Source organism: Archocentrus centrarchus, chromosome 17 (genome assembly GCF_007364275.1).
Source record: "Archocentrus centrarchus isolate MPI-CPG fArcCen1 chromosome 17, fArcCen1, whole genome shotgun sequence".
Taxonomy (NCBI): Eukaryota; Metazoa; Chordata; class Actinopteri; order Cichliformes; family Cichlidae; genus Archocentrus; species Archocentrus centrarchus.
Window position 1 is genome coordinate 35,101,783 of NC_044362.1, and position 60,948 is coordinate 35,162,730.

A 60,948-nucleotide genomic window follows, 5' to 3' on the forward strand; every position below is an offset into this window, starting at 1 on the left:
AATTATAGGCCAATCTCCAACCTTCCTTTTCTCTCAAAGATTCTTGAAAGAGTAGTTGTAAAACAGCTAACTGATCATCTGCAGAGGAACGGTTTATTTGAAGAGTTTCAGTCAGGTTTCAGAATTCATCACAGTACAGAAACAGCATTAGTGAAGGTTACAAATGATCTTCTTAGAGCCTCTGACAGTGGACTCATCTCTGTTCTTGTCCTGTTGGACCTCAGTGCAGCTTTGATACTGTTGACCATAACATTTTATTACAGAGATTAGAGCATTACTATAGGTATTAAAGGTACTGCACTGCAGTGGTTTGAATCATATTTATCTCATAGACTCCAATTTGTTCATGTAAATGGGGAGTCTTCTTCACACACTAAGGTTAATTATGGAGTTCCACAGGGTTCTGTGCTAGGACCAATTTTATTTACATTATACATGCTTCCCTTAGGCAGTATTATTAGAAAGCACTGCATCAATTTTCATTGTTATGCAGATGATACTCAGCTTTACCTATCAATGAAGCCAGATGACACACATCAATTAGTTAAACTGCAGGAATATCTTAAAGACATTAAGGCCTGGATGACCTCTAATTTCCTGCTTCTAAATTCAGATAATTCGTGCTGTCTGTGCAGATGCTGTCAGAAGTAAAATGTACATGAGCAGTTTGTACTTCACCATGGCCCTCCACCCTTTTCCTCCTCCCTGCTCACAAACTGAAAGCAGCTGATTGCAGGACCATCACTGAATAATCACATCTGTAACATCAGTACAGTAACTCATGATATTACTGACACATGTAATGTGATTACAGTAACCTGGGGACACATTACACACACTGGCAGGATGAAGTGTGCAGACTGCATGTTTGTGTTTCACAGGCAGTCTGGATTTCAGAATCACAAAGACACAAACTCTAATTTCTGCTGTAGTTTCTGAAACAGAGCTGTGAGTGATGATCCATCACAGTCTGAATGACCTGCAGCAGAAACCAGCTCTCAATGTGATCATGTGATCATTCAAAAGGTGCATTCTGGGTAAACTTCAATGCTCCTGTCAGCATGGGGAACAGGCTGCAGAGCTGGTGAAAGGTCTCCTCAGTACCTACATTTGGATACTGGCTGAATCGATCCTGCAGCTGCAGACTCAGGACACCGAATTCCTGCTGACGCTCATCTTTACAAATGATTACATTAACGGGTTTAAGAGTGTGTGTGTGTGTGTGTGTGTGTGTGTGTGTGTGTCAGAGGGGGAATTTCCAATTAAGTGTTTGAGGGGGAGGCGGCAGGAAGGGAGTGAAGGTGGGAGGCAATGATTGTTTGTAAAGGCTGAGGAGCAGCCCTGTCATCATTCATTCAGCACTAAAGCAGATTTTAATGTGAAAAGACTGAAAAACAAATGTTTTTAATGTACTAGGCTTTTATTTTCTTAAACAGTTGATCAGCTGTAACATGTGACAGCAGTTTATTTAGTTTCTATTGAACAGAGTTTTTCCAGCACAGCTGGAAATCAAAGCTGGATTTAAAAGTCAAACAGAGGAGCTGTGACACATTTATTTTCTTACTGACTAATCTGATGATCTGTCTCTTATTTCCACAGTGTCTAAAACCCAAAAATTTTCTGTTCATGATTAGAAGATGAAGAAAAACGAAACGTCTTCGTCAGGTTAGCGTGTTCCTGCAGCTCGAGCAGCTGTAAAAGCAGGAGGTGAAAATCCCTCCAAACCTTCAGCCGCGTCTCCCTCTGCAGCTCAAAGACTTTACGAGCTCCCGCACTCCCCCCTCCCCGAGAGCCAGAAATAACCCCGCAGCAGATTCCCATCAGCGAAGAAGCTGTGATCTAATCAGGACAACCCCTCCTCCTCCACCACCACCTCCACCTCCAAACAGGAGGGTGTTTGGTGAAGCTTTAGCAGCAGGGACCACCAAAGAAGCCGGCGCCCCGCCCGGAGGTGTCACCACACCGGGATGTCAATGGCCCTCATTATCAGAGACAAAAAGTCCCAGCAGGGAGTCCTACCCCCACCCCCTCTACAGTCCCACCAACAAACCTCACAAAGAGCCCACAGCTGCAGACGTCACAGAGTTTGGTGCCAAACACTGGAAGAGGATTAAAACACGTCCGCAGTTCAGCTTCACGCACAAGAGCTGACCCGGAGGCAGGGCCGGATCGGCCTGCTGCCGGGCCCCGGGTGGCCCCTGGATACGACCTCCTCGGCCTCTCCAGCTTTTTTAGCAGCTCTGTTCATGTGCAGCCCATCTTTCAGCTCAGGCTTTAAAACCCAGCTTCACCCAGGGAAACAGATGAATTCATGAACACAGTAGAAGCAGATCCCTCCGTTAATCCTCCGTTTATTCCTCGCTTAATTCAGGCGCAGCTTTATCTAATGAGCAGAAAAATGCAGAACAGCCTCAGTGCCGCCCACCAAAGGTCAGGAAAACCCAGAGAAGCTGAACCTGCATCTCCATGATGTGTTTAATCTGTTCTTAATGATGGTCCTCCTCTGAAGACCTGCAGACATGAAATCATTAACAGAGCTTCAGTGTGAACCAAAGAAAATAAAGCCTGATGTGAGGAAAGTTTCAGTTTCCTCTTCTCTCCATTCACTGAACCTCTTTTTCTTTTCATTGAAGCCTCGCTGCCAGCTTCACTGGAGTCAGAGGAGAGCAGCTCATCTGTGAGATTCAGTGTTAGTGATCGAGAACACGGTGTTCTCCGGCAGGGGAGCAGAGGGGGAAAGAAAACATCTGCAGCTCTTCTTCAAATAAAAACCCACATCAGTCGTCTCAGCTCTCTGAGACATAAACAAGCAGAACAATGATTGAATGTGCTCGGAGCGCCCGAGGACGTTCAGCCCTATCTGCTGATCTGAAACAGAGGAGGGGATTATTAAAATCTCCTGCTGACTGCTGTGAGATCATCTCTGCGAGGTGATCAAAGAGTAGTTTTCTCTCTGCCTGCACAAACACAGCCCCGAGTCTGAGCTCCGAGCCTGTGGACGAACCCCGGCTGCTGTTCACGCTGCAGCAGGTTCACCGAAGACCGTCAGCCACACCTCAGCGAGACAGGTCAGGGTAACAAAACGCCCAGCAGGAAACGCCACACAGCTCCAAAACGCCCGGCGGGAAATGCCGGCTCAGACAGGAAGCATTTCTGCTCCACGTCTGCACAGTCCGAGTTTTTGGATGCAAACGGTTCTCGTTTGAATAAAGTTTTTTATTAATTTCCTTCAATGATCAGAGTTTCTGTTCTGATTCTGACCATCGATGTGCAGCTGCTTCTAAAGGTCTCCATAAATGTTGCTTCCATTTTAATAGAAGGTCATAAAAATGCACCGAGTGGGAAATCTGGGTCCACACAGATTAAAATTCCTTTTATTTTCACTGGTTTTGATTGACGTTCCTCCGCCTCCATCTTTGAGAATAAACATATTTTAGCACCTTGTATGTGCTGCAGCAGGTAATTAGGAGACATCAGTAACGTCATCCTTCTGCTGAGGTCTGATTAATGTTTAAAATAAATTAATACCTGCATGTGAAAATACTTAAAAATGTTTACACAAAGGTAAAAAATAAGCTTGAATCGCGGATTCAATGTTAGACAGAAAGTTCTGAATCTGTTACAATAAACTGAACATGAGGTTCTCACTGTAAGACAAAAATTGTGACGTTTTAGACTCACAGAAAACATAAAACCAATGCTGCTGTTTAAGTTTTACATTAATATTCAACATTTAAACTGATTTGTTTGATTCCATGGTTCACTTCTGGCCACGCCCACCTACGACATGTTTCCATCAGCGCCCGCAGTGACATCACTGATGGCGGGAGGACACAGGTGATGCAGTTTTATGTTTACGGTGCTCATTAATAAAATCTGTCACACGGCGGGGGTCAAAGCTGCAGCCGAGCGAGCGAGCTCGACCGACCGTGTCATTACACGAGCACGAACACACAGTCAGTGATCACGTTTCACACATAAATCAGTCGGCACCGAGCTCGTGTGTTTCCCCTCAATCTGCTTTGATAACGAGTCACTTTTTACTCGGGCTCCTCCTCCCAGGCAGGGCTAAAATTACCCTGCATGCATCTGCTTGTCCCTGTAATGCATCTCCACTTGTTCACAGACTCCACAGCGTCTATAATAAGAGATCCCCACCCCCCACCCCCCAAGCCCCCTGGGGTGCTGAATCACTTCCTGCAAAGCAAATCTCAGAGTCTGAACCCCCCTCCCGTCCTCCCGTCCTGCTTTAACACACTTCGGCTCAGTTTCCTCGGAGGTCACGAGTCTTTTCCTATCCCGCTCAATTCCCACAGCAGTTCTTCTTCCCACAGCAGAGGAAGTGCTTTAAGTCATTTTACAGTCAGGTCAAAGGTCAGCCAGCACTGAAGGTTTGAACTGTGTAACCAGACCTGAGTCCATGTGGGAAAAACAAGATTTAAGGAGGTCAGCTACACCACGTCTCAGATCAGCAACGACTGAAACGATCAATTAACTGTCCAAAGGCCAATCAGGGAGGTCACAAGGTCAGTGAGAACGTTTACAGTCAGACATGTTTGTCCTTAAATCAGACCACACTTAAAGGTCACTCACAGGGTCACTGCCTCGCCCAGTTCTGCTGTGGTCAGCTGATGGAGGCTGAAGCTGCTGCTGCATTAGTTTAGTGACTAACCCAGGTTCAAAGGTCACAGCTGAGCCAAACTGTACCCTCAGGTTCCAGCCAGCCAGCTTCACGTTAGCACCAGCTGTTGTTCCATTCACACACTGACAGTCTAAAACAGCAGTGTGTGTGTGTGTGTGTGTGTGTGTGTGTGTGTGTGTGTGTGTGTGTGTGTGTGTGTGTTAGAGAGAACAGCAGCACAGCTGAGGGCTGAGAGAGTCTCGGTTCATCTCATCATGAACATCAGCTCAGACAGCAGCCTGAGGATTGGGCTCTTTGCAGCTGAGCGGACCACGAACTCCTTCTAGAAAGGCCATCTGTCCAACATCTGTTGGACAGCTCAGTGCTGTGGTGGGACCTTCAGAGAGCTGTGCAAACCTCAAAGACCTGAAGCTGTGATGAAGCGTGGGCCAAAAGTCCCCCACAGTGACGTGAGAGCCTCACATAAACCATCCCTGCAGCTTCTTGCTGCTGAAGGAGGTTCTGCAATCAGAGGACTCAGTTTTGTCCTGACAGGAAGCCGTTAGGGCAGCGGTGTCAACCTCAATCACAGGATGGGCCAAAACTGAATACACAGTCTGAGTCACGGGCTGAACAGCATTAAAAATAATAATTTTAATCAGCAATATGAATCTAAATGGCCAGAATACAGCAACATTTTCCTCAACACATCAAACAAAATATAATTTTTTTCCCTTCAAAAATCACATCAGGAAAAATTAAAATATTTCAAGCTGATGAAAATTTGCAAATTTTCCAGATAAAAAGTATGAGTAACCTGTAACCTGTGCCTGATTTGATTATTTTTCCAAATTCAGAAGCTTTTTCCTCCAGAAAGATTGAAACTGCCGGCGACTTCAACCTTTGCCTCTTATAAAGTTCACTGTGTGTGTTACGGCACGTGTGACGCGTTGTGTCTTCAGGACTGTGCTGCAGCGTTTCCTGCTGTGTGACGCAGTGATGCACTGTCAGCTCACCTGTGCAGGTCTCCCTCTGCATCCGTCCCAGAGACACACGGTTTACCTCTGATGTCAGTGATCCGGTCCTTTGCCTCACCTGTTTGGAAAATCCCTGTTTTCCACTTTCCATTTGGGCATTCTTTGGGGGTCAGGCAGCTTAAATATAACTAAAAAGTGCTGACCACTGTTTTTATCCGCTGATCACTGATCAATGTGTCATTGATAACACAGGAAAACGGGTAAGCACAGGGCTTGGCCTGCACGGCAGCTGTTGCAGTGCATTGTGGGATTTGTACCATAAGTGATAGGAGTGCTATTTACCTGTGGGCCGTTAATAACAGCTAAAGGAAATTATCTCGTGGGCCGGCTGAGGCCGCGGGCCTGGAGTCTGACGCGTGTGTTCGAGAATCTAAACGCTGAAATAAGATGAGAGCTTCTGAATGTGAGGCTGCATCTTTGGAAACGTGAATATTTCAAAGGTTTATATCCTCCACAGCACACAACTCTGAGGTCAGATAGTTTCCATCACTGATGGAGATTAACGTGTCTTTTCATGTTTCTCGCCTTTTTTTGATGACGAGATTTTAACAGCAAATCTCTGAAATTCAGCAGCTTCATTTTTGACTCTTTAGGAACGGCTATGACGGGAGATCCTCTCCCAGACTGGAGGCTTTCAGCTAAAACATGATGTTTGAAATAGATAGAAGATCGAAGGGAAGAGGGTTAGTCCAGATTTCCAGTGTCTGCGCTTCCTACTGAGTCCTTTAAAGAACCACGATAAGAGAACAGACGTCCTCCCTCCTTTCAGCCTCCTCTCTGAACCCTCTCTGACTATCTGATCTCGGCTTGTTTAGTCTGAGCCAACATGAGCCCGTTTGTTCACGTTTCTAATCTGACAGAGGGAAGAAAGGCGGAAAGTTCACAAGCGCCAAATTCAGAGATAGAAAAGCAGTTAATGGCTCAGAGGGATGACCTTTGTGTCTTTTCAGGGTCACCTGGAAATGTGAAGGACGTGCTGACGGTTGAGATGAGGCTCGGTTGAAATGACCTGCACCAAAAACCCGAGCTTCCTGGAGTCACGGTGCATTAAATGAGGAACCGAAGGCTAAAAGGCTCCGGAGAAGCTGCAGGAAAATCTGGAAGTCTGATTTAAACATTTGATTATGGAAAGGCAGCTTTGTCTCAAACCCAGCGGCTCGCTCAGGCGTGCAGGACCAAAACGCTTTCAGAGGATGAGTCTGATCAGCTGATGATGTGTTTAAGGTCAAAAGGCTCTCCGGTCTCTGCTGTTCTTCCTGTCTTAGACTCTCAGAGGTTAACGCGCCCTTTTTACTCCTTAAAATAACAAAGTTCCTTCTTTTTTGAGTCGCACCATCCTAAATGAGTGAGAACATTTTTTATAGTCAAGTAGTGGATGAAATATTTTTGCCATAAATTCAGACAGACGGGCGGTGCCGGCTCAGAGACAGGCAGTCTCCACTGCATAACTCAGAAGGCTTAAAACTGCTTCACATACAGTAAAATGACCTGAACTGCACTAATAAAAAAGCAGCTGCAGAGTTTTACGCACATGTGCAGTGAAACAGGTAAACCCTCATCAGCTCGTCTCCGGTGGAAAGTGTCTGAAGCTGTAATTAAAGTTCTAACTTCCTGTGAGAGTTTGATCCAGATGTGAGTTTAATAACAGCTTCCACAGTTCAGGAGGTGACAGGAAGAACGAATCCACGAGAGGAAACCGACGAGCTCGCACACGACTCTGCCGAGACGACGTCACAGCACCGATTTAACCAATCAGAGCCATTCTGACCAAAGACTGTATATAAAGATGGCAGAGACATACACCCAAGGTCCCGCCTCCTCAAGACAACCCTTTAACTTCCTGCAGCCCGGCCGCAGTGAAGTTAACCCTCAAAGGTCAAAGTTCACACTGATGTAAATAAAAACTTTATGAAGTTTGAAGAGTTTCTGCGGGCTTTGTTTTGTTTAAAGGTCAAATTGAGTTTCTGAAACCTGAGCCTGCAGTGACCTGATGGATGCTCAGAGGTAAACTTCCTGTAGCTCATTAATGTCTGCTTGAAATGCAGTCAAAGTAAACTTTGCTCTGAGATTCCCATCGCTTGGAAGTGAAGCCGGAATGTGGCGGGAACAGCAGCCTGCCGTGCGCGCTCGCCGGTTCCTGGGGTGGGCGGTTAATCAGAAAACTAATCTGATAACCAGGGTAACATTTTTGCATGAACTTTTATCGTTCTGCTTTGTAGCACTGCGATTCTGCAAAACCCTGAAAACTGATTCGCTGTTCAGCCAAGAACAAACGAGCCCTCAGAATGATCTCTGAGCCTAACCCTATCCACTGTAACACACTAAAGCTTAATGAATGATGTTCATAAAAGTAAACATCACATTTAATAACAGGTCAGCGGTGCTCTCAGTGTGCACAGCTCTGCAGGAGGCGCTACTGCACACGCTCTGAAACGACGTCACAGTTCACTTTCAGACAGCGGACAGGTCGGCCATCTTTGAGTTTAGGAGTGAAATACGCCACCTTCCAAACATACAGCATTTTCATTCAAAACTAGGAAATGCTTTGAGTTTCCTAAAAAGCCACCAATCTGTGCAGCTGCGGTAACAAAGGGACAGGTACCAGGACGTTGTGGCTGCAGCCCATGAAAAGCTACACTGCGGTTTAGATGGTTCTTCAGATCGCCCTGCAGCCTCTCCCGCTCACATGATTGGTCAGTAGAAATCTGCTCCCTCTGCGTGCGCACATATTTTTTTATTTAGAGAAAAATATTTGATAGTTATCAGTTAAAGTAAAGCCTTCAATCATTCAGTAGACTGAAGCTTAGAAAAGATATAATTATTAATCTGTGACTCAAAGCAAAAAGCCCTCGTTTATAACCAGATTTCCCCTGAACGATCACCTTCGGATTTTCCTGCAGATGTTGAAGCCCAGTCTGAGGGACAGCAGTGACCCTGAACGCACCGCAGCCTTTTAATTAGCACACAGCAACAAGAATGTGGAGTTTGTACTTTAAAGAGTGAACAAACAGCAGGAGGGGGCTCCGAGGAGAAGAAAAGGATGCCGTTTGTTGTGGGGGGAGGCCGCTGGGAGGGGGTCGGGTGGAGGCAGGTAAATAAAGACACTTCAGCAGCTGGAAGTTTCCACATTCAGGATTCAGATATCCAGACTTGGTTTTCAGGGAATTCTCAAACAATTGTTACAAGAGAAGTCTGATCCCAGAACTCTTTCAGGGTGGGTAATGATCAGTAATAACAGTAAAAATGTATAAATATGTAGGTTAAAAATATAAGCTTGTAGCATTTACACAGCAATGTGTTATTGCAGCAGTGGGACTGAGCACCGCTCCACAGGTGGGTCATCACTCCAGGGTGCAGAGAGGCACCAACCAGAGCACTTTTATTTTATGGGTTTAAGCAAACAAAAACCTTCATGCCAATAATAAAATACCAACAATCAATAATATTAATACTCAGCTGATCCCTGCTTAAAGCAAAGAGCGAGTGAAGCCTCTGAAGCTCCAGCAGCTCATCCACACAGTGGGGCTCTCTGACTTGAACCCAAAGCTCCTGCTCACAGTTACAGCCTGCAGGACTACGAGCTCCTGCTGCTGTTCCAGGAAGTCTCTGCGTGAAGAGACGAGGCCTGAAACACCGGCTGCTCTTCGGGTCCCTCACACGGGTAACGATAACTTTATTACAGACAAGCATCGGTCCAAAGACAAGTTTCAGGCTCAGAGGACATCCGTGGAACGTCCGGTGCCGAGGGGACGGGAAGAGCAGACGACAGCTGAGAATCGCACACCATCATCCAAACATCAGCACAACATCTGTGCAACAGAAAATCACCCAAAAATATTGGTCCGTGTGATCAGCGCCACCATCTGAGTGTTCAGGTCAGTCAGATCGAGCACCTTTTATTGAAACACTGATATTTGGTGGTAACAGCTCACTCAAATACTCCAAGAAGAAGCTGAGAGAAGAAGCTGCTGTTCATCAGCTGAAGTCAGAAAACAAGGAAAACAGAGCGACTGAGGAGCCACAGAGGATCAGCACCTCCTCCTCCTCCATAGAGAAAGAGAACACAGGAGGTTTGGGGGGTTGGAGGAGCTGAGGCCTCCTGCCTCTGATCTCCTGATAGGATTCATCCTCTCTTTGATGGGGGGTGGGGGCTTGTCCCAGACTCTGTTTAGGTCTGAGGAAAAGTCTGAATTCCTGAGATGACTCGCGGTTCAGAGGAGGAAGTGTGATTTCTTAATGTGACCCGAGGCAGCAGGCCGGTTCGAGGTGACTCATATCAGGCTCCAGACTTCAGTTAATCCGGCCGGAGTCATCGGAGCAGCTGCTCAGAGGGAGGGAGGTTCTGTTAATGAATGCATGAGAACGGGCACAGCGGTGAACTCAGGCACCAAAATGCCCCCAGAACAAAGCCCCAAAGAGCAAACTGTGACACAACAAGCCAAGTTTGACCTTTAAAGTGTGGATTTGTAGAAACCGGTGTGAAGATGACTTTCAAACCACATGATGCAGACATTCCTGCCAAAGCCTGAAGGCAAACTCAGTGCAGCGCCTTCTCCGAGCGCAGCATCAAGGACCAAACTACCGTCTCAGCTGCCCTGAGCGACCACCGAACCTCAGTCAGACTCTTCAGGCAGGTCAGCTGCAGGTGGAGCATGCACGTCACAGTAACTCTATAATCAGAGGGCGCCTCATGTGCCTAAACTGTGCTGGACTCAGCAGCACGTCTTCAGGTCGAGTCTCAGGCACGTTCAGGGCTGTGAGGACGTTAGACGATCTCTCCCCGTCTGTCATTTTTGGACCCAAATGCTTCAGTGAATTCAGACATTCAAATATGTGTTTGTTGCATTTCTACTCTTTTTAAACTGTGGACATTTAAACCCCCTGAGGTCCATTTATCCACGTTTAATTAATTCCACTGAAACTAACGGATCCAAAAGAGCTCAGCAGGAACACCCCACACAATGTCCCACTGGTTCCTGACGTTTAACTCTCAGCAGACTCTGGGTTTGGTGTCAGATTATCAAGACACTGATAAATGAAAGAAACTGTTGCTGTAAGCACAAATTCATCCTTTTTAGATTTAAAGCATCTGTTGAGACGCTTGTGAGAAGTTTAAATGCAGCTTCAAACGTTTCTTCATTCCAGCTTCTCAAACATGCAAACTGAAGCTCTCATCCGGACAAACGACGGTCCGCAGACGCTCCCGTCATGAAAATATCGGATATCTGCAGCTCTGCAGGGATCTGTCTGCACAGACAGGAATGTGACAGCAGGGTGGAGGAGAAGTGGCATCGGCGTGCAACAGGAAGAGAAGCTGTTTGACTGAGAGGCCCAACCAGGGCTGAAAATCAGATCTGGGATATAAGAAACACAACTGACAGCAAACTGTGACTTCAAACACGACACCTGCTGCTTCAGGATAAAACCAACGCTAGCAAATAACTATTTTAATGGGCACCGAGGGAACAGGTGTTTCTGGGCTAACCCAGGTGTGATCAGACTGAATGAGGGCACACTGAGATGTGTTTGACTTCATGTTCTGCAAGAACGGCTTTAAAAGGAGAAACACGGATCACACCCAGCACGGAGGTGATCACATGATCACAGCCCGAGGTCTGAAACAGCTTCACTCAGAGGAGCTGTTTTCCCATCTTATCTGAAACAGACGAGTCACCTTGACTTTCAGCCGGAGATGCTGGCACCTCAGCTTTAATCCAAGGTTACAGAGATATCGGAGGGGCCCTGAATGCCTCGTGTTTCAACCTCGCAGACTCGCTTCCTGTTTGGCCGCCGTCTCTGCACAGCATTCACCCTTTAATCCAGCTGCAAACTCCACGACTGACCTGGGAAGCCGCAAACTGCAGTTCCTCTACTGTCCAGCAGAGGCGCCAGCAGTGAGTCCGTCCCCACCGACTCCAAAGTTAAAATGTCCAAATTTATCATGTTTACAAACAAACTGCTTTGGTCTCCAGAGCTCATTTCCCCCTCATAACAGCTTTAAACTGGATTAAGGCTGAAAGTTGGCTTTATTAGGGGCGTGGCCTCTCTGACTGACAGGCAGCTGCACACAGACAGTCTATGGATGCAGAAACATCAGCTGGTAACTGCATCCTCTCGTTCAAAATGACCACTTCCAGCTACCAAAAACCCAACATGGCAACCGCCAGAAACGTGACTGAGGCTTCAATGAGAAACCCAGTGGGTGACCTGGCTGCGGGTGCTGCTGTTTATAGTCTGAAGGCCTTCAGAGCTGACACAGTTCAGCCTGACAAACAGATGCAGCTCCCACGCAGGCTTCGGGTCTCCCTGAAACATCCAGTCCTCACACTGACTGACTGTTTAACTTTGTGGGATTAAAGAGATCAAGAAAGTGTCTGAATGTGAGCTTCCTTTAAGACGAGCTGCAAACAGCCGGCCTCGCTCTGACTGTCTGAGGGGCGCTCAGTTACTCGCTTCAGTACCTGAGCGCCTCTTTGAAGTCTGAACATGGAGGCCAAACATCAGTGAATTCCTCCAGGATGAAAAACTCAGGAGGAAGATTTAAACTCAGACTGCGCCTCTGAAGAAGCACCTGATTGGGTTTAAAATGCTCCGGGCTGACTTTTGGCACGAGACGCTCAGAACGGAGAGATTTAAAAGGTACTGGGGGGGTTGTAGACTTGAAGGGGAAATTTAAGGGTGGGTTTGGACTGGAGGTCTCTCTCATCAGCTGCAATAAGCCAGCAGTCATCGTCCAGCTGTGCGGCTCTCGTAATCTCCCCACATCCCAGTTTCCCACGCTGAGCTAATTCCTGAGACTCCAAACAACCCCCCCCCCCCCCCCCCCCCCCACTCCCCTCATACAGCCTCAGACTGGTATAATTTGCAACAGCTGGACACCCCAGAGGAAGAAAAAGGCCTTTTGATGGCCGGTTGGGAAACAGGGTTTTCCCACAGTGCACCGCTCTCTGACTCACAGCGAACAGACGTCTGACATCAGCTGCTTCTGAGCAAACATCATCGTCTGGTCCAGTTTCAGGGTTCAGCTGAGAAACAGCAGGTCCAAAGAACAACCAACTCCCAGCAACATCTGGATGTTTACTCTGCAGAGTGAAGGGTACGAGCCGAGCTGAGGCCGCATCCCGGACGCCTCCCAGGTGAGAGGTTTCTCTTCCAAAATCAGATCACATCTCTCAGCTGGTTTGGGATCAGCTCTGGGAGAGGGCGGTCAGCTGCTCCCATCACCCCGGAGAACAGCCTCCTCACATGCCGCCCGCTCAGTGAGGCTCTGACCCAGTGCTGACGTCTGGAGGAACTGTCAGTGCTGCCTTGGGTGCAGTGAGCTTACACTTCTGCACCGGCTCTGTAGACTCCGGCCTCGCCTGCAGTTCCCGGCATTTATACACGGCTCGAAAAATGAAAGGAACACTTCAGATCTCAGTGGGAAAAACGATGCTGCATATCTGCACTGATGTGGGGGGGGGGGGGGGGGGGGGGGGGGGGGGTGAGGAGTGAAAGGATGCCATGTCGTTTGAAGGAAATCAAAATGACCGACCTACAGAGGCTGAATTCAAAGACCTTGCAGAGCATTTAGCTGCAGCAACTCTAAATGGTGCTCAGTAGTCTATGTGGCCCCCACCTGCCTGTATGCATGCCTGATTAACAGCCCCCTCTGCTGCTTACCCGATCAGCATCTCAGAGGTTTCACTGATTAAAGTGCTCCTCTGCGTTTTTGGAGCTGCGCCTGCGATGCTGCCCACTGCAGGAACGATGGCACTAAACAGGCCAATCACAGCCATGGTAGGCTGCATTGGTGCTACAGGGAGGTGCAGTTCTCAGGTGGGGGCGTAGGGTTTCACAGGGTCTGCGGTAACTAAGGCCTAGATTTAACGAAGAACCAAAAATCCCACTTTAGACTCAGAAACGCTTCTTTTCCTCTTAAATTCAGCCTTCCTGCCCGGCTCACCAGGTAGCCTTTCATCTCTGAAGCCAACAGGGAACCAGCACTTCACCCTGAGGCAGGAATTACTCTTCCTCAGGCTCACCTACAGAAACCTGTCAGGAGCTTCAGGTGCTCCACAAAGAACTTTCTGACTGACCGTCCTCTGGACAGCAAGTGGCTTTGAGCTCTTAGGGAGGGGGGAGGCAGCATGGAAAGGAAATGGGTGTTCTTCATTTATAACAAGACAAAAATCTAAGCTTGATAGTTAAAAATAAGGAGCAGTGTCGACATTTTATCCTGATTATCCCGTTTTAATAATTACTGGAAGCAAAGATCCAATTCCCTCCTCAGAGCTCAGCTAGAAGGTTAATAAGCTGAGGAAGAGGAAGACAGCTTGTTCTTCAGCTTCCTGCAGCTGATTCTTTGATTGGTGGAGGCGGGCCCGGGGCCTCCTTCACATGGACACATGAATATTCAGCACTCTTCACAGCAGAGGAATGTGGAGAGTCTGGAGGAGGGAGCAGCGTTCCTGTACGTTAGCTCATTTTTACTGCACAAAGTCCCTTTGATGGAGTCTGGAAAACCTCGGTCTGTGAGGCCGGAAGAGCTCCATCCCCGAATTCCTCCTTTGATCACATTTTTATTCACTCTAACTTCTTCAGCCTCTCCGAAACGCTCTCATCACGATTCCCATCGTTCAGCTGTGCCGTGAACTCAGATAAATGAGGAAGCCCCCCCAACCCTAACACCCCCGCCCCGGGTTTTTCCTCTTTGCAGGTCTTTTCATGTCACCCTCTGCCTCATCGAGTTAGGACATGTCGCTTTCCTGCTGCAGACACACGGCAGCACTTCAAAGAGTCCACACACACACACACACACACACACACGAGCACTACAGTCAAACACGGCAGGTTTCCTGAGATTAAGCTGCACCTTTATCGTGCGCTGAGGATCTCACACAGAGTTTGGAGATGAAACAGACAGAGCTGCGCTCCTACGGCTCCTCCCTTACTGCCAAAATTCTGTTCAGTGACCATGTGACAAATATTTGCCCTTCAGCTGTGAAAAACCGTGTCAGTGTGTCAGTGTGAGCCATTTTCACGTCTTTCACGAGTTTCTGATGCATTTAAATCTGTTCCACCTGCAGAACACTGAATGTCAGTGATGGGTCAAACCTCAGCAGGGCTCAGAGGGGTTTGGTAAAGATTATTATTTACATTACTAAAGATTATCATCTGTAACAGTCCAAAACTTAAAGATCAATCCTTTAATGTCAAAGTAAACCACACAGGCTGGAAGCTTCACGGCTTCTTGTGTTTTAATAAAAAAATGAACTCGAAGAAGCTTCAGAAACATTGTTTTCAGGTTTTCCCACATTGTGTTACACTCAAAGCTGAAGTAAAGACTCACACTGCTACAGTACACACAGCAGACCAACACTCAAAGAGGAAAGCTGACATTTTCCCTCATTTCTGAGTTTCTAGAGCTCCTCTGCTCCATCTGAGGTTTCTGAAAGGATTATGGCAGAATGAAATATTTAGATCAGATCAACAGGAAATGACCTCTTCAAGCAGAGTTTACGAAACTCAACGAGCTGCTCGGCCATCAACAAACAGCCACACGATGACTTCCTGAAAGATTAAACCAAAGAAAGGCCAGTGTTTCCCTCAGGGGTCGCTCAGATCTGTGGATCTGTGGCAGGAGCACCATGAGAGGACAAATAACTGACTCAGGATCAGTGAGTGTGTCTTCCTGCGTCTGTGGACTGCAGCATCACATGAAGCAGCTCTCCGCCTGCTCAGAGAGGCCCAGCTGCAGATGGTGGATTATGTGTAAACAACAACGATTCACTCACATTTTTCTGCTACAAGAGGCAGATTAACAGAATCAAGAACCGCAGCGAGACAGGAAGGACCGGTGCTAACCGGCTAGCAGTGACTGAACCTTCAAAATAAGAGCAACTGTGAGTAAATCCCGCAGAGCGAAGATAGGAATGTGTTTTGGACCCTCTGAGGTCTGCACAGCCTCGTTATTCCAACCCTGAGCCCTGATTTTAACCAAAATCACCTTTTTGGAACAAATGTGCAGTTTTTGATGACAAGGTCTGTGTTTGGGTTATTTACAGTGTAGTTAGGCCTAACAGGGTCAAAGGTGAACATGCACACTGGTGTAGCCGCTCTCCCACATCCAGCTCTGTAAGAAAGAAGAGAAAACTTGATGTTTGGTCCACCAGCAGCAATCCAACCTGTAGGACCTCCTCAGTAACCGGCCGGTGGCCATCAGATGCTCACTTCCTGTTTTCTTTACATGAAACTGTACGGCTCTGTCTCTCAATGGCGTGACTTCACACACCTGAGCGCAGCCGACCTGGGCGGAGCTCTAATCACGCAGCGCCGCGAGCACAGAGAAGCGCGCGTAATTAAGGCTGCAGCTGAGCACCTGAGGCCACAGAGACGGCAGCTCAGCTCCAGCAGCAGCATGACCGAAGCCCTCAGGAATGTGTTAAAAACAGCGGCGGCCTCCGGCTGCAGAAATAGACAGGTATTTTTAAAAGGCCCAGACTCAGATGACTGCAGCAGGGACACATCTTCACAGCAGCTCCATGCAAACCTTTCAAAATATTCACTTTAAATTCAGAACCCCCACGCGCGCACACACACACACACACACACACACACCTTAAAGTCGCTTCATATTTCCTTCATCATGAAAGCTCCAGTCTGGATTTCCTTCACATCAGAAAATAAGTGTCCTCCAGGGTTCAACAGCCCCTTCATGTCCCAACTCCACACGAAGTTCCTCATTTAAACATTTTCATCTCGTTTGGAAAGCTGCCGACATGAAGCCCACAGGAAGGCCTGACACAGGACACCACAGCAGGATCGAGCTTTCAGCCACATCTGTGACCTCCACAGCTCAAAGTTTATTTCTGTTCATAACCTGGAAACATGAATATTACCGAGATAAACGGGAGCAGGAGCTGTGACGTGTTTAAATATGAGAAACATCAACCTCTCATCCCTCAGTGCCCGGGGAGGGCTGGGACACAAGGCTGCTAACTCACACTTCCCACCATCATCCTGAGCGCTGTGACCGTGATGGAGGGTCAGGAGGAGCTCCACCTGCTTTTACTCAGGCCAGAAAATAGCTGCACCCCCACCCAACACACACACACACACACACACACACACACACACCACCTCCCACAATCAGAAATCCTGGGTCCCTCTCAGCTAAATTAAGTCATTCCCAAAGATTCGCAGCTACATCAAAGTAGACTGTCCCCTCTGACCCTCATGTTTCTCACCGTTTGAAGACAGTTCATATTTCCTCCATAACACAAAGAAGTCATCTCTCCTTCAGAGTTCAGGAGCCACCTACAGAAGAAAGCCTCACCAGACTCCAGAGAAAATTCCACAGATTTAATCCCATCCACTTCACTGCTTTTGGTCATAAACATTATAATTCAGGAAACTTCCCCTAACCAGCACCTCTCCCAGCTGCTCGCTGCGCACCCAGACTGGAAGCGCAAAGTTTATAGCGTCCTTTTATCAAACTAAAGTGTGGTCTGATGTGTTGGATGGAAGCCGAATAAAAGAGTGAGCGCCGCAGGTGTGTGTGTGTGTGTGTTGTTTCACGCAGAAAAGGAAGAAACCTTAAATTGCGGGTTTTTTGCGGAGACGCGCGGGGGTCAGAGCGAGGCGGAGGAGGTTCGGGTACAGCGTGGTCACGTCTGCCTCGCTTGTTTCTTCCTATTTGAGGCCATATCAGGTAATAAATCTCAGAGTTTTGCAACCTCTATTTCCCCACCAGACTCCATAGAAAATTACTCTGACTCAAACTTTTCCATCCGGTTTGCGGCGATGTTTCCACCGCTGCTTCTTCGGAATGTGAGGACGTGAACTTTAATCCATGAAACAAGCAACACACACCTCTGTCCCTGCTCACTGCGCTCGGCCCTAAAGCGCAGAAACTCACCAGTTAAATATTTAAGAAAGTGTGTTTTGTGCGGTTTGTGTGTTTCGGCTGTGAGCCGAATGAAACAGCGACTCATCCAGATGTGCAAACTTGTGTGGCTGTGTTGGTTTGTGCAGCATTTTCAGCAGGAAGGAGAGAAAACCTTAAATTGGGAGTTTTTAAAGGGGCTTTGGCGTAGAAGAAGAAGAAGAAGAAGCGTTCGGGGGTCTTACCGAGGTGCAGGGTGAGGTTGATGGAGTTCGGGTATTGGATCCCTGCCAGCATGGTCTGGCTCTGCCACCAGGTGATGTCCTGCTGGTTGTTGTAGTCGGTCAGGTACGCGGCGCTGTGGTGGTTCCGCGGGTCGCGGGCGTCGCAGATGTGGCACGACTTGGTGACCCCGGTAGCGCCGGTCTGCACGCAGTACTCTTCGGGCGGAGTGCCGCAGGTGTTGGTGGACACCACCGTCACGTTAAAAGCGGCGTTAACGAACTCGGGCATGCAGCGCTGCGGTCGGTCGTGCTCGTCCGAGCACTCGTCCATGGCAGCGCTCACGCACACCGCCGCCACCCAGCCCAAAGCCACCAGAGCCCGGATAAGACTCGGCATTTTTCCTGCCCCCTCCGTGCTCCCTCACGACGAGAAAACTGTACGCGGCGGCTCCCTCACGAACCCTGCTTCAACTTTCCCAAAGTTCGCAGAAACTATCCGGTTACCGGCATGAAACGACTCCGAGCACCGACTGAAGCCTGCGGCGGGTCTCTTCAGTCCAGGCCGCCTCCGCAGCTCGTCTCCCGTCTGTGCTGCTGTCCTGTGTGCGGGTCTGCGCTCAGGCCTCAGCTCTTTGTGTCCGCCGCCGCCATGCAACTCCAGCAGGACAGGAAAAGACGAGAGTCCAGACTACACCCAGCGCGCTACTGCGCAGCTCCGCGGCGCAGAGGACCCTCCGCCACTTCCGTCACCTGCAGACCTCCTGTGGGCGTCCAAAGGAGAAAAATACACCGGAGAAAAATACACGCGGAGGGCAGGCATCAGTCCTGAAGGACATTTGAACGGTTTTTTTAAAGAACGGAAACAGACCAAATTCAGAGCCAAACCGCAGCTACGCTGACATTTTTAATGTGTTCACTTCTTTAAAGAAGAAAATACAGATTTCAGACAGATGTTTGTCCTACAGTCAGAGATAACGGGCACCACAGACCCCAGCAGAACCCGGGGGGGGGGTCTGCCGCCACCGGCTGGACAAAAGACTGGACTGTGAGAGAGGCAGAGATTAATAATAACTCATGATTATATGCAGAGTTGGATATAAACAGAGTGCATCATGGGAACCCCCCAGCAGACTAGGCCTATAGCAGCATAACTAAGGGATGGTTCAGGGTCACCTGATCCAGCCCTAACTATAAGCTTGATCATAAAGGAAAGTTTGAAGCCTAATCTTAAAAACAGAGAGGGTGTCTGTCTCCTGAATCCAAGCTGGGAGCTGGTTCCACAGAAGCTGAAGGCTCTGCCTCCTGATACAGTTGTAAAATAAAGGAAACACAGGAAAAGTGAAATAAAAGAAAGAAATAATGTTAAATAATTTTATAAATAAAGCAGTACACGCGTGAGGCTCAGGGATCCACGCTGCTGCGCCGTTCACCTGCAGGTCGTGGTGTCATTCATTTGCGGATTATTACCGCTAAAAAAATACATGTTTTACCAACAATACATAAAAACACTCACTGGACGCTTAATTAGGGACACAGCGTTCAACTGCTCGTTACTGCAAATCTCTAATCAGACAATCACATGGCAGCACCTCAGGACCTGCTGAAGCTCTGAAACACCCCACAGCCACGACAGTGTGCCTTCCTCTGATAGATGCTGGCAGCAGGAACACACCAAAGCTCAGATCATCCCAGACGGCTCCACAGTCACAGATCTCAGTCCACCGGAGCATCTTTGGGATGTGGTGGAACAGAGATCCTCATCATGGATGCAGCTGACACATCTGCAGCAGCTGTGATGCTGCCATGGCAACATGGACCAAAATCTCTGAGTAGGGTTTCCAGCAGCTGTTCATCCAGAGCCTCGAAGAATCAAAGCAGATCTGAAGGAAAAAGGTCCAGCCAGGTCCCTCATAAAGCATCTAATGAGAGCACATCTGATTTGAATCAACATTTATGGATCTCAGTATCTATTTTTTTCTTTATCTGTTCTTCATGTTTTTGACCCAAGTATGTAACAAGTAAAAAAATTAAGTAAGACAGCGCCCTCTGCTGGTGCTTAATGTGACTTTAAAAAGCTTAACGTGATGAATTCTTCTTCTCTGGCACAAAGAAGAATTCCCAGTTTGTGGGACAGAAATGTCCATCCATCCATTTTCATCCGTGTATCCAGGTCAGCCTCCCGGGAAAGCTGGAGCTTATCCAGCTGTCTGGAAAAATCAAAACAAATGTGTCCCGATGAGCCGAATCTTCATCACAGAGTTCAAGCAGAGTGTGAAGAAGAAGAAGAGTAAAGACAACAGTATCGTACATCACAGCAATCCTCCTGAACACTGCTTTAAACATCACAAGCATGAATTGTCTTATTTAAAAGGATCAGCCTGATTTGATGATGATCAATAATATGGATCTGAATGTGGTCTCCAAAGCATGCATGATCTCTGCAGTCTTTTAGGCTTATTATGCCTCAGAAATCTGGACTGGTATGAGATCCAGCTGTGTCCTTATGTGCTCCTGGTGCAAGGCCACCTCAGCATAAGCAGCTTGCTCTGCGTTCCCGAGTGATCCCAGAAGCTGTGGGGGCTCCTCAGGCGAGCTGGGCTTGGCTGAGGAGCATTTTGGTGAGTTTTTTCACAGATTGTAGTGCTTTATTGTTCAGCTTTGGTCCACTGGTGTTCAAACTGCTGAACATCAGCAAGACAAAGGACTTGATTGTGGACTTCAGCAGGAAGCAGCAGAGGGACTACCATCCACTTCTCATCAGTGGTGCTGAGGTGGAAAGAGCGGACACCTTCAAGTACCTGGGAGTGACCATCTCAGGGGACCTGTCCTGGACTCATCACATTAACATCACTGTGAAGACCAAACAGCATCTCTACCTCCTCAGGCAGCTGAGAGACTTAATAATAATAATACATTTTATTTATGGGCACCTTTCAGGGCACTCAAGGTCACCTTACAGGTAAAAAACAATCAAAGAGGAAACAGCAAAAGAGAAAGCACAATTACACAATAAACAAAAAACAGATTAGTTAAGACCAAGGTAAAATCCTAGAACCCACACAGTTACAGGCCAAAAGCTTGTTTGAACAGATGGGTTTTTAAACGAGATTTAAAAAGAGATAAGCTGTTTATGACCTTTAAATGTTGCAGTAGGGTGTTCCAGAGATGGGGTGCTGTATGACAAAAGGCTCTAGACCCCATAGTTGCTAAGCGGACAGAAGGTATAGTGAGGAGCAGTGACGAAGAAGAACGAAGTGGGCGTGAGGGAGTATAGGAATGGATTAGAGCAGCAATGTAGGGGGGAGCAAGGTTATGGAGAGATTTGAAGGTGAGAAGAATTTTGTATTTGATATGGTAGTCGATTGGAAGCCAGTGTAGGTCCTGAAGGATGGGAGTGATGTGTTGAGTAGAGGAGGTTTAGGTAATGATACGTGCAGCAGAGTTTTGAACCATCTGAAGTTTACGGAGAAGTTTGAGTGGTAGACCAGCAAGAAGTGAATTGCAGTAATCCAAACAAGAAGTGACAAGAGCGTGGACAAGAGTTGCAGTACTGGTAGATGTAAGAGAAGGACGGAGACGATTAATGTTACGTAAGTGAAAATAAGCAGACCGAGTGAGGTTTTTGACATGAGCCTCAAAAGAAAGAGTGCTATCGAGGATGACACCCAGACTCTTAACTTGGGAGGAGATGGGGACAGTGAAATTATCAATGGTGAGTGTGAAGTGATTGGATTTTGCAAGGGTAGATTTGGCACCAATCAGCAGGATTTCCGTTTTATCATTATTCAATTTGAGAAGATTGTCAGAAAACCATGATTTTATTTCAGAAAGACAGTCAGAAAGGGAGGACGGGGGGAGAAGAGCATTTGGTTTAGAAGAGACATAGAGCTGGGTGTCATCGGCATAACAATGAAAATGGATGCCGTATTTCCTAAAAATATGTCCTAATGGTGGTAGGTAGATAACAAAGAGAAGAGGAGCGAGGACAGAGCCCTGAGGAACACCAGAGGAAACTGGGGTGATGGATGACTTGGCAGTTTTGAGCTGAACGTATTGGGTGCGTCCGGAGAGGTATGACTGAAACCAAAGAAAGGGAATACCTGTAAAACCTAGTGAAGCTAATCTGTGAAGGAGGATTGAATGGGAAATAGTGTAGAAAGCTGCACTAAGGTCGAGAAGAATGAGTATGGTTAAGAGACCAGAGTCAGCTGCCATTAGTAGGTCATTTGTGATTTTATCTAACGCAGACTCGGTGCTGTGTGGAGGACGAAAACCAGACTGAAATTCCTCAAAAAGATTATTATTTGAGAGGTAATTGTAAACCTGGTTGGCTACAGTTCGTTCAAGAATTTTAGCAAGGAATGGAAGATTAGAGATGGGCTGAAAATTATTCAAATGACTGGGATCAGCCCCCTGCTTCTTTAACAATGGAGAAATAACAGCTGTTTTAAATGGCAAAGGAACTTGACCAGAAGTAAGAGAGAGGTGCATGATATTTGTTATAAGTGGGGACAGAGGTGACAGGCAGATTTTGACCAGGTAGGTTGGCAGGGGATCTAATTGGCAGGTGGAAGCTTTGGATTTCTGAATAATGGCAGATATTTCACTAGTGGATGGAAGCAAAAGACTAGAAAAGTAACAGTTGGTGAATTGCAGGACACTATTTGGGATGGGGCAGACACAGAATGGCTCTGAGAGGCTAATTGCTGGTGGATCTGTTCAATTTTAGAGTTGAAGAAGTCCATAAAATTGTTGCAATGTTCAACAGTGTACAAATCACGTGATAGCAGATGAGGAGGTTTGAGAATAGAATTCAAAGTAGAGAACAGTATTTTAGGATTTGCTTCAGCAGATGTAAACAGATTAGTATAATACTCAGTCTTGGTTGTAGACAGAGCATTCTTATAGGCTTGAATATGGTTGGCATACATATCTTTATGAACCATAAGTCCAGTCTTCCTAAAGAGGCGCTCTAGATGGCGACCCTTAGCTTTTAGGAGCCGGAGATCTGGAGTATACCAGGGTGCAGGATGAGAAAAGGAAACAGTTCGGGTTTTAACAGGAGCAATATCATCCAGGATGTTCTGAAGTCCACTGTTATAATGAGTAACCAGGTCATCCAGAGTAGATAGATTATCTTTACTAGCAATACTATGAAGTTTATCAAGCAAAGTCAGATGATCAATATTTTTTAATTTCTAAAGGAAATAGAGCGAGGTAAATTAATATTTGTGACCGGCAAGTTGATATTAAAGGATACCAGTTTATGGTCAGATATGGTGAGATCCAGTGGTGGCCAAAGTACTGACATTCTGTACTTAAGTAAAAGTACAAGTACTTGTGTTAAAAATTACTCTGGTAAAAGTTGAAGTACTGGCTCAACTTCTGTACTCAAGTAAAAGTAAAAAAGTACAGGCTCTGAAATGTACTCAAAGTAAGAAAGTAAAAGTATCTCCTTGGAGGACGTTTCTACCTCTTTCTTCCATCTTCCTCCATCTGAGTGAAGTTATCGCTCATTCTTTGCTGTCCCTTAAAATACAGCAGCTGTTCTTTTAGCTGCAGACACACTGTGTGACAAACTGCTCACACTTTTTTTGTCCTCTACGTTTTCTGTCATTTATTTTCCTCACCGTTCCGGCGTGCAGCCTCTATGTGAAGCGCAACTTCCTCTGGCTCTTTCCAGTCTCCGAGCGAGCGTTGCGGGAGCCCCTCCCTCTACCGTGTGGGGTGTCTGTTCCCTCTCCCCCCCCCCTGTTGTCGCGACTTCCAAGAAAAAAACGCTCACAATCAAAGCCGGCTCCACACTGACCGGAAATGCAAACGTTTCTCAGACGCATTAAACCTAAAGTAACGAGCTTGTTTTGAAAATGTAAGAAGTAGAAAGTACAGATACTTGTGTAAAACTGTAGTGAGTAAAAGTAAAAAGTTGTCAGAAAAATAAATACTCAAGTAAAGTACAGATACCTGAAAAATCTACTTAAGTACAGTAACAAAGTATTTGTACTTCGTTACTGTCCACCACTGGTGAGATCTGATAGAGTGCAGTTGAAGGAAGTTATTCCGGAACAACAAACCAGGTCCAATATGTGACCTTTAACATGTGTAGGAGAGTCAACACATTGCTGCAACCCAAAACTGTCCAAGCAGGATATAAAGTCCATGGTGAGTGGATCGGCAGCGTTATCAATATGAACATTGAAGTCGCCCAGCAGGATAAAATATGGTGACATAGTCGATAGCGAAGACAGACATGCAGAGAGTTCATTTATAAAATCTGGGCTTCTTTTAGGTGGGCGATACAGAACTGCTAAAACCATGGGCATAGCTCCTTTTATCTGTAGGGCGATGCATTCAAAGGAGGCGAAATGAGGTACAGGGATAGATGTAACTTTCAATTTCTCCTGGTAGAATGTCGCAAGACCGCCACCACGACCGGTGTCATATGACCGAGACATGTAAACAAACCCAGGAGGCGTAGCTTGATTTAAGTGGGAAAAGTCATTATTTTGCTGCCATGTCTCGGTCAGACACATAAAGTCAAACTTACTGTCGTGGATGTATTCAGACAGCAAAAGTCCCTTATTGGTGAGAGAGCGAATATTCAGGAGGCCGAGGGTGATGGCGCTTGTCATCGGGGCAGCATTAGCCGATCTGGCTAGTCGAGTCAGGGCACTGCGGTCCGTAATCCGTCCGGCTTTCTTTGAAGGTCGCAGAAAGACCGACCACAAGGTACGGATCGGCTTGGTGTCATCAACGCAGTATTTGCGATGAGAGCCTTGGTGGGTATACCTTCTGCGGGGATGCCAGATAATTTCCGGGTGGAGATACAGTGCCGATGGAAGCGAAATCGCAAGCCGGAGCCGGAGTTGTAGAAGTTCGTCAGCCGAGTATTGGATTTCCAGAGCCACTGATTTCCAAAACAGGGAAAGAATAATCCAGAAAAGTATGATCCAAAAAGACGACTTGTTGGGCCACATTGTTGAGAGTTCAGAGATCAGAACACAAGATCAATAAGCATAAAAACATAAAAAGATTGCAGATAGCGGCAGCCAAAACGCGCCAGCGTTCACCCCGGAAGCAAGTTATCAATGCTTTTTTCAAGCTCCCACTCAAGGTGCTCAGGAACTTTTACACCTGCACATTGAGAGCATGCGTGGGAGCATCACCACCTGGATGGGAAACTGCACTAAGCAGGACTTCATGGACCTTAAAAGGGTGGTTTGTTCAACTGAACAGACCATCAGACCTGCAGGACATTTACACCAAGCAGTGCAGGTTAAGGGCTAAGAAGATCCTTAAAGAGCCTTAAACACTCTCTGTACTCCCTGCTCCCATCAGGCCGACGTTCCCGCTGCCTGAGGACTAAGACTGAAAGGTTGAAGAGTTTTTATCCACAAGCCATCCGTCTGCTCAGCTCTGAGCCCTAAACTGGAATCTGATGCACGATGTAAATGATTCTGTGCTGTTAGACTTGCACCATGCCCTGCACTCACTGACAGCTGCAATAACACACTCTTCTGTAAACACCAACCACTATATTCATATTTTTACTACTTACTATCACCTGCATTTCACTGTGTGTAATGGTGCATGTGACAAACCTTATCTATCTAAACTGGAGTGCATGAGTCCCAGGAACTAACAAGTTCAGAGGCCCAAAAGTTTCTGACTTGAACTCGGGTGGATCTAGAAAAATATTTATGGGGTGGCGAAAGGGGGCAGGAATTTTTGAGGGGTGACAACATATGGCAGACGTATATATTCTGAATTATTCAGTTATCGCAGTTTGATGATAAATAGTATGTACACACTGAAAAAGGGCACAGACTCCCATTTACAAACTCATACAGACAAACTTAATCTCATGTAATCAATGTCTTGCATTTGAGGTTTCATGTGAAACAGTTCATATTAGGGATGAGTGACCATATAATGTGATCTCACTTAATAGGAGATAGAAGCATGGTAACACTACTGTAGGTGGGGCATTATCAAAGGAAAGGCATTAAGGTAAGACACAGGTGATGAGTGGCAGATGTGTGAGAGGGAAAGCAAACAGTTTATCCAAAGGAAAACTTACCCATGAAGCTCTATGGACAGAGATGTACTAAGGTGAGCATTAATACACCGTCTCCGTACTGAAATAAATGGGTCATGGCACTCAAATAAGGTACTGCACATCGCTTTTATTGTTTACTCACAACACACATTCTCACGATTTGTCCCTCAGTAGCTTGAACAGATTTATACTATACATACAAAAGAGACATTAAAAAACAACAACAATAAGAACAACACTATAACAGCTGAATGAGGTGATTTTTATGTTGCTCAGCAAAACGCTTCACAAATTCAGTTAGGCCTAATGCTATTGTGCGTTTTAAGTCAATCCTGAATACAGCCAAACTTGATAGTCTCTTTTCTGTCATATTAGACTGCAAATAAGTCTTTATGAGCCTGAGATGAAAAACTTCGTTCACAGGATGCACTGCTCACAGGTGAAGCAACTGCTATTTTAACCAACCTGAACAACTCAAAAAATATCCTGGTATGGGTCCAAAAACTGAGTGAACCGGCGTCTCTTTAAGTGCTTCAATAAGTTCAACAGCATTAGTTTAGTCAACAGTTTTAAACAAGAGCATGTCTGATAAAAATTTAGCGTCACTCAGAACCTTTATGAACAGAACAAGAGATCCAGCAAAATTAAAATAAATCTGAGCCAATATCCCTCTTGCTTCAACAGCTCTTTGTGGATGGTTCTCAGATGCGATCTCTTTAAGCACATGTACTATTGCAGGCAACCTATCCATAATATTGTGACATGCTATGTGCATACAGGCCCAACACGTATCACTTAGCTGTTGGAGTTCCCTTGGTACACCAACAAACATCTCCCGCTGCACTTGCAGCCATTTGTTATGTACATTAGACCTCGATGCTATCCAGGGATGAGATCTGTACCAGTCACTGTGGAAGCTTCTCCTGGCTCCTTCCTGGGGGGTCTTAGGGGTACTCTCTGGCATTGGCTGCACTGGCACCATGCACCTGGACTTGGATACGTGTAGAAGAATGAGAGGAGGAAAGATTCACACCACATTACATCTAAACTACTTACACCATATAACAACTAGTAAAAACCTAATCAATTTGGAACTATCATTGATTAGTTATAACCATCAGACTGTGTTAACACAAACTAACATTTTAGGCTGGGAGAGTATTTTTTAGGTTCATTTGTTTAATTCTGGAATTTAACCTGAGCAATAAATGTAAAAAACTCTGTCCCACCTCATCACACTTTCACACTTAAAAGTTTCCCCAAATATTCATATTTAAGCAAACAGGAATATTCATTTGAAGAAGTCTAAGCAATGTCTCTTAAATACACCTTATAGCAAAATGTGACTTTTTGTCATTTGTTGTTCTTATTAATATGTAACTTAATATACTAAGCAACAACAGAACTAACGTCAGACCTAGCTAACATTAGATGTATAGTTAGATGTATATAGCGAAATAATGCTCTTCAACCTGATTTTTATCATCTCATAATCAGCATCACAACTCTACTACCACTGTGCTTTCATTATAATTTAATTTCTTGATAGATAATCAGTTTTTACCTCTTTCATCCTGTCTCCTTTCCTCCCGACTCCAGCCTCCCTGGCTTCGCGCCACTCAGTTTTCCAAACAAGTCAGTCTCTTCCCGCTCTGACGCAATCTCGTGCTGCGTTCACTGCAGTAGGACATTGGAGATTCACGCTGGTAAATGTCAAATTGGCCGTAACTTTTAATTTGTTGCTGCTAACTGGGGTGGCAGGTGGGGTGGCAGGGCTTTCTTTTAGGGTGGCATTTGCCCCCCTATGCCACCCCGGTAGATCCGCCCCTGCTTGAACTGTATGGGGTATTATTGTAGCAAAACATTTGTGTGTCCATAAATTAATCCACGTGTGAGCATCACGATCTGTATTCTGATCTGTGTCCGTGTTCAGATCCGTGTCTGTAATCAGATTTGTAAATGTGAAAATAAATCTGCAGCGCAGATATTAATGGTTGCAAAGTCTTAAAGTTTTGCTCGAGTCACTGCAAACACACACAAGTGGTCAGTTACAAGCAGTGGCGCAAAAAGCGGAAATGCACTATATGCATGGGGCGCTGCACAAGGCGCCAAAGCGATGCGGGAAATTATTTCTCTAATCGGCATTTTCTGTATTTAACAGCTGTGCATATGATATGAAGATGGAGAGGCAAAGAAGAAAGCTGTCCGGGGCACAAAACAGGAAACGGAAGAGGGAGAAGGATAAAAATGTTGTTGATGAAAAAAAGCTGTTCAAAGTGGTTTAAAGACAGCCGGTAAGTTATGTCAGTGTATCAATAGGAGGCTTTTAAATACTCAGGTTAGCTTAAATTACTAGTAGTAAAATAACAGGTCACGGTTCTGCAACTGTGTGCTGTAGTTACAATATAACAGGTCATAACAAGAAAAAATAAAATAACATAAAAAAAATAAAAATATGGGCTAAAAATATGTCAGCATACCCCCTGACCACCAGGGGTCCCCCAAGCTCACCTACATTTGTGATGAACCCCCCCCCCCCCCCCCTTTTTTTTAAAAAACATGCCAGTGTCCTAAAAGAAAGAAGAAACTATTCCATCTCTTCAGATTTGTACAGCTGTAACAACACTAATTTAATGAGCAGGCCTCTTGCTGACGGCCTGTGTCAGCGTGCATTCGGGTAGTTTGGGCGGGCTGCAGTTGTGACCTGATGCTCCCTCAGTTTCTCTCATTCGTGGATGAAGTTACAAAACAGAAATGTGACAGAAAGGACTGAAAGAAAAAATGTTTCAGTTAGCAATTACAACACTTTTAGTTGGTAACCAGCTCCAAACGTAGTTAGCTATCGGTAGTTGGTTAGGTACATATTTATCATGTCACTATGTCTCTGTCAATAAACAAGCTGTCAGCCTGTGTCACTGTTGACCCAACGTTTTCAGTGTTAGGACTTTCATTTTTCTATTGTTTAGGTTACTGTTTGATTCCTAGTTTATTGTGTTTTTGCAGTTTTGAATTTTTAGATGTCTGACATTAGATTAGATTTTGTCTAATTCCTGGTTGGTTTCATTGTTTCTATGCTCAGTTCTGTTCTCGGCTGTTGTTCACTTTCTATTTAATCCTGTTTCATTTCTCTGAGCTCCTTTCCTGGCTGTTTGGTGTTTCATTGTTTCTGGTTTGTTCTCCTGTTAAGTGGATTTAGTCCTGGTCTCTGTTTCTTGTGCTGTAGTTTAAGCCAAGGAGTGCTCAAGGAACAGTGGCACCAGCAATACTTTTGTTGACCTTTCCTCTTTGGCCCCCTATGAGAAACTCATTATCACTAATTTAGGTGTGAAAATGGACCTGACTTTAAGGCTTGATGCTCAGGTGAACACAGTGGTCAAATCCTGCTTCTTTCAGCTGAGAGGACTGTCAGAAATCAAGCTTCTTCTTTCAAAAGGTAATCTAGAAACAGTAATACATGCTTTTATAACATCTCGTCTTGATTACTGTAATGCACTTGTGACTGGAATCAGCCAGGCCTCCATAGCTCGTCTACAGCTGGTGCAAAATGCTGCTGCACGATTTTTATCTGGTACAAGCAAGCGAGAGCCTCACCTCAATTTTAGCTTCTCTTCGCTGGCTTCCGGTTCATTTACGAATCCATTTTAAAATTCTTTTGTTTTTAAGTCTCTTAATGGTTGTGCCCCATTTTATCTGTCTGAACTGCTGCTCCCATATGTTCCATCTCGTTCCCTTAGGTCAGCAGACCAGATGCTTTTACTCGTTCCAAAGACGCAATGAAAACTCAGGGGTGATCGAGCTTTTGCAGTTGCGGCTCCAGAATTATGGGATGGTTTACTGCTGTATGTCAGACAGGCTGCTGCACTTTCTGTTTTTAAACCTCGTTTAAAAACACATTTTTGTTCCTTGGCCTTTGACCCAGTGTGAGACTCTGACTTAAATCTTAAGACACTGTTATAGTTCTTAATTTATCTATTTATTTATTTAACTCTTATACCTTTGTTTTATCTCTGTATCTCATTGTCTTTTGGGCTGTTTTGGTCTTTTATGTGTGAAGTTATTGTGCAGCACTTTGGTCAGTCCTGTTGTTTTTAAAAGGGCTTTATGAATAAAGTGGTGTGGTAAGTCCTCCTCATGTGCCTAGTTGTGATCTTGTTGCTCTAGTGCAGGTGTTGCAGTCCCTCAGTGTGTCTGCTTCCTTGTGTTCTAACAAGTCAGCATTTTTATTCCCATGTCTACTTCCTGTTTTACTTTGGTAGTTCTTTGTATCATATTCAGTTTTACTTCCCTTGTCTTGTTGCGCTGTGCTCCCTGGTGTGTCCTCCCTCCCTGATCACCTTGTGTGTGTATCATCGCTGTCCTCCTGTTCTTTGTCACATCATCTCACTCAGGTAGTGTGTTTCCTGGTTCAGAGTGTCCCTGAGGATTCCTAGTTGTTGACTTATTAGCTCCAGTTGAGCTTTCCTAGTTTCCTGTGTCTGGGTCCTTATCCTGCCTGCCGCGCTGCAGAATCGTGACTCTTATATGTCAGGGTTGTTGAATATTTACAAGGTCAGTGGATGGGACATGCTAGCTGGGCATATCTTGGCTTTGTTCAAATATAACTGCATTTGTGAGCTGTGGTGCTTAAATCTGACTGGTTTACTCTCTGTTCCTGTGGTGGCAGCGTTTTCTTCACACTGTGCTCAGGTTGCATGTTAGAATAGTGGACCTCACTTTTGGGCCTCATTTATGGTCTTGGGGTGCTGCCACATCATTTTGTGGTATAGGAGCATATTAACATGTTTACAGCACTTCTTGTAGCACTGGGCCCAATTGCTGACCATTTGTATTTGATATTATTCTATTGATGCTGAGCAATTCTGTATGCTGAATAATTATTATTCATATAATTACAAATGTCTTATTTACTAGTCTGTAATTAGGTGCATTTGCATAGTTATGCAAAATCTCCATCTTTTGGATGAAAACAGTCCAACATGTCCAAAAGCAGGTCAAACACCCTCAGTCACATATTTCCTAAAAAGCCTATGCCCTCTAGATGGGATATGATATGCACTGATACAAATCAAATGTTGCTTAGGGCCCCTTTGAGGCTTGGGCCGGCTCTGACCCAGCTTTACAACTGGCTCTCTTAACACATGTGACTTTTGCTACACTGTCGCAGATTTGTGCATCCATTTGTCCGTAATCAAGGGTTCATTCTACACAGCTTCTTCAGCCTGCTGCCATCAGGGAGGATTAGATTAGATTAAACTTTATTTTTTAAATTTTTTTTTATTTTTATTTTTTCTCAGCTCTCAGCGGAGACGGTCGCACTTTTCTTCTCTCCCAGCCCTTCCTTTTTACCCTGCTTTGCTGCTTTAGAGCTTCTCTTCACACAACTTCCGAACTGGAATTTATAATTATGGATCTGGTCAGCTGGTCTCTCAGCGCCATTGTTTTGATCAAATTTTCACCATGAGGAGATTGGGGGAAGGAGAACCCTATTCCCTCTTATCAATTGACATTCCAGCTGGCTACGTTATGGTTCCTGTGTGGTGTGGAAGATGACGTGCCTGGCCGTATTGTCAATGGAGGACACACACATTTGGCTTATTGACACTGGGGTTTCTCTGAATTGGACCTGGAGATACCTGGTTTGTCTTTGCAATTCAGGAAGTCTAGGCAGCTGTCTGGCCTTGGTAAGGCTGCTTATGACGGGAACGCAGGAAGGTACAGACTCAAACTCAGACTCTGTATATCTGGAGCTGATTCTGAGGGGTAAGATCTTGGAGATGTATGTATCTGTTTCTGCACGGCGAAGGAACGAACCAAGAAGATTCGGATGAATTGGATTTTTCTCCACAGAGAGGAGCCAGAAAGACTGAAGGCTGTCAACAAATGAATCAGTACAGTCTGCACCAAAACAAGTGGTAGAATCAGGAATTTGGCTCCCTGATGTTCTTGGACTGCTGTTTATCAAATTGTCTCCTGGATGTTTGTAAACAGATGCTCTACCCCCCCGCTGTCCTGTCTTCTTCTGACCTGTGTTGGACTGATCTCCCTGACCTAGCTGCTGATGAACTCTACATCTTATCAGAGCTGTTAGCTGAGGAGGGAGTTTGAGTCAGCCCCACAGTAGCCTGACCCCCCCCCACCCTCCTCACCTCCACTGGCTCCTCTGTCCATCCCTCCCCACCCTAGTGCTCCCATGCTATATGTTTCTGCCCTGTCACAGAGGTTTTTGTAACCTTATACTGTGTATGTGTGTATGTATACAAAGTATGAGATGATTTTTTTCCTCACTCATCTCTATATGTTTATATGTTCTCACTATTGTTTCTGTCTTTTTAATGGCAGCACCTCCAGAATGGGGGCAGCATGGCCACAGTTCACCTATCTCCCCATGTTTGTTCTGTTTGTCTTCTTGGATGGTGTTCTGTTAACTGTAATTTCCCCATTGTGGGATCAATAAAGTACCATCATCATCATCATCATCATTTATTAATCCCTTTTCAGGGAAATTAAAGAGGAGCCTGCGGAGTCTCCGGCCTCGAACCAGGAGACTGAGGGACACCTCCGTTCATCAGGCAGTCAGGATGCTTAACTCTCTGCCGAGGCAAAGCTGGACGGGCTCAGGCGCCAGCTTACTGACTCATTCATGCATTGCTTTGATTCTCCCTCTCCAATGGGGCAGCGCTTCAGGGCACACTGCATGGGTAAAGGTACCCTCATGCCTTTTTACATTCCCAGGATAAACGAGCTTCAAGTAAACTCATTTCAAGAAGACCGACAGATGCACTGTAGTACAGTGCACACTGGGTCCATATCAATATTCAACTTAAACTCTCAGTGCCAGGCTAGCCTTAGATCTGCACATCATCCATGCAGCGTGCTGGCAACCATCTTCTCAAAGCCAGACGCTGATCTGTGCACTCCCCAAACCTGAAGGGATCTCCAGAAATCTGCCTCATCTTTGAGACTGAACTGTGTCCTGAGCTCCTCGCAGGATCTGAGTCAGTTATCAGCAGTCAGAGCAGCCAGACTCCAAATACCCCTCCACCTCCACGGGTGAAGAATATACCTGTTTACACAGGGAGACCTTCAACAATCTGTGACGTTTCATCCTCCTGAATTGCCCCCTAACAGGGTATTTTCAGCAGTACCTCAGTTGGACTGAAGGGGGCAGTGATGTCCTGCTCGATCCCTGACCGTCCCAGCTTGATCATTGGTCCAATGCTTCTTGCTGTTCAGAGCTTTGTAAGCTGTGGCATCATCAGCTGGTAATTAAACTGAGGAGTAATCATCATATTTATGGTATATATCAGATTGAGTCCTCCATTTCTCCAAACTCTGTAAGAAGGGGAGTTACATTAATCCCGTTTAGATTGGTACCATCAGCAGGATCAAACCGCCCACAGCTGGGTGACACACTTTAGCATAACTTAGCATAAACGCGCTGACGAGTGAAGAGAGAGCACTGAGAAGATAGGAGGAGGACTTTGAGGAGCTGATCAATGAAGAAAATGACAGCGAGGATGGAGGACAGTTAGTGAATGAGGAAGTGAGGACAGCTATGAAGAGGATGAAAAGTGGAAAGGTGACTAATAATAATAATAATAATAATAATAATAATAATAATAATAATAATACATTTTATTTGTGGGCGCCTTTCAAGACACTCAAGGTGACCTTACAGAATAAAAGAGTAACATAAGAACAATAAAACAAAATAAAATAAGTACAAAATAAGCAGCAGTAGAGGAATAATAAAAACAATTTGTTAAACCATGAGGGAGTGTAAAAATGAATAAGAGCAGAGATATATGGGGGTGCAAGGTTATGAAGAAATTTGTAGGTGAGGAGGAGAATCTTGTATTCAATATGATTTATAGGGAGCCAGTGAGGGTCCTGGAGGATGGGGCTGATATGTTGAGTGGAAAGGGTTGGAGTAATGATCCGGGCAGTGGAATTCTGGACCATTTGAACTTTATGGAGGAGTTTGAGTGGTAAACCGGAGAGAAGTGAGTTACAATAATCAATGCGAGAAGTGACCAGGGAAGCAACAAAGAAGGAAGAAGGCGGTCGATGTTACGTAGATGAAAATATGCAGTTGGGAGCAGAAAACTAGAAATGTAGAGGTGGGTGTATTACAAGAGACTATGAGATGGGACGGGCATGGAATGACTCTGAGAGGCTAAATGTTGGTGAATTTGTTGGATTTTGGAATCAAAGAAATTCAGAAGATTATTGCAGTGCTCAGTGGAATGCATATGAAGTGGTAACATATCAGGAGGTTTGACGATGGTGTTGAGAGTGAAGAACAATGTTCTTGAATTTCCTTCACCTGACCTGATAAGATTAGTATAATACTCTGCCTTAGCTATGGACAGAGCATTCTTATAAACCTGAATGTGATCGGCATGCATATCTTTATGAACAGTGAGTCCAGTTTTCCTGTGAGGGCGTTCTAAGTGATGACCTTTGGCCTTAAGGAGTCGCAGTTCAGGAGTAAACCAGGGTGTGGAATGAGAACAGAAGACAGTCCAAGTTTTAACAGTCCGAGGAAATGGAACAAAGTGGGTTAATACTGGAGACTGGTAAGTTGGTGTTGAAAGACACAGTTTGTGATCAGATATGATAAGATCCAATGCAGTTCAGATAAAAGGAGTTACTCTGGAGCAGCAGACAAGGTCCAATGTGTGGCGTTTGTATGAGTGGGAAAGTTGACATCAGGATGTGAGATCCTTGGTGAGTGGGTCTGTGGCATTATCCATATGCACATTAAAGTCACCCAGCAAGATAAAATTGGGTGACAGTGAATAATGAGGTCAGACATGCAGAGAGCTCATTTATAAAATCTGAGTTTCTTTTGGGTGGACGGTATAAAACTGCTACAATCGTGGGCACAGCTCCATTTATCTGCAGGGCAATACATTCAAATGAGGTAAAGTGGGGTACAGAGACAGACGAGACTTTCCATTTCTCCTGGTAAAATGTCGCAAGACCACCTCCACGACCGGTGTCACGTGACCGAGACATGTAAGCAAACCCAGGTGGAGTAGCTTGGTTCAGCTGGGAAAAATCATTATTTTGCTGCCATGTCTCAGTTAGACACATAAAGTTCTTATGATCAGTGATGCGATCAAAGAGCAGAAGTCCTTTGTTGGTGAGTCAGCGAGTATTCAGGAGTCCACAGCCGATAATGTTTGTCACCGGCGCGCCATTGGCCGACCTGGCTAGGCTAGCCAGGACTCTGCACTCAGCAGTCCATCTGGGTTTCATTAGTGGTCGTGGAAAAGTTGACCAGAAGGTTCGTATCGGTTTGGTGTCAGTGCAATACTTCCAGCAGGAGCCTCAGTGAATACATCTCCTGTGGACATGCCAGGTGACGTCTGGGTGAAGATGCAGCACCAGTGGAAGCGGCACAGCTAAATTAAACCGAAGTTGTAAAAATTCTGAGTATTGGATTATCAATACCGCCGGTTTCCATAACAGGGAAAGAATGATCCAAGTGAGTCCAATCCATGTAAACAACTTGTTGGACCACATTACTGTGGGGTTCAGAAGTAATCAAAATCATAGAAAATTACACCCAGGATAGCAGCAGCCAAACGCGCCAGCATTCAGCCCGGTGACTGATGCAGATGACACCTGTGGAGGTATGGAGACGTCCAGGAGAGAGGGCAGCGGACCTTCTGACGAGATTGTTTAACACAGTCTTGGAGGGTGAGGAATGGAGAGGAAGTGCACTGGGACTGATTTTCAGGAACGAGGCTGATGAGCAGCTGCTGAACCTCAGAGATAGGAAGCTGATGAGCCACAGCATGAAGATCTGAGAAAGAGGTGTTGAAGCTTGGTGCTTGGTGAGAGGTGATGATCAGTGAGCAGCAGGATGGCTTCATGCTGAGAAAGAACTCTGCGATGTTTGCTGAGAGTGATAATGGAGAAGTTAGAGAAGGTCAGAAGGAGCTTCACTGAATCTTTGTGGATCCAGAGAAAGCAGATGATAGGCTGCTGAGAGAGGAACTGTGGTACTGCATGAGGAAGTCAGGAGTGGCAGAGAAGAATGTGAGAGTGGTGCAGGACATCTATGAGGACAGAGAGGAGCTGTGGTGAGGTGTGTGGTAGGAGTGACAAGTGGGTTGAAGGTGTGGGTGGGATCAAATCAGGGACCTGCTCTGAGCTCCTTCCTGTTTCAGTGGTGATGGACAGGCTGACAGCTGAGGTCAGCAGGAGTCTCTGTGGACTCTGATGTTTGCAGATGACACTGTGATGTGCAGTGAGCCTGGGGAGGTGGAGGTATGAAAGTCAGTAGAAGCAGGACAAAATCCACATGTGTGAATGAGAGGGAGACAGGTGTAAGAGAGTGAAGGTGGATGAAGGTGGAATACCTGGGGTCATCATTACTCAAACATCCCTGACAACAGCAGGGTCCAAATGCTCACGCTGACAAAACTTTGGAGAGAACCTGATGGGCCTGAAGCTTCCAGGATCCTTTCAATGGAGAGTGTCCTCTGCTCCATCCTTTGCTCTTCTTGTCACCCAGGGAAGAGCAAAGGAGGATGGAGGAGAGGAGCAGCTGATGATCGGGCCGTCACTGACTGCAAAAGAGTTTAGTCCAAGTATGAAAAACCATCTTCATATTTAAAATGAGTTAGTCCCCTGATTTCTGAGCCTCTGGACACGGGGTGCATAAAAACATCTGGACCAGTTTTTTATGGAACGCCATGAATTAAAGCTGAAAGTTGGCCCTTCAGTCCCTGCAGCTCGCTCATAGGGGGGCAGGGCTGTGACCACAGAGGGCCAGATTAAAAGCTGTTTACTGACTGTGGCTAAATTAGTGTCATTTATTTATAATTTATAATCAAACACATGGCTGTGGCAACATGGAAGTAACATTAAAGTTGATTCATAATAAAAATGTTAAAATCAGAGATAAGATAGTGTTTATTTGTCACATGCACAGTTATACACAGTACAATGCACAGTGAAATGTATTTTGTACCTGCAACCATATATACACACACATATAAATAAGAAGAATAAAATAAAAATAAAAAAAGTAATTCACACTATACACTATACTCTATATACTATACACTATACACACTTTTATAAATTATAATATAAATTATAAATAATATTTACATTGTGGACAATCATTGCAAATATCTGATATTTTGTGTTTCAACTGTAACATTTTAGTTAAAAATGACACAAAAGAAGCTGCGAGGATGTTCTTGAGATGCAAATTTGATGTTGGCAGTGGTTAGTAGTCCAGTTACTGCAGCTCTGCACGACACTCAAATATGACCACAAATGTTAAAGATGCCCCCAAAGAAATGAAAGGTTCCCTGCTGAGCGCGTCCATCACGGCGGGTTTAGTTTGGTGACACGCTGCCTGCAGGTGTCCCTGTGGGAGCTGATCCAGCTTCATGAAGGTTTGATGGAAGAGCAGCTTGTTGAATTTTGCAGACCAACTTGAGTCCAAGGTTTTTAGGCACATGACAACACACTGTGTCTGCCCTGTTTCCTCATGGGTCAAAGTTCAATACTAAGTCAAAAATGTAAAAAATTACCACAAAAAAGTCCAAGATTGATACAAAGAAGCGTAAAAAAGCATAAAAATTTTTAAATTTGTTATTCACTTTTGGATCTGCTTAAATAAGGTACAAAATAAAGCGAGACAGCGCCTCCTGCTGGTGCTTAATGGTACTGAGCAGCTTCAAAAACATAAAACCTTTTTATCCGGCTGAATACCTCAGTGAGCCGAGGTGTGATCAGAAAGGCTTTCCTTGGAATTTCAAATGTATTTAAACTTTCTGGTTTGTTTGATGGACGTCAAGTTTGTGTTTAAAGCCAAAAGAGTCCCGATGAGTTGAATCTTCATCACAGAGTTAAATGGAGTGTGAAGAGGAGGAGCAAAAAAAAAACCAGCACAGGGGGAATATCAAAGGTTTATTGGTTATCAGTCATCAATAAAACAAACGTCAGCAGATTCCTGATCAGTGTTTCAGCTGCAGAGGGTCACATTAATCTTCCACCTGCTCATCATCACGGCTCTGATTACATTTTCTACAACAATAACTAAAGAAGAAATAGACAAACGCACAAGTTTCCTCCTTTTTATCATTTCTAATATCCTCCTCTGTATCCTCCACCTCCCCCGTAACCACCTCCCCCTCTATAACCGCCTCCTCCGTATCCTCCACCTCCCCTGTAACCACCTCCTCCACCACCCCTGTAACCACCTCCTCCACCACCCCTGTATCCTGATCCACCTCCTCTGTATCCCCCTCCTCCTCCATATCCTCCTCTATAACCCCCCCCCCCTCCTCCATATCCTCCACTGTATCCCCCTCCTCCGTATCCTCCCCTGTAGCTGCTTCCTCCTCCTCCTCCATCAAAACGAGGCATCTTTGGAGGTCGTGGACCGTCACCCATCCTGTACAGACACACAAACAGAGAAGAGGAGTCATCAGGAGATGTGAATATTAACAGAGGAAGATGATGATGATGATGATGAAGCAGAGACTAAAGAAGATCAAAAAGAGTCCAGGTCATGGCTGTATTTGGGGGTGGGGGTGTACCTCTGGTTGTTGGCCATCATGTTGAGCCCGGCCGCTGACGGTTTGGAGACGTGTCTGATGATGTTGAGGAGCCGCTCATTGGTTTGGTCCATCTGTCTGATGTACTCCGGGTCTTTGGTCACCTCCACCACCACGGCCTCCAGAGCGGCCCGCAGAGCCAGGATGCCCCCCGCCACCTCGTGAGGAACCTTCAGTTTGATCCTGCAAATATTAAAGGTGACAGGTCACTGAGACTGTGCATCATCATTAACGAGAGCTCAGACGTCAGACTGCGACGCTCTCTCACCAATCGTCAAGCTCCACGATCTCCCCGTTGGAGGTGATCTTCTTGCAGGCAAACAGCAACAGCTGCAGAGGACTGACCAGAGTCATCCCTTTGGCCGAGATTGCTCTGGTTCGGATCTGACAACATTCAGGAAAGTTTCCATACTTACAACATAATCTCCAAACCACCTGAGAGATGCTAAACAAGGATTCTCATTACTTCCACTGAAATGTTGGCCAGCGATGCTCTGACAGAAAACCTAAAGAAATAACACAAAAATAAAATCGTGGCGTTTGTCTCACCTTCTCACTGAAGACGAAGAACGGCGATGGGTAGATCATGTCGTGACTGCTGAAGGGACAGTTGACGGAGGACTTGTGGATGAGGGCGTTGCGGCCTTCGGTGGTCAGGATCTTCCTCTTCTCTTTGTGGTAGCAGACGTTGGGGTACGAGCCGAAGGTGAGCAGAGAAACCACCACGTCCAGGTTGTTGTCCGGTCCCACCGTGTTGAACATCTGCGTCATGAGACACTCTGAGGGGAGCGACAGCACAGGTGAGCTCTCTGCAGGTTCAAAGGCAGCTTTATGTGTCAGAGTGGTGTGTTCGGGTACCTTCGGGGAACCCAGAGTTCACCAGGATCTCCTTCAGCTGAACTTTGGCCTCCCAGGTCATCCTCAGAGTCGACATGTTGAGACGTTTGTGCTCACAGAAGCGACTCTCCGCCTCCTCCCCGTTAATCCTGAGCATGAGCACGACAACAAAGTGTTCATTACCTTTGCAGCTGCTGTCCAATCGTTTCAGGGAGAAAAACGACACCTCGCGTCACTGTTTTGTAACTTTACCACTCTATCAACAAAGTTACTTGTGCCCTGCAGCTGACGCTGTTAATCTGTAAGCATAGGTGTAGGAACTGGGGGGGGGTGTATCCCCCCCTATATTGGAGACAGACACATTTTTACCACCCAAAAATTACACTGGAGGAGAAAAATACTGAAACCTCGCACGCTTTTATTTTGAAGGCGCAAAATAGCGTCATGTCACTGTGCTCCCCCCCGCCCCCCTCTGAATGGCTCTGAGTGTTTGGGAGGCGGAGCCAGCGGCAGGAGTCAGAAACTCTTTGAATGAGGTAAAAACGGTCTGTGGGAATGTTGCCGTGAACATGCTTGTTTATAACGTCTTGTTGTCACTTTACTTTCATATTCAGGATAAAGTTGACATCCTGGACAGGAAGTCAATTTGCGAGCAGTTTGTGGCTGAAAATGAGAGGCGGACAAAACGTTTTGGCTCTTTTGACCAATGTTTTAAACCTTTTGTGCGCTCCGGCAGCTGTTTGGCCACTTATTAAATGCAGGGCTGTAAAGTTCAACGGCAGGCACACAGCTTGTCTATTAAATGTGAGAGGTATCACTTTTATTTCTGTTGGTTATTATTTTTATTGATATTTATTTTTATTTATTAGATTCTGTTTGCTGGCCAAACAGAGTTTCAAACTCAATAGGTATATTTTAATAGCTGTTTTTTATTTAAGGTTGATATTAAAAAGTGAATAATTTGTTTATTACATTATCTGTGAGGCTTCTTTCATGTCAGAACGTTGTTTAATTAAAGAACCAGTTCTGTTGACAGTCAACCATCATAAATGCATTTTTGACTAGTATTAAATGTTTTCCACCAATAAAACATATCAAACTTTGCACTTGTGTGTGCTAATAAATTATTTTTGTGCTACTAAAATATTTAGCTTGCTTGTACCAGTGCGGCCACCTGATAAAGTAAGCGTACAGCCCTGAATTACACGGTCATTATGCTTGATAAGACTCAAGTCATTTTGTTTGGTGGTTTGCCCACATCTGATGATTATAAAACATATACATATGTAAATCACACATGCAATAATACAGGTGTACACAACACTATTTTTCCAAAAAACATTTGAAAAAAGAAAGTAAAAGATCACATAGCAGTTTTTTGCGCTTTGCTCCGAGTATTTATGGATCTGTCGAGTTTCTGATATGTGCCCCCCCCGCCTAAACAGTAAACTCATTCCTACGCCCTTGTCTGTAAGTAAAACAGCCCACACAGACCTGACATCGTCCCAGGCCTGGAACACAGACAGCAGCGCCACGTGATCCGAGAAGCGACTGCCAGCAAAGTTTCTGTGCACGAACCCGAGACGTTTTCCCTCACTGATGAACGGCTCCGGGAAACACGAGGCCGCCGAGATGGTGCACATCGCATCGCCGACGCTAGAGGGAGACACGAAAATGAGAATTTAACTTAAAGACAGGATGCCGAGACGTGAATCAGAAGGCAAAGAGACGAGAAACTGACTGGAAGATGCAGCCCATGATCATCATCTTCCCCAGCCGAGGCTCGATGGGCAGTCGAGCCAGAATCCGCCCCAGAGGAGTCAGCTCATCGTTGCAGTCCAGAGCGTCCAGCTCTGAAACAAACACCCAAACTGTTCATCGAGTAACTCCAAAAACTCCATTAAAAATTACTGTAATGCTTCATTTTATCCACGAGACTGTATTTATTTCAAAGCTTTAGGAACATTTTGAAGAATTAGATTAATATGAAATATAAAAAAATATAAATTAAATTGTATTTAAAAATAAAACCTTTAGGCCAGTAAAACTCTGAGTCACTGACCTGGGCTGTTGGGTTGGACACTGAATTATTATTAATATTAATTATGAACATGTCACCATCAGAACTTCTGTCTTCTGCAGCAGGAAACATCAAAGCTCAGGACAAACCTGAGAACCTCATTGCTTCATGCTCCTTTAAAGGCCCGCACACACACACACACACCCTCATCCAGCAGCACATACACCGTCAGAACTGTTTTTGGCTCCTCCTGATGTAAGAAAGAGTAAAGCCTATTTTATGCCTTAGTTCAGGCTGCACGTACACCTTATTGCTATATTTGTCATTACTGTACTTGTGGCCATTTACTTTTGTATTTAAGCAAATTCAATTCAATGTTATTTATATAGCGCCAAATCACAACAAACAGTCGTCTCAAGGCGCTTTGTATTGTGGGTAAAGACCCTACAAATGTTTTCTTTAAAATAATTTTAATGTAATTTTAGCATGGCCCATGAATACAATGAAAGGCTTTAGTTCTTTTGAAAGTTTCTAAAATGGAAACTGGGCGGTTAATTTTAAAAGGTGTTTTCTCTTTTAAATATTCATTATTGCTCATTAATAGAAGTATTTCTTATCCAATTACTTGATTAATCAACAGAATACTCAATTACAGGGTTTATACAGGAATCCTAGAGTTCAGTTTACTGCCTTTTACTAACTATTTTAGTGCCTCTAAAATATTTTTACTACCAGCACGAAATCGATCAGCAGCCTTTTTTGGGGTGGCGGTGGATTCACAGCACTAAGATGATCGCCCATCTCTCACCGAAGACAAAACTTTATTCCACTTACTTGAAGGTGTAACTGTGACTTTGTCTGGACTAAGACCTCATACACATTAATATTCCAATATTTAAAGAAGACTCAGGAAATTTGAGAACATAAACAAAAGACAATGAAATTCACGTTTCACAAGCCGATGATTTATTTTCCAGTAGAATATTGGAATACCGGTTTGGTGCTGAGGTGTGACAGTGATACTTGTGCTCGTAGCTGACCTTGAGGTTGCAGTTGCAGCGCTTTGTGTAGCACCAAAAAACATGAATCCGCTGCTGGTGAACGGTGGATGCTCGGTGTGATTTGATCGCCGTCACACCGTTTCGGGTCAAATTTATATTTTTTCTGCACACTTTACAAAACGCCTCTCGATCATTCCCCATGACCGGTTTAACCCTCTGGGGTCCGAGGTACATTTGGCCATTTTTGACTACTTTTGTTTGTAGCTTTACAGTTGACCTTAGAAACTGTTTACCTTGTTTGGTGTCATTTTTTTAGCACAACCTCATGTGTGTGACTGTATAGTTATTCTTTCATTTTGACATACTGTATTAACACATTGGACTTATAATCACATACATTTTTTTTTACTTTAAAAATCACAAACATGCTTAACAAATCATTTTTACAACTTAGAATGCAAATAAGTTGTAAATTTTCAAAACTTGTGTAAAAATATAGTAAATAATAAAGTTAAATACAACTATTGACATTAAAATGCAGGGAAGGCCTCAGGTGTTTTTGTGTACAACTATTTGCAGGACTCACATTAAGATGCTACACAAATTATTTATGCCACCTCAAAAAACAGTTTCTGTACTCCACAAGACTGAGTAATGTTGTAATGTTGTCTCTTTTACCACTTTTTCATCTGCTCCTCAGCAGCCAAATGCACCCAAATGCATCGTGTTACTGCATAATTTTCTGATTGTTGATATGGTGCATTTTTCCACCAGTAGGAAAGGTGTTGTCGGGAATTATTTTGTTGTATTTTGTTTATATTAGCAAGCACTTCCTGTTAGCGAAACTCACATTGTCACCGTTTATTTCTAAACAAAACGCGCATCGAAGGTGAGGACGATATACAGGAAAAAGCATGGCATAAACTATTGGGCATAACTCTGGTTTTACTTGGTCTATCAACGTAATTTAAAAACTGGTACATAGTTTGAAGTCTGCACTTTCGATTCATGGCAGCAATTCAATTCAATTTTATTTATATAGCGCCAAACCACAACAAACAGTCGCCTCAAGGCGCTTTGTATTGTGGGTAAAGACCCTACAATAATACAGAGAAAACCCAACAGTCAAAACGACCCCCTATGAGCAGCACTTGGTGACAAAAACTCCCTTTAACAGGAAGAAACCTCCATCAGAACCAGGCTCAGGGAGGGGGGGGGTCATCTGCTGAGGGGGGGCTGAGGGGAGAGAGCCAGAGATTAATATCAATTAATGATTAAATGCAGAGTGGAGTATAAACAAAGTAAATAAGGTGAATGAAAAGAAACAGTGCATTATGGGAACCCCCCAGCAGACTAGGCCTATAGCAGCATAACTAAGGGAGGGTTCAGGGTCACCTGATCCAGCCCTAACTATAAGCTTGATCATAAAGGAAAGTTTTAAGCCTAATCTTAAAAATAGAGAGGGTGTCTGTCTCCTGAATCCAAGCTGGAAGCTGGTTCCACAGAAGAGGCGCCTGAAAGCTGAAGGCTCTGCCTCCCATTCTACTCTTAAGTATCCTAGGAACCACAAGTAAGCCAGCAGTCTGAGAGCGAAGTGGCGATGCTACGTCATCTAAAATCAGCGATGTCATTTTGACGTGCAAGCGCGTCCGTGGACTCCAGAGGGTTAAGCCAGTCTTTGAATGCCAGGTCATCGAGCCAAAGTTGTGAAAACTTAGATTTTTCCATGACGAGGTGCAAAATGACTCCGCACATGCGCACAGCAGATCGGACAGCGGAACCAATCGAGTCTATCAACATCAGCTCAGGTCCTGCTGAGCAGTTATATTTCTATACAGATTTTATAGTTAAACTTAAAAAGTCTGCATCAATGGAAAACTCTAAATATATTGAAGGGGTGATGAAAACTTTACTACCAAGTCAAATTCTGTTTGTTACCTTTTAATAGCCTTAATTTGAGCTCATTTGATTTACTACCTTTTACTACCCCGCGGAAACCCTGAATTACTGAAATAACTGATAGCTGCAGCTCTACTGCTCATCAAAAATAAAATGATGAGGTTATTAGCCTACATGTCTAACAGTCCGCTGATTATATGTGGTGTTCCTCAAGGCTCCCTGTTTGCCCCGTTTTTGTTTCCTCTTTCATAACTACAGCATCAGTCACCACTGCGATGGAGATAATACAAAGTCACACGTCCCCCAGCTAAGCACCAACACTGGCACCAGTGATCTGTTTACCTACCAAGAACTGAACTCCAATTGCCAAGATTAGACAGATTAGGGGCCTGTTGTACCTTTCAGAGTGTGTTCAGCCTCGATGACGGCATCCAGCGGCGGCGGCTCGATGGCCTTGGACAGGAAGTGCCCGATGCCTCCGAGTCTCAGCAGTTTGATGCTCAGGGCAACTTCATGCAGTGGAGTCCTGAAAATCTCTGGAGTCATGTGAGTCTCCAACCTGCAGAGCCACACACACACCTGTTCACACAACACTGCAGCCTACGGTGGGCTGAGGGTGGGGGGGTTAACGGGTCTTACCTCTCGAAACGAGCACGGCTGCAGAGGTGGAAGCAGAACCCCGGCCGGACTCTGCCGGCTCGACCTTTCCTCTGCTCTAGGTTGGTCTTGGAGGCCCAGACGGTGGCATAGTTGGTCATATTGTTGTGGGAGGTGAAGAGCTTCACTTTCTGCCTGTGACGACAGCGACAGTGTGACGTTTAACCTTTAATCCCCTCAGACACTGATTTCAGGAAGGAAAAGTAGACGTCTGAAGGCTCACGGTCCGCAGCAGTGGCACACTTACTTGCAGGAGTCGATGACGTAGACGACGTCATTGATGGTGATGCTCGTCTCTGCGATGTTGGTGGAGAGAATCACCTGAAACATCAGTGTGCTGTTTAGACACGCTCAATGCAGCGTTTTACATCATTTAATGCTTTTTTATTAAAGGCTCTTTTCTATATAGAGGTGTGTAGCATGTATCTGACATTGGCAGCTTCTTCACATCCAGGTCAGCTTTGCTGTGATTTAACTGATATGCAGGTAAAAAGGATACAGGCCGCTCTGTGTGTCCTTCTGGCTCACATATTGATTGTTAATGTGCGTTGAGTGCAAATCCGAGCAACACGTTGATGACTGCAGTTCACTTGATGGCCACGGGTGTCATTAATAACAATTTTATAAGCTCGAGAAGTGACCTGAAGGCTTTGAAACGATTAAAATGCCACAAATTAAAATGAAAATAAAAGTTTTTAGTGTTTTTACACCACTGACCTTTCTGATGTCATCAGGAACTGGATCAAACACCCTCCTCTGCTCCTCCCGAGGTATCTGAGAGTGAAGCGGCAGGATTCGGTACCGGCCGCTTCCTGAAACAACAAACAGCATTTTTAAAGTGTCCTCACACGATGAGTGACAAAACTAAAAACACCAGCTGGACTGTCGCTGAATCCATGTTCAAGTTTAACTTGGCAGAGCAGGAAATAAATAAATGGAGGCTTCCAAAAATCATATCATTGGACAAACAAGCTTGAAGAAGTCTCTCCTGCTTTTCCCCTGCAAGACCCAGAGTCTGAACCAAATGTCGGGGAAGACGGTTCCACCCACCAAAAAGTTCATCAACAGTGACGTAAAGCATTTAAAATTATGTAAATTTGCATTTGAGGCCATCGTTGGTATTTGTGATGCGTACCAAAGTGTGGGTTGCACTCCAGGTGTTTCTGCATGGAGTAAATGAGGTTCCAGCCGGGCAGGAAGACGAGCACGGCACCGGCCACCTGCAGCGTCTCGATGTACTTCAGGAGCGCCTCCACCAGCTCGAAGGATGTTTCCTTCTCGTTGATCTGAGCCATCGAATGCTTCGTCTCCGGCGTGTACTCCGGCCCACAGATCACATTACAGTTAGTCTGCCGAGAAAAGACAGAAGCATTTTCTCCGTGTCAGCAGACGTTTAGATCCGGATACTTTAAGTCCAAGTTGAAAAAGTTTCTTACGTCGTCGTCTCCTCCCTCCTCATCTTTGTCCTTCTTCTTCCGGTCCATTGGTGGAGGGACAAACTTGGTCATCTGGATGCAGTCCTCCAGGAAATACTCTGCAAACAAAGAAGAGTTTTCAAGTTGCAGAAGAACCAAAGCCATTATTCTGCTGATATAAACAGTGAATTTTTATTATACTGATCATTAATGTAAAAACAGTTTAGGGTCAGTTTCCAGCACAAGGCTTTAGTTTAGAAAAAACAAGGCAGATGCACCATCCTTCCTTACATTTAGGAATGTGGACAGGAACAAAGGGGAACATCAGGAATGGGACAGCACGTAGGACTGGTCCAACCAGGCAGGAACCAAACGTGGGACTAACTTTTCACCGTATTTGCAGCCAAACCTCTTGGCTACGCCCAATACAGCTGATATTTTTGGCCTTTTTGGTCACAGATTGTTTATCATGAGTTACAGAAAATTCCAAGGACAAGTGCCCCTGAAGACATTTCAGTGTCCTGCACACATGTTTTTAAAGGGCATTGTAATAGTTTTATAGAGATAAACCTGGCACGCACTGGTCTGATCTTGGGTGAATGTATGAAACTTAAAATGAACCCCAAAGATTCAGTAATGTTTCTACACACAGGTGAGGCAGGTGAGTCGGAGGTACCTTGGACGGGGAAGGTGCGTCCGAACACCTCGATGACAGGGCAGTTGAAGAAGTACTCTCTGAACATGGTGGTGTCAATGGTGGCCGACATGAGAATGACGCGGACGTGGGGGTAGGCCTGGACCACGTCTCTGAGGACCACCATGAGGAAGTCCGTCTGCACGGACACACAGAGGGTCAGAGAGAGGAACCTGCAACACCACTCAAGAGGTGCCCCCCAGGTATTTTTTGCTCAATAAGCTTCTGAAAAATCAGTGAATACGTGGACTCACGTTGATGTCTCGCTCGTGGATCTCATCAACGATGACGTGGCTGATACCACGGATTCCTGCTTCGAGCTTCCGCAGCAGAACACCTGAAACACAAAACACACTCATAGACGTTCATGACAGAGTCGTTACATATCTGTTCCCCACTGAACCTTCTCTGGTAGCAGCTCATGAGATTTCTGGTCCAACCAGGTAACCGACACCTTCACTGCTTCTTTATCGAACAGGTCATTGAGTTTTCTGAGAGTGGTTTCCGTACCGACAGTGCAGAAGAGGACGCTGGCATGGGGTCGAGGGAGGACAGACTCAAATCGGACGCTGTAGCCGCAGCTTTTCCCAAGATCCTCTGCTCTCTCGAAGGCGACTCTCTCAGCCACAGACACAGCGCTGATGCGCCTGGGCTGCAGAGAAGGAGGAAGTCAGCACTGCTGTGTGGACTGGCAGATTTTCAGGGTACACTGAGCTCAAACAGCGATGAAGTGGAGTTAGAAATAGCAATGTACTTTAAAAAGACAGCAGCAGCAACAGGGACTGACTGGAGTTAACCTGTAACCTTTATAACCTTCACATTTTATTAGTTACACTTAAATTTGCTTCATGGAATAAAATAAATGCTGCTAAAAATGTATTCAGCTGTAACATTGGTTCATCGGCTGTTCTGATAAGGAACTGTCACAGTTGGTTAAATTAGCTCAGCCACGTCCGTATGAGAGGATTCCTCGGCGGCGGGTGTTACCTGGGTAACCACGATGTTGCAGTCGGATGCGCGGCCCCCCTTGATGAAGCGATCCAGGATGTACTGAGGAACTTGAGTGGTTTTACCGCAGCCCGTCGCTCCTCGGATGATCACCACAGGGTTTCTCTCGATGGCCGCCATGATCTCATCCTCAAACTGTTTGACAGGCAACTGCTCGCGGTCCATCAGGATCTGAACGACAGCGTCTCTTAAGCCTTGCTGCACACACTGAGTATAGCAGATGCAAAGGTAAAGAAACTAAACCGACCTTCTGCAGGTTTTCGTCATGCTCCAGCTGGTAAGTCAGCTCGCTGTGCAAGTCACCACTGATCTGCTCCGGAGTGCACTGAAGGGGTTAAAGAAGGCTTTTTTAAGGTGGGGTTTCACCACGACTCGCTCTGAAGTTAGTCCACAGTAAAGTTTTGGCAAGAAAAAGAGTTTGAAAGGAGAAGGGAAGAGCTGCACGGCTCTGAAGACACTTGGTTTTACTTTTCAGCACACCCTACGGGCCTCTGAAATTACTGTCCTCCTTCATCTGACAGACTACTACAACTTCATTCCCTTCTCCAGCACATTTTCTGAATACCTGCCAATAAAGAGCAACAAGCCAGCAGCTGATGCAATTTAGGAAATATATTTCTCTGTCAAAGTTTTCAGGGCTTTTAAGACTCACGTAGGCCAGTGGCCCCTCATCAATGTTGCTGCTGGTCCAGGGGTTCCAGTTGACCTGAGGCGGCGACCAGGGAACGACTCCGGCTCCGGTCTGACGCTGCGACGGCTCGAACTGTGCTAGCTTCCCCTGAGCCAGAGACACTGGGCTGCTGGGGTCCGAAGGCTGGAACATAGAAGAACCTTCACGTTACACACCAAACTGAACCTACAGTGGCTTGCAAAACCATTCATACCCCTTGAACTTTTCCATATTTTGTCACATTACAACCACAAACATAAATATATTCCACTGTACATGCACCTCACAATCGTTTCACTACAGCTTTGTGCTCATTTTGACAATGAGCAGGAGTTACAGGCACACTCATCACATAATTTCTGCAGAGCTTCTACCAAAGGGGTTTCACTGGTTTCAGATCTGGTTGCTGTGGATGGCACAAAATTCATTTTCCTGTCTAAAGCAGCCATAAAGACATGCACGATGGCAAGAGTGAGAGCAGACGTTTGGGATTTCAGAATAAGGATGTGCAATTAATCGAATTTTGATTTTGGCTCCAAACGATCACAAAAACAGTGTAATCAACAAAAAACAATTATTATTAAAATGACGCCACTTTACGCTCTGCAAGTAAACTCTCAGGCTGGAATTATGCTTCTGCATTGGGTCTTTGTGGGGCTAACCGTAAACCCCTCTGAATCTGACGCAGTAACCAATGGTGTAACCTGACTTGTTTTTTTTTGGCGTAACCTGACGTCCCAGGAAATCTAACACCACATCAGGTTGACTCAACAGTTCTGATTGACCTGTTCAGCACCGCAGATTCCTTCTGTGCACTTCTGACTACTTTTCCCTGGAGTTTTTGAATTTATCAGTGAGAGAACAATCATCGTCTCAATATAAGGAATAATAATCATAGCATTAATATAAGGACTCAAACACCAGAAAACTCCTGTAGGGAGCTGAAAAAAACTGACCCAGGAGGAAAAAAAAGAGTCCATCCATCCATTTCTTCCACTTATCCAGGGCCGGGTCGTGGGGGCAGGAGCCTAAGCAGAGAAGCCCAGACTTCCCTCTCCCCAGCCACTTCCACCAGCTCATCCAGGGGGACCCCAAGGCGTTCCCAGGCCACCAAAGAGATATAATCTCTGCAGCATGTCCTGGGTCTACCCCGGGGCCTCCTCCATGTAGGACATGCCCAGAACCCCTCACCCAAGAGGCGCCCAGGAGGCATCCTAACCAGATGCCGAGCCACCTCAACCGGCTCCTTTTGATGTGGAGGAGCAGCGGCTCTACTTTGAGCAGCTCCCCAATGGCCGCACTCACCCTATCTCTAAGGGAGAGACCAGCCTCCCTTTAGAGGAAGCTCATTTCTGCTGCTTGTATTTGCGATCTTATTTTTTCGGTCACGACCCAAAGCTCGTGGATGGAGCTTTGGATGTAAGGATGTAGATCGACCGGTAAATCGACAGATTTGCTTTGACGCTCAGCTCCCCCTTCACCATGACAGACCAACGCAGCATCCGCATCACTGCAGAAGGGGCCCCCGATCCGCCCGTTGATCTCCCGCTCCCTTCTCCCGTCACTCATGAACAAGACCCCGAGATACTTAAACTCCTCCACTTGGAGCAGGAACTTGTCCATGAGCCGGAGATGGCACTCCACCCTTTTCTGGCTGAGGACCATGGCCACAGATTTAGAGGTGCTCATTCTCACGCCGGCCGCTTCACACTCGACTGCGAACTGTTCCACTGTGAGCTGGAGGCCCCCCCCTGATGAAGCCAACAGGACCACATCATCTGCAAAGAGCAGAGATGAGACTCTGAGGCCACCAAGGAAGAAGCCTTCTGCCACCTGGCTACGCCTAGAAATTTTGTCCATAAAAATTATGAACAGAATCGGTGACAAAGGGCAGCCCTGACGGAGTCCAACACCCACAGGAAACGAGTCTGATTTATTGCCAGCTATACGGACCAAGCTCTCTCTGCGGCTGGGAAAAAAAAAAAGAGTCCTGGCATTTTATTTCAGAAGACCCCTATGGAAATGTCAACAAGGGAACTGTTTACCCTGCACGGGATAGGGTTACCGGGACCCCAGGCTGGAGCCAGGCCTGGGGAGGGAGTTTGAAGGAGAGCGTCTGATGGCCGGGCATTAGCCCGTGGTGCCCAGCCGGGGACAGCCCAAAGAGACGACATGGGCGCACCCTCCGGTAGGCCCACCACCCACAGGAGGGGTCGTAGGGGTCGGGTGCAGTGTGTGTTGGGTGGTGGCCAAGGGCGGAGGGCCTGGTGGACCAATCCCCGGCTATTGAGACTGGCTATTGGGACATGGAAAAAGAGTCCGGGAATTTTATTTGTTTCTGTCAGCCACACCGCAAGTGAAACACCGGGACACGACCGCAAGGTGATTAACACACGGTGGGATCTGCACCATCCACAAGCTAAGTTTATTTATAAAGCACTTTAAAAACAGTAACCACCGACCAAAGTGCTGTACATAAAACACATCAGGACAAGAGAAGATAAAATTTAAAAAAGGTAAAAAAAAAAAAAAAATCAGTAAATAAAAACAATAAAATACACAGTTTATCCTAAAAAATAAATAAATAAATAAATAAAATAAAAACAAAACAAAACAGCAGCTCATACTAGTCAAAGGCCAAATGAAAAAGATATGTCTTAAGAGCAGATTTAAAATTGGCCAATGACGAGGCCTGTTTAATGCCCAATGGCAGTGAATTCCAGATTTTAGGAGCTGCCACAGCAAAGGCTCTGTCTCCTCTGAGCCTCCGCTGTGTCCTTGACACATCCAGGTACAGCTGGTCAGCTGATCTGAGTGACCGGGAAGGAGTATGTAACTGCAGCAACTCGGTGAGATAAGGTGGGGCAAGGCCATGTAATGACTTACAAACAAATAAAAGAATTCTAAAATGGACAGGCAGCCAGTGCAGTGAGGATAAAACAGGAGTAATACGCTCCCTCTGCCGTGATCCCGTCAAGAGCCGCGCAGCAGCATTTTGAACCAGATGTAGACAAGATAGGGAAGCCTGGCTAACACCAACATACAAAGTGTTACAATAATCCAGCCTAGTTGTGCTAAAGGGATGGATCACTACACAAACATCACAGCGCTGCCAGTATAACCGGCATTTGCTGCCAGTATAACCGGCATTTGCTGCCAGTATAACCGGCATTTGCTGTGTCGGCCTCAATAATCCTGATTTAGTCTGAGGCTGAGCATGTTTCCTGTTTGCTCTGGGCTATGGCGGTAGGGACGGTAAGGAGATATCCCTACCAATATTTGCTCTGCGGGTGTGATTAGCACCAGACCCTGAAAACGTCCCCATCAACGTTGATACCAAACCTTACAGTACATGTACAGGATCTGTTCAGATGCTGTGGCAATAAAATATGAGCAAATTTATTTGGTCTAAATAACTTGGTCCTATTTCTTCCTGGTATTATTAGTCGATAACTGGCATTATATTTCTATTTATTTATTGTGTTTCATTTATATCATATTTATTTATGTTGCAATTTACTTATATATTTTTAGATTTTATTTATATATTCTGTATTTTCAATGTAATATTTATTGTCAACAGATTGTAGAACTGCACTAGATTTCAGGTATTCACTGTTTTTTAAGGTCAATAAATGCAAAGTTTAGAAAGTCAGTGAATATTCGTGTTAAATAATCGTGATTATGATTTTTTCTGATAATCGAGCAGCCCTACTTCAGATCATGGCAGAAGTCGAGATTCATTAGACCACACTGCTTCCATCTATTTAATATCTGCATTTGCAGGGCAGATTTGACTGACGGAGACCGAACATCACGTGTGCGAATGTTTTTGTGCGACTCACCGGTGGGGGGACGTTGACTCCAAGCTCCTGGACCACAGTGGCCAACTGCTGCCGAAGGTCTGAAGACACGTTGACCTCAAACGCCTCCAACTGGGCAAAAACCAACAACACAGTTTTTAATTTCCAGGTTTTAAAAATGAGCCACGTCACAGTGTTTATCTGCGTTTCTTTTGGCGTACAGTTTCTCCTTCCTTCTTCTTGGTGACCCCGGAGTACGCCTCGATAACTCCCAGGTGATACAGCTGTCGGACCAGAGACAGAGCGCACGACTGAGCCGCCAGCTTCTTGTTGGAGCCGTGCTCTCGAGCCGTGATCCCTGCAGAGCGGAGTAAACCGAGCAACGTTTTACGTTAAACATAAAGTGGCTATTTTTACATTTTTTGTGCTCAGCTCATGATTCTTCTGATCATATTTGTCACATGTTAATCTGCTCTATGAGGTGTGACCAAAACCTTCTGAGAACAGGTTCACGGAGACCAGAAACCTGATTTAACCGTTTAATGGTAAATGGACTAGTTCTTATATAGCGCTTTTCTACTCTGAGCACTCAAAGCGCTTATACAACATGTTTGCATTCACCCATTGATACAAGCACTTCCATATGAAACTTAGCTAAGTGCTTATTGTCTAACATTCACACTCATTCATATTCCAACACTTGCGTCAGAGAGCAACTTCAGGTTCAGTATCTTGCCCGAGGATATTTTGGCATGCAGCCTGGAGCAGTCAGGAATCCAACCGCCCCATCCTTCCGATTAGTAGGTGACCTGCTCTACCTCCTGAAATGAACTGATGATTTTCTCGGGTTCATCCAGATGGGTTCGGACCACAAGGCTGAAGGCAGCGTGGCAGGTGAGGAGCATGGACGTCGTTTTGTTCAGCACTCACCGAGTTTTGAACTGAATTGAAAATTTGTCTCATGTGCTACTTTCCCACCGCCGACGTTCCGGAGCCGGAGCAAGTTCCCGTGCCGATCCCAATGAACCGGCGAAACGATTAAGAATGGGCCCGCGTTCCCACCGCGTTTCTGTGAACTGCTCCTTTACGTATGAGTGTGGGCGGGTCCTCGTCTGGACACGGAAGCTGAAGCACACAAACGTGGGAGAACACGCTCTCCTTTCTGTGCTGCAAATACGTTTTAGGGTCCAAACCAAACTACTGCAGCATCTGTGTGCAGCACAGAGGGAAACACAGACAGTGATTAGAGCAAGACGACAAGTACGCACTTTGTGTCCTTTTATCTGTGATATGAACTGATACAAAGCAGCAAGTTCAGCCTTAGAGCCCAACCTAATTCACAGCCGTGAAAATCACTTCGCTTTTCTCATTAATACACATGTAATATGGTAGAAAACTTGATGTTGAGACGGCAGAGTCACGCCCTTCTGCCGCTTTCAGCACGGGTTCCTGGTTCCAGACCAGCTAGTTTGCGGGGCCGGAACTGAAACCGTTTTTCGGCCGAGCACTGAGTGTTTCGGCGGTGGAAAACCCGCCTAACGGTTCAATTCACGGCTCCGGTACCCTGTTGGTGGGAAAGAGGCTATGGAGAACATTTAGAGGAAAGGATCTGATTTCTGTGGGCCTCACAGTCCTGAGGCAGGAGATGTAACAGATCCATTGAGAGATTAAAAAATAGCAGCTGTGCTGGAAACGGCCCAGGTGCACACGAGGAGGTGAGCTTCATCGGCTACATTTAAATCTGGTACAGTTTTTGACTTCTCTGGAGCTGTTCATCACACCTCCTATTTCCACTACCTTTTACTTTCTCAGGACAACCGGTGCTTTTTGCTAACATGTTTGAGCCTCAAGTGATCAGAGATGTTTTGATGTTTTGTAGGAATGGATTAAATTACAGTTCTGACCAACATTCTTCTGAAGGGGTCACAATGCAGCAAAACCTGGCTGAGCAGTATTGTTGTGCATTATAACAAAACTCCTCAAAAACTGTTTAAATGCTGTAAATATTCATTTCTTCCAATCTTCGTTTCCCATGAATGTGGCTTTAGTACAGCCCTCTTAGCAAGAACACCGGCACTTAAATCAGTCGTGTGAAACAGACCTCTGGAAAAAAACGTTTATTTTTTCTTCCTTAAACCATTAAAGCTGCATTCACTACATCTGATTAGCTGAAACTAACATCACAGCATTTATGAAGAAACATCTGAATCTTACTTCTGCCGAGCTGCTTCACAAAAAGCTGCATCTCTGCTATGAAGCTCCTGCAGACACAAAGACAAGCATCACAGCTTCACTTCCTGTTTACCAAAATAAAGGCCTCAGACAAAGAGGAGCGTGAGGAGCTGAACTCACCTGTTGTGCTCTCAGGAGGAAGCCTGTATGTTTTTCTGCCAGACTTTGGGATTTTTAAACACCAATCAACAGCTTTGATTCTCCTCGCTGCTCTCTGCCCTGCGGTGAACAGTGACACCAGAAATCACAACCAGACGCCACCAAGCCTGAGCTGCACCCATGAGACAGCTTTAGTGCACCTAAACGCTGCCCCATGTCTTCCTTCAGTGTGGTTGTGAGTTCTGGTGTCACCTCGGTGTTCTCTGATGGAGCAGGAAACTGACTGCAGGTTTAACCTCCTGAACATTTCACCAGCTCAATACTGATTTTAACAGCTGCCATTTCACTGTAATTTTCCTCTTCCAACCATCCAGTTCTAAACTTTTCACCTGTTTATCAGACAGGTACATTTTCAGAAACGGCCTGTTTTTGGGTGCAACGTTAAAATGATTCAGCTGCACTGGAAACTTTGGCCAGTTTTCCAGACTGTTAAAAACAGAAAACATAATAAACATTTATTTAAATGATTTTGCTCAAATTATTAATTTGTGCCTGACTTTTAATGTGCCAACACGCTGTGCAATTTCCGCAATCTTTTACATTTATTAAGGCCACATGGATCTAATGAATTGGGAGAGAATCAGAAGCTTTACCATGAACGGATTTGTTCATCCGTGATCCAACTATGGCCTTCCTCACCCCTGGTAGGGTATCCCAAGGTAAATTCATCCTTTAGGCTCAGCCGCCACAGGTAAGGCCATGATGATCTGCTGTCTGACCTGAAACTGGCCAATCAGGAGCTCTGCTGTGGGTAGCAGGCTGCGAGTGATCCCAGGAGCTGTGGTGCCTGGGTCAAACTGCTCCTGGTAGGGTCTCCCAAAGCAATCTGGGCCTGGGTGAGGGGTTGGACCAAAAAAACCATCCTTTTTTTCTGGAATGCATGTTGGCTGGTTAGTAGATGAAGGAAATCCTGAATTTCTGACAGCGTTAATTTATCCCAAACGGCCTTTGAGAATGAGACTGTTTCAACGGCCAGCTTTGAGCCTCCTTTTCACCTTCAGGACCTTCGTTCTGGAGCCACAGCCACAAACATGACTGAGTCTGACAGGTGGGAAAGGCAGAACTGCACAGCGTGTACCCGGCTTTACTCTGCAAACTTCTGGCCTTTAAAGAAAATGTTGGTACAGGACACGTTTTCCGAAAATGCTGAAATGAACTAAGATACTTCAAACTTTGGGTTTGTCAGGTTTCTTCCTGCTTTAGCTCTCCTTCTTGTTTAAGGCTGAATTGGCTGGTGCCTGTACTCTGAACAGTTCAATCAAACAGTGAGAGCTCTCTGGTGTAACCAACACACTCTGGAGCTCTCTGGGTTTACAGCAAGTCCAGCAGAAAAACACGCAGGAACGTCCTGAGCATCGACTACCAACTGATGGATGTCAGCTCTGCAGTGCAACACACACCAGCTGGGCCATCTTCAAGCCAGTCTCACACATTTGATGTGCATTAAGAGAAAGATGATTTTCAGAAGTATGGAAAACAGCTGGAAATATGACTGTGGATGATCCGTTAAGACCCAGCTGGTGTGCGTTGTCTTTAAGAGGGAATGACCTCTAAAAACTCTTCAATGAGGAAAACAAAAGAATTCAGAAGGCAGCAGAAAATAAAAATGTAAAAAGATGAAGAAAAACAGAAAGGACGTCTATAAAACCCTCGTGCACCTCAATTAATCAATCTTAGTCCCATTTTATATAAACTTGAAAAAAATTACAAAAAAACATGAAGGAAAATCTGAGAATTACCACCTGACACTTGAAGCCCCGCCCAGGGCTCGCTCGCCAGGTGAGGTTTCAATTATTTGTGCCAAAGCACCCCCCCCCACCAAATCACACAGAAACAGCCATTATGGAAGCAAATCTGGGACCTCAGCAGCCACCTAACAGCAACAGGTGGGTCCATCCTTCCTAAGATCACATTTTCCAGTAGATTTCTATTCAGATTTGATATTCTGGTGTATAATGTCTCTGAGCTGAATGACTTGCTCTGCGGGCGGCACAATCTGAATGTCTGAGCATGCAACATAAAAGCAGGTCTGTGGCTGGAAGGCCGACAGTGAACTCCAAACCAAATCCAGACTGATGGAAAAGGAAGACTTCCAACAGACTCAAATAATTCAGTGAAAACAGAGAAATCAAAGTCACAGCTGCTTTTTGCCAATTTCTGCCTCACTTTTAGATATCAAGAACTTCTGATGAGCATTTGTTGTTAGTTTTAAACATGTAGTTATTAACTACACAGCATGATGGAGCAGCTCTAGCTCACTGAAACCAGTCAGACTGGATCTGGTTTGAAATTTCCAGCCGGTCTAAAAGCCTCCAAGTTTCCTGATCCAGACCTGTTGTGGTCCGGTCCCACTTGGCTGTATTTATACTCAGCACTGGTTTTCTCCTTCTGGAAGAACTGGTTCAGACGAGCCTTGGCGTTCTCCAGGGTCCAGTTACCGTGAAGGTTAGCATTCAGATCCACCTCCTCTGACTCCAGAGTCTGCAAACAGAAACACAGGTGGGAGGACACTGAGTGAAGGAGAGAGCTCAAGGGTGATGAATATTTGAGCATGAATCATGGCTAAAGTTATAAACAGTAAAAGGATTCCCTCTGTGGCAAAAGATGCTCTGAATACTCCTACACACTTGCCAAGCACCGGGTCCACCCTCTGCAGGCTCTTAGAAGACTTAAAGAGGGAGGCATTAATGATCTGGTCCCAGACATAGAACGAACTCAGAGGGTAAACATCTACACCCACTGTGCCCATGTCTCAGAATAAAACTGAACTGGAACTGAGAATATCATCATCACGATTTATCTGTACAATAAAATAGCTCACAACTCTTACATTAAGGTGCCATTACAGGAACTCAAAGACCTGCACTGCCTAGTAACGCCTACAAAGACCTGAATGTGAATATGACCGATAATTTTCACAGCACTCTAATTTGTAAAGGTTTTGTACCGCCTGTGCTTCCTGTTCATCTCTCTTGGCATAATACTCCTTCAGGTTGGCCCCTCTGTCCCACTGAGCTCCTCCGTCACCTCCTCCTCTTCCCCAACCTGAGCTTCCTCCTCCTGCATAACCCAGTCCGGTCACTCCTGGAACCGGTCCACTCGTGCTGCCGCCCTCTAAGAAGGCAGAGGCAGAAAGAAGTCATCTGAATACCTGAACCGGTTTAATCCAACTCAACTCACCACATTTAAGTAAGAACTTGTGGTGTGTTGAGTTAAAGCCATGATTCCACTGTTACCTTGCTCAGCTTTCACTACAAGGTGAGGCGGTAAAGGGCCGCTAGAAGGGAGGTTTCCAAAGCTGTCGCCTCCTCCTCCTGAATCAGGTTGATCTGCGTCAGGAACGCTCACCTGATGGCAGAAGACTCATTAAAAAAAAAAAAAAAGAGACAAAATCAAAGAAGATCAGGAAAAACAGGAACAGTTTCCTGACCCCAAGAGCCGGGACCTCTGCTGCATTCATCTCCCCGATTCGGACCAGATAGTTGACAAAATCCCGGGCAGCATTGGTCTGAGCATCCTTTTTGTTGGTGGAGTTTCCCATCCCAATGTAGTTAAAGCCATCGACTCGGACCTGCAGGTAGGAGAGTTTAAGATGAGCAAAAACCTCAGAGAGTTAAACTTCCTGAAGTCAGACTGAACGCTCACCTCACACATGAACTTCTGCCTGTTTTTGTTACCCGCTGCTCGGATGTCATAGTTCGGAGTCAGCTTCTTCTTCCCACACCAGGCGTACAGGAAGTTCTTGACGTCTGCCATGGTGGACCGACAGGAGCGGGGCCTTCCTCTTCTGTGGACCCGTTACTCTGAGAAACGACAAACTGCTGTCAAACTCCTCGATACACAGATTATCTCTGGAATTTACTGTTAATATTGTTTGGAGTCACAAGGAGACAAAAATCAATAAGTATTACAATCCGACTCCACCCAGGAACTGGAAAAATGTCAGCTTTGCTGCACTGAGGAATGATACTATCTCGTCCAAGAAATTACACAATTTCTGGGCCAAACTTTGGTACCGGCGTCGCTGCCGGCTGCTCACCACCTTTCAAGATTAAACTTCAGGTTCTTCCCCAACGAGCCTTCAGTGGCGATTAACACATGCAACCATGACTGGATGAATCTGAGTTACTTTACTGAACAGAAATCTAATAATTAAATTAAGTAAATCAAGTCCAACCAACTTTTTTTTTCTCCTCACCTCATCTCTTGGGGGTGCATTCACTGAGCTCAGTGGCCAGTGTTTATGTCTCGTTTCCCATAAATGTTGCTGTCCTTATGTCTGAATCTAGCGTCACTTACTGTACAGCAGGAAAAGACCACTTAAAAATATAAATGAAAAAAGAAAATACAAGAAAGTCTATAAAGAAATGAGGGGTGGCTCGAAACTTTTACACAGTACTGTATTTCTTTGATTTCTTTGCTTGTCTGCCACAAAAATGGGGTGAAATAACAAAATCAGGAGCCTAATGCAAACTATTAAGAGTCATTAGGACAAATGAAAACAGCACACACACGCGCACACACGCACGCACGCACGGTCATTTTTGACAACTTATTTTTGAAAAGCTGCAGTTTGAGTGTGTTTTTAGTGAAGTATCGTTTCATATCAGTGTGTGGACGGAAAAAAGTCTCCACAGGAAGAAATTCATTATTTTCTGGCGGAAGTCAAAGCGCGCCAACCAAACTCTACCCAAAAATCTGCACAGTCTCCGTTTTCCTCACCCAGAGAACACATCAGGACAAACAGGCGCAACTGCATAATTAAAGGCCGTCTCCGCCGTGATTCGGGGTGGAAATGATAACAGCAGCAGCTCGCCTGATTTTCCTGTGAACATGTCAGAAAAACACGCTGCTAGCATTCACCAGATTCAGCTTTCTGACGTTTGGCTAGCATTGAAGGCTAGCCTGACAGTGTTAGATTAAATTGACGCTTTATGCGCACTTCTTTAATGTGCGTGTCTGTAACCTTCCAGTCTAGCTCATACAAATATTATTTTCAGATAAATGTGTAAAATTAACCGAATCAATTCGTGCCAGCAGGCTAACGTTAGCTCCCAGCTAGCTACTTAGCACCCGCACTTACGCTAACATCGCAATGCATTAAAAGAGAAAAGCAGGTCCAAACAACCTGAAGGGTTTTTAACTCACCGTCGGGTCAGAATAACAAGAAGCAGCTGCAGCCTTCAGCAGCACGGCGCCGGTGATCCAGCAGCGTTAGCTTCCTTGGGCGTCGATTCACTATCGGTTGAAAACCTGCCGCTCGCTTCTTCAGCGCCTCCTCAGGCCGGAGGGAGAATCGGACTCCACCACATTCTTTTTATGTAATTGGATATTTTTGGAGCAGGGACCCGGGCCTCTGCATTAGCCCTTACATCAAATCCTGATAGGATGACTTTCCTCCCTTCAGGGACAACTGCTGGCACAGGGGTCAGTAATCTTTACACTATCTGAGCCTCATACTGGATCTTCTATGAGTCTGTGGTGGCGAGTGCCATCCTCTATGCTGTTGCATGCTGGGGCAGCAGACTGAGGGCGGCAGACGCCAACAGACTCAATAAACTGATCCACAAAGCCAGTGATGTGGTGGGACTGGAGCTGGATTCGCTTATGGCAGTGTCGGAGAGGAGGATGCTGTCTAAGCTGCAGGCCATTATGAACAATGGCTCCCACCCACTCTACAACACAGTGATGGGACACAGGAGCACATTCAGTGCAAGACTCATCCCACCAAAATGCACCACAGAGTTACTATACCCAAAGACCCCAAACTTATATTCAAACTAAACTTCGCAGAGTTTATATCCGGATTAAAGCAAAATATTGAGTACTGGAAGACTTTGCCTCTGTCAATGATTGGACGCATTAATTCGATCAAAATGATCTCCCTACCTAGGTTCTTGTATTTATGTCAAAATCTTCCTATTTATCTTACAGCGACTTTCTACAAGGACCTGGATTCGATCATTCAATCCTATATATGGAATGGGAAAAATGCTAGGATTTCTAGAGTGCATTTACAGAGGCCGAGGGAGGAGGGAGGTCTGGGCCTACCTGTATTTAAACACTATTACTGGGCTGCCAATATCAGAGCACTAATGTATTGGCAACAGGGCCTCCCGGGTAACCCAGGGATAAATTTCCCTCTGTGGCTCAAGA

General features: G+C 45.4%; 1 protein-coding gene across 1 annotated transcript; it reads right to left on the minus strand.

Annotated features, from left to right (window-relative positions):
• Positions 1–37,734: 37,734 nt before the first annotated feature.
• Positions 37,735–60,073, minus strand: dhx9 (DEAH (Asp-Glu-Ala-His) box helicase 9). The gene is made up of 28 exons (XM_030752803.1): positions 59,941–60,073; positions 58,438–58,595; positions 58,223–58,363; positions 58,029–58,140; positions 57,740–57,906; positions 57,125–57,273; positions 54,616–54,662; positions 52,623–52,759; positions 52,444–52,533; positions 48,581–48,742; positions 48,176–48,253; positions 47,908–48,099; positions 47,431–47,572; positions 47,175–47,257; positions 46,903–47,059; positions 46,248–46,345; positions 45,947–46,160; positions 45,529–45,623; positions 45,059–45,132; positions 44,794–44,946; positions 44,553–44,713; positions 40,976–41,087; positions 40,729–40,890; positions 39,256–39,383; positions 38,947–39,176; positions 38,666–38,781; positions 38,380–38,580; positions 37,735–38,234 (listed from the first exon to the last, which is right to left on the minus strand). Exons 2-28 carry the CDS (start codon positions 58,546–58,548, stop codon positions 37,925–37,927), a joined length of 3,822 nt encoding a protein of 1,273 aa, XP_030608663.1. The 5' UTR covers positions 58,549–58,595; positions 59,941–60,073; the 3' UTR covers positions 37,735–37,924.
• Positions 60,074–60,948: the final 875 nt, after the last annotated feature.

Bases quoted from the DNA above. Each gene is read 5' to 3' on its own strand.
- dhx9 (XM_030752803.1), bottom strand. From the start codon at position 58,548: ATGGCAGACGTCAAGAACTTCCTGTACGCCTGGTGTGGGAAGAAGAAG. The intron at 58,141-58,222 runs GTCAGGAAACTG...TTCTGCCATCAG, and splicing joins CAGAGGTCCCGGCTCTTGGG to GTGAGCGTTCCTGACGCAGA. The intron at 41,088-44,552 runs GTACAACAGGCC...TGTTTGTTTCAG, and splicing joins GGCTGAACACACTCTGAAAG to AGCTGGACGCTCTGGACTGC.